The sequence below is a fragment of the Pleurodeles waltl genome, chromosome 3_1 (assembly GCF_031143425.1).
Source record: "Pleurodeles waltl isolate 20211129_DDA chromosome 3_1, aPleWal1.hap1.20221129, whole genome shotgun sequence".
NCBI classification, from domain to species: Eukaryota; Metazoa; Chordata; class Amphibia; order Caudata; family Salamandridae; genus Pleurodeles; species Pleurodeles waltl.
The window spans coordinates 1,757,517,648-1,757,589,736 of NC_090440.1; positions in this window are offsets into that span (position 1 = coordinate 1,757,517,648).

Below are 72,089 nucleotides of genomic sequence, written 5' to 3' on the forward strand. Positions count from 1 at the left end.
CATATTTAGGACATGAAGTAGAAGAGCAAGAATCTGAAGGTCTTCCAATCATACCCTCTGACCATATCTTAGGGGCTCTAATAACTGAAAAATCACAAAAAATCTTACATAAACAAGATAAGAAGAGTATAAACAATATGTCTTATTTACAGAATGGTTTATTTGTCCCCACTACTGAAGCTTACTTTCCGCCCGATGCATCTAACGGATTGCGAAAGTATGTTAATTTCGCTGACCGTTAATCCTCACTTTACTTTCACAGGAGTATTGCTCTACCGGCCTCCTGGACCCCCAGATAACTTCCTACATTCTCTTCCTTACCAACTTACCGATTTAATATGTAATAGACCAAATTTGACTATCCTAGGTGACTTTAATATTCAGGTAGACATTGCTGAGCAGACTCCGGCCAGACGTCTTCTGGCAGACATGGAAGCTCTGGGTTTAAGACAGTTGATTAAAGGCCCTACACATGAAAAGGGGCATACTATTGATCTTGTCTTTAGTAACCTAGCTGTTCTTTCCTCTAGCCCTCCCCACCCTCTGGCATGGTCTGACCATTACTTAATTCCACTAAAGTTAGCCATTTCTACCGCAAAAATCCTTCCCCAACCTACAGTTCGGTCTTGTAGGTCTTGGCATAACCTCAATTCTGAGGAATGGATTAGGCATCTGGATAGCCGGAAGGCTTGTTTTTTTAAGGAAAATGGGAGAAACACCGATCCTTTTAACGATTGGATTACCAATTGTCTAGATACCCTTACCGTCCCCCGCCGGAAAACTGGCGGTCAGTGGTTTACACCTGACCTATTATCACTCAAAAGAAAGTGCAGGGCTCTAGAAAGGAAGTGAAGGAAACTCCTAGACCCAATGACCAGAGAGGAATATAGGAAATCAATTAGACTCTATCATGTAGGAATAAGATCCACTCAAAGGGGCTTACTACTCTAGTAGAATAATACAGGCCTCCAGTGCCCCTAAAGAGGTCTTCCAGGTGCTTAAAGAAATTCTTCATCCCCCTCCAGAGGGTAATCTAGTTGAAGCCTCAGAAGAACATTGTAACAACTTAGCGAGGGTCTTTCAACAAAAAATCAGTACCATTCACTCTAATCTCTCGAAGGAGAAGGCCAAGCAGGTGGTACAGGCAAAACAACTAGTGAATAGTAAAGCTACGATATCACATTTCCCTCCTCTTTCTCAAGACCAGACGATCTCTGTCTTGGCGGCACTGAAGTCAGGCTCTCCCCTTGATCCGGCTCCCCCGTTCGTACTATCTCTCGGGGCGTCGCCCATTGCTCTGGCTTTAACGGAATTACTGAACTCCTCACTTGTCAAGGGTATTGTCCCTGAACAATAGAAATATGCTATAGTTAAGCCTTTGCTGAAAAATCCAACCTGGATGCCACTGATTTTAACAACTATAGGCCCATATCACTACTTCCTATAATGGCAAAATTATTAGATAAGTATATCAACTCCTCATTATCCACGTTTTTGGAAAGTAAAATTCTCCTTCACCCCACTCAGATGGGCTTCAGGCTGCTTCATAGCACTGAGTCAGCTCTGATAGCTGTTATGGAAGATACAAAGATGCAGATGGATCAGGGCCAGATGACAGCCGTGATTCTCCTGGACCTGAGTGCGGCTTCTGATACTCTGGACCACCTCACCCATAGGATGAGGTATGTAGGAATTAGTGGTTTAGCTCTCAGCTGGCTTACCTCATTCCTTGAGGACAGGTCTTTCAGGTGCTGGACCGATCATATTTGTCCGATAGGTTCAACTGGAGCTGTGTGGTGCCACAGGGATCTTCTCTTAGCCCCACGCTATTTAATATTTACTTGGCCCCCTTGGCGGAGCTGGTGGAATCCTTTGGACTCTCATTGGTTTCCTATGCAGATGACACCCAGTTAGTGGTTTCTTTCTCCACTAATGGAGGGGCAATAGGATCATCCCTGTCTCCATGTCTATGTGCAGTCGCAGGTTGGATGAGAAACAGCATGCTCCAACTGAATGGAACAAAACCAAAATAATGATTTTAGGCCAATACTCCGATCCAGCTGACATTCCTCTACTTCTTCCTCTTTTGGAGGACTTGCCTCCTCCCAAGAAATACCTTAAAAGTCTGGGAATCTGGTTAGATCCCCTTTTCACTCTAGAACCTCACGCCAAGAAAATCTCCGGCTCTTGCTTTGGATCACTAAGACTGCTATGAAAGGTTTTTGGAATACTGCCTCCTCTCGCTAAAAGGCTTACGGTTCAAGCAATTATATTGTCTAAACTTGACTATGGCAATAGTTTGTTCCTTGGCTCCCCTAAATTTGTGATTAAGAAATTACAGGTAGTCCAGAATGCTGCAGCACGCCTCTTATTAGATATTCCAAGGCATATCTCTGCTAAGCCGGCCTTGGCTTTCCACTGGCTCCCCGTGGAGCAACGTATAAAATGTAAAACTTTATGCTTCATCCATAGATCACTCTATAATAGGGGTCTGCACCTATTAAAAAATCTTGCCACCTTCCATAAGCCCAACAGAGTCCTTAGATCTGCCACACTATCTTTGGCCACTTTGCCTAAAATCAAAAAAGCTAGATGGGGTGGCACCACAATGGGATATTTAGTGGCAAAACTGTGGAATCATCTCCCTCTCAACATTCGGCTACTTAGCCATGAACTTGATTTCCAAAAGGCCATTAAAACCTGGCTTTTTTAGGCATTACTGTCCCGGCCTAAGCTTATGTTGTTGTCCTTCAAACGCTGCAAAGCCTGTTGGGTAGATGGCGCTATACAAGTCAACTAACATAACATAACATAACATAACTACAGACTTACAGCAACAAGCATTATACTGGGTTCACAAACATTTACTGCCAGGGCATCCTGGAGAAAAGAAAACTCTAGAACTGGTTAGGTGTCATTGGTGGCCCACACTTGTGACTGATGCACAGTTTGTACAAAAATGTGCTATTTGTGGTCAAAATAAAAACTCACACCAATTACCTGCTGGTCTATCACATCCTTTGCCTACTCCTCAACACCCATGGCACACACTCTCTCTAGATTTTATAGTGGAACTACCCAAAACAGACCATGGTTATACTACAGCTATGATCATAGTGGACATGCTTTCTAAAATGGTTCATTTTGCACCATTATCAGGCCTGCCGACTTCTAAGACACTTGTAGACATCTTTTTACAATCCATAGTACGTTTGCATGGTCTACCTTTAATATTTGTATCCAATTGGGATTCTCAATTTGTTTCAAAGTTTTGGAAAGCCTTGTGTGGGGCAATACATATTACCACCTGCAAACAGATGGCCAGACAGAAAGGGTGAATCATTGTTTGGAGCAGCCACAAACATATCTAAATTCATTGGGCCATGCATGTGAGGAGTAACTTGAGGGTCTGGGTGAAGCAAGGAGAAAGAGCTCCATGTATGGCCACACTCACTCCACTAAGGGAGATACAACAGAGAATGAAAATTTGTATGAAAATACTTACCACAAACCACCATCAGAAGATGCACTGTGGCCCATTCATCTACGCAACAACCCCTTGCACATAACAAGCAACTCCAGATGCCTTTCAGCTTTGTCAGGCTTGTGTATGAAGTGTAGCTTCCTCCAAGCATGGTGACTAAGGGCTCCATGTCTGGACCGACAAGTTGCATGCAGGGAGACAAAATACAAAAAACTGCATAGAAATGTTTGAGATAACAGTTCAAAGGAAACTTGGCCTAGGATAACTTCTAGGACTATGGGGGTCATTCTGACCCTGGCGGCCGGTGGCCGCCAGGGCCACCGACCACGGGAGCACCGCCAACAGCCTGGCGGTGCCCCTTAGGGCATTCTGACCGCGGCGCTTTGGCCGCGGTCAGTGCAGGAAAACCGGCGGTCTCCCGCCGGTTTTCCGCTGCCCGTCAGAATCCTCCAAGGCGGGGCAGCATGCTGCGCCGCTTTGGGGATTCTGACACCCCCTACCGCCATCCTGTTCCTGGCGGTTCGCCCGCCAGGAACAGGATGGCGGTAGGGGGTGTCACGGGGCCCCTGGGGGCCCCTGCAGTGCCCATGCCAATGGCATGGGCACTGCAGGGGCCCCCGTAAGAGGGCCCCGCTTGTATTTCACTGTCTGCATAGCAGACAGTGAAATACGCGACGGGTGCAGTAGCACCCGTCGCACCTTCCCACTCCGCCGGCTCGATTACGAGCCGGCTTCATGGTGGGAAGGTCGTTTTCCCCTGGGCTGGCGGGCGGCCTTTTGAAGGCCGCCCGCCAGCCCAGGGGAAAACTCAAAATACCCGCTGCGGTCTTCCGACCGCGGTACGGTATTTTGGCGGCTCCCGCCGGGCGCGCGGTGACCGCGCCCGGCGGGAGTCAGAATGACCCCCTATATGAGTTGAACTTTATGAACAAGAGAAGTCATGGACGGAGATGTCGGGTTGTGGATGTGTTTGTGTATGTATCTAGGTTGCTGGTGGAGGATAGATATTCATTGGTGAAATAAGTGTGTTAAAGCCAGATTCTCTCACATTTCCGGCTACTGTGATGAATGTCCCCCAGTTGAAAGTATCAGATTCAGCACTTTGTGAATAAGTATCATTTAAAATAACACAACACTACATGACAATCTATGATATTGTATTGTTTGAACAGGAAACAACTGGACAGCACTATGGTTACTAGCTAGATGTAGCATGCTGATGATGCCATCAGCTACGCTTCCAATATAAATACTGTGCTTCTGTGACACACCCTCCATGAAGCCACATACATTATCAGGCTTTTTATTGTTCTGCTGCACAGTCACATTTGGTGCTGTGTCTGTCTGCATCTGCTCTCAGTGTTGTGCATGTAATAATTTGCTTCCCTCGACATTCACATCGAACCTCATTCAGCTTTAGTCCTTTAGCTACTTTCTGTTGCTAGCACCTTCTCTTAATTTTTTTTTTGTGAAAAATCCCAAATCCTGGCAGAGGGGGAAGGGAGGTTTGCACTTGGTTGTGCAGACCACTGATCACACATGGTACTCAAGAATACATGGGAATGACCCCCCAAATTAATGCAATCAGAAATATTATTGAACAATTTTCAAGACATAAAATAGTACAAACACGAAATTACATAAACAGCAGTTTCACTTTATATGCAAAGGTATTTAACTCGTAGTATATTAATGTAGGAGTTGCAGGGGATATCAGTAATGGGACATAAATGGAATAGGATAGGCTTAAAAAAAAAAATTATGTGTGATTTGTGGGGTAAGCAGAGGAAGAAACAAAAAGCAGAGCGAAACTTACAAATAATTTCTCATGGTTTCTCTAGCTTTATTCAGTATAGATGCATACAAATATATACCTTACAGTTTCAATTTCCACATATCCGATATTTAAGTGTAGTCAAAGTCTGCTTTTGCCAAGTGCTTACGATCTCCTCCTAAAGAAGTTGAACCAGGTGAAACCTTTGAATGGGATCACAACCTCTAGATTTGTACAATGTACTTCATTCCTACAAGAATAAACATAGTGTTATCCTGATTTCTTGGTATTTGTCTATCCTAGATCTCACTGGTTACTCCAGCTCATAATCCTTCCCCTCTATGCCTTTCCATGCCTTATGCTGTGGTTAGTGCACCAGCTACAGCAGCATTGAATTCCTAGGGGTGTTACACATTACATTGCATGAGCCAACAATGGGAACTCATGTAAGTCTTTTAAAAGGAGCCCAGGTGAGAAGGATCCACCCAAAGCTTGCATGTTAACATCATGAGTGACCGTCGTGTAATAGTGGTTGTTAGCCTCAGCGGCAGTCCCAATTTAAATTCCTTATTAGATATTGAAAAGTAATATTTAATAGTTCTTTCCAATCTAGGTGCTTGATTAAATTGGGGTCAGTGTGGCACTCAACCACTATATGAGTGTTCCATGGGTCAGAACTGGAACCAGTACAAAACAAACAGAGTTTGTAATGGATCTATGTATATAATAGAGCCCTGTTTCCTTTATTAGAGCTGCTGATACAACTGGCTGTTGGGTTTTACGTTTTTGATAAGTCCACTCACTCACATAAATGTAAGTAGGTCGGTAGCCCAATGCTTTCCCTCAGGGTGCGCTCTTCAAAACATTAAAGGCATTTGCAATGCAGTAGGTCTTGCATTTGTGAGTCAGAGCTATTAGCGTTGTTAATGAGAATGTCTTTTACCTGTGTGTTTTGGTTTGGAGTGTACTGGATGTGTGTATGCAGTACTCGCTGTGGCACGCAGTAAAACATTTTATCATACCACCGCCTGAACACTGCTGCAAAAAATCTCAACATTTGCTGCGGGCGGCATTCTGCCCTACTTTTTTCATTTAATTGAGTTTAATATGTTTTTTTGGATAAATAGAAATACTGCCACTTAACACACATACATTACACATAAGAAAACATGTGTCCTCTGATATTGAAACAGATTTTTTATCTTGAGTTTCTCCTTGCTCTAAGGTATATTTGAATAAAAGTAATAACTTGGTGTATTTTCAAAGGTGCTGAACGCCCATACACCTATCTAACAACATAAATGTCCTCCTATTACTAACCTAAGGCTCTGATTACAATCAAGAGGTTAATTCCATTGTAGGTATAAACTCCTTTTTACACCCCAGCCGGATTCCAACTGCGGGATTACAATTGCAGTTTTGGGTGCAAACTCCAATTTGTGCCCCAAACGAGAAGACAAACCCGGCACAAGTTGTACTCGATGCTGTTGCTTTCTCTCAAGGTTGTTGCAAATCACAAGAGCAGACATCACAAATCAGAGTTTGTGCACACCCGAGTGGGGAATTACATGCTATTTGTGTTATTCACCATTTCGAGGTGTCGAACTCTGAATCGAGTAGAAAATGTGTACTGCCACTAACGAGGTGACTACTTGCTAACGGGAATCGTGTTTTCTTCACCTACCTAGGTGTGCAAATTGGAATTTCACACCATTTGCCCACGAAGATTCTCACCATGTGTTCCCCAGTGCAAAATTGCTGGTAAATAGTGTGGAGCATGCAAATTGCGCACGGGGGGAAATAACATATGTAAATCCTGTTTTGGAATCCAGTTTTGGGCACAACAGATTTTTCATTACAAATCGAATTATCCTATAGGTGTGATAGGGATCTTAAGAGATACTCGGGTCACCGACCTCTGAGTGGCAGTAAACTGGAGCCTCAAAACTCTTGAGCTGCAGATAGCACAGCAGGCAGATAAACCCGTTGAGCTATCTTTTGATTGGAGCCAGACAGGGGAGGCTTCCAGCAGCATAAGAAAATCATTATATTATGATAGAACTAGGGCAAAGGTGAGAATTGGACACTGTCTGCCACCCTGCTCCCAAGCGGTTCCAAGGAAGTCCACAGAAAAGGCCTTCAAAAATGCACTTTTTTATAGGAAGCAAGGAATGAAGGTGCGCGTGTCTCCAAAAACTGTCCTCACGTGCACCGCGTCACACCCCCGTGGGGCGTTTGTCATCTCTGCATTAATTTTAGTTAAAGTTGTGCTGATAAAAACAATACATAAATATTGCTTCTGACCGCAGCCATTCTGAGGCATCAGGTATCGGTCTTAAAAATGCCAACTTAGAAAACTGTTTCACAGGAAGAAAAAAAAAGAATGACGGAAAGTTTGTCTAAACAAATACATCTCACCATAACACAGCCTAACTTTCTTTCCGCACCCGGACTCCAGGCTGCATAGGAGGAGGAACGCACATGGAAGAGAATGTGCAGTGTGGCAGGGTTGTACAGCACTTACTTCTGCTGCTCTCCGAGGATGAGCTGCAAAAGAAAAAAATAGTGCACAAACGAAAGAAAAATATCCCAGAAGTGACAGCCTACAAGTAACAGGAGTAGTCCCATGGGCGTGAGCAGCACACCAAATGGAGGGACAAATGTGAGCAACTGCCCACAGAAAAACGAGGATCTTTGAAGGGCACGGAAAGGAACGAATTGCAAGAGGTAGGCGTGTTCTAAACCCACAGATAAGATACATCCTGCCTCGTAAGCAAGACCCAAAAAACAGTCTGGGCGAAGTAACCCAAAACGTATTCAATGTGTATTAGGGTGGTGTAAAGGAATTGTATTGCTGGCGTTTCGACTTGAAGCACAGTGGGTGCCTTACAGTGTAAGTCCCTTTAATGATAATTTCAAAACAACATAATGAGACATCCTAAGGTCAAATGGGTGTTTCTAGGTTTTCGCTGTGCCGTGTTGTGAAGCCTCACCTGGCAGGTTGGTAGGTGAGTTTTAGTGCTTAGTCTAGTGCTTCCTCGCAGGACTGTGGTTATACTTTCTATGTGGTGTGTGGTGTGATGAAAGTGTTTCATAAAAGAGTTGCTCTATTTACTGTTCTGAATAAGACCGAGAACAGGCTGCGAAACACGTGACCTTAACCATTCTTGACTTGAGGTCGAGGTTGATTTTCATCCATCCCAAAGCCAGTAAGAGCCTCTGCAGTCTTTCAAAGGTCTGTGTTTTGGTCCCGGGAAACCAGGCGGACATGCGAAAATGTTTATATAGAAGAGACGGTGCCCTCCAGCTTAAGGGGTGCTCTCTGGCCAGTGCACCTTCTCGCGGTCACTTAAAGACATTTAAAGAGTCAAGAGCCATGACAAGCCTTTGTATTCTGCAGGAACAAAGTCTATGTCCCTCGAAGTGGGACGTTTGATTTCATTTTGGGACTTGACAACTCAGGGAGGTCCTGCGTAATACCCAGACTGTAGAGAATAGCAGTTCCTACATTCAGAGTGGATCATATATTCAACTATATTTTGTGAAGTTTTTGTTTGCTGAACCCTTTTCTGGTTTGCACCTATTTACTTAAAAAAAAAACCTACCATTCTGAATTTCGTGTAGCACACACGTGAACTAGGCAAAGTCACTTAGCGACATGTAATGAATACAAGTTGTGCTCTGTGTGCGTTGAGGCTGCCTGCGGGCAGCGTCGGGGCTACACACAGAAAATATAATAACAAATATATGTTTTTGGAAGAGGCAGGGCTCAGTGGATGTTGGAGCTAATGACTTGTTAAGTGGTACAGTAGCACGAGCCAAAACCGCGAACCGAAAAGCACATCTTGGGAGCTGATGCCCGTCGGCACCTGGAAGCTGCTTTTGTGGGAGTGGGGGACCCTCCCGTGCCAAGGGGCGGTTACGCATCTCTACGCCCCGCGTGCATGATTTGTGATGTGAAATTAGCATGTCTGCACCGGCTGCTACACTTGCAGTTCTTGCTGCACCGTGAAACTCATTAACCAGTAGCTTAACAAAACAGCAATGTGCAGACAATGCGAGAATTAGCCACGGGCAAACTCGGCGATACCAGCCGCGCTCCGCCAACCGCCCCCTGGCTGCAATTAGCGGTGACTCACCTGTCGCTGGAATTTAATTATGTCATCTCTTTCCTGGCCAGGGTGTGAACGGGATCATAAAGCGGGGAACAATATACGTGTGACTGACTGACAGATGGAAGCAGGACCATAAAGGTGGGAGTGGGTTGGAACAGGGAGTTGTTCCAAATAAAGTGGGCATTGTTCGGTGATGGGAAGGCACAGCTGGGCTTCAATCCTTTTGTGCACTGCAAAGGTGCAAGGCACAGGGGGTGGTGCTTTCTTGGAGCGGTGCCTGCCGGGAGGTTTGGAGCCCAGAAAGCAGGTTCTTGCATCTTTTAACATTTATTTTTTTAGGAAGACCTTCCTTCCAATGGGCCAAGGCCTCTCTTCTACTCCTGGTAAGCTATATCTTGTGACATCTTGTTCTAGAGCGATACCTCTCCTTGGCCGCATTCACTACTGTGCACATCAGAAGTCTTAAATGTCTGTCGCACCCTCCATTTCCCATCTCACAGGCTACACACATGCATGTGGTCAAAAGGAGGGTCACACCAACCCTCATACTTCTCAGCAGCGCCTAGATAGTTTCTGGTGTGCTCCTACACACTACATGCTGTACCAGCCATCTTGAAATTTAGATAACTGGCAACCTGGATGTTGACCCTCTGGGAAAGATCTGACATGCAGAAAGCTGAGCGCGGTAACTGCTGGGCGTGCTTTATTGTTTCTGTCCTTGAACAGCCGTAAAGCATACAGGGGCATATTTAATTAAGAAACGTGGCGCAGCAAACAGTGCAACGCTACTTTTCTTATACCCCTTAGCAGCTCCCCTAACGCTACCATGTATGAATTTTGGTCGCTGGTTTGGCATTTGCAGGATTAGCATAAAAAATGCGGGCGCTAATCCTGCAAAGCACCCAAAGGCCCATTGTAACCAATGGAAGCCTCCTTTTAAAGCCTGCTATAAGCAGGCATTAAAAGTGCAGCAAAAGCTGGTGCAGGGAAATCTCTTAGATTTACTTGTGGCACTTTTTGGGCCCCATTAACGGGGGAACGCTCCTGTTGCATACATAATGCCTGACCCAGGGATAATGCAGCGCAAAAGGTTACAAGTATGCATGCATTGCGCCACATTGTAAATATGGCGTGGCGTTTTCGGCTTTCTAACGCCACATCAATATGATAAAAATGACGCTTATGTGACATAGGGATGGTGCTAGAGGCTCTTAAATATGCCCCACATGCTTTTGGATATTTGAGAATAGCACACACGTTAGCATCTAGGACTTGCTATACTTCTCTTTGATATATGATAAGAACAACCAATTGTCAGGAGCGCCAGTGACTTGCCATAAGACAATGCTTGCCCAGGTGCTAAATCCATGGCACTGCCATAATGTCAGCATGGGGGAACCTTCACTGCGTCTTTAAGTCTACGTTTTTCTTCTAAGACTTAATCGTTTTAATTACTAATGCCCAATATTTTCCCCATTTGTGAACGACTTTACTCCTGTGGAGGGAATTACACATATATTTGGTATTATATTTAAGCCACCCCTAAAATTCCATAGAATCAAATTGTACGCTACTGTTTGGCCAGTGAATAACAATATCGTGTAAAGTATGCCTCGGTGTTCATGAAATCACGTGTGACTCTTTTGGTGAATGTGAGCTGTGCTGTGCCTGGCCACACGCATGCATATACGTTATGGGGGTGAGAAACCCCTGGATGCATGTTCCCTGTTGGCCACATTAGTGGAATTGCAGTTTACATGACTGGATCCGTGGTCTACATATCTTTTTATGACATTACCCCTTGTGTGAGGAAAATGGTTTAAATGATGTAACCTACGAAAATACTTAATTTTGAAATGAAGGGCTATTTGTATGAGGCTAAAATAAAAACTTACTGGATAAACATCACAATCAGTGCAGCATGTCCCCACCCAGCCCTGCAAACATTAAGGCCCAGATTATAAAGGGCCTATCGCTTCCTTTCGCCACATTAGCATAATTTTTTATAATGCTAACGTGTCCCAACGAGGCCAGATTCGCAGCACCATATTTACAAAGTGGCACAAAGCATAGATTGCTCAACATTGTAACCCTTTGTGCCACATTATGGCTGCACCAGGCATAATGTATGCAAGGAGTCCTACCCCCGTTAGGGGGACTGCAAAAATGGCACAGTGGAATCTCTGAGATACATTTTTTTGCAATTATTTTTAACGCCTGCACAGAGCAGGTGTTAAAAGGGGGGATACCATTGTTTTCAGTGGGCCCCTATGGACTCTGTAGGATTAGCACCAACATTTTGGTGCTAATCCTGCACAGTACATCACTAGCATCAAACATTTTGATGTTATTGCCCCTACCCTGTGCCGTAGTGCACCGTATATTAACTATGGCGCGTGAATGGTGGCATTAGGGGAGCGCTAAGGGGCGAAGAAAAGTGGCGCTGCATTGGGTGCAGTACCACTTTTCTTAAATTCGGGCCTAAATGTTAGAGCATAGGCAGCAGCAGGACTGCTAGCATCCTGCACAGACAGAGCAGAGGCTAGGAGTTGTGCAAGCTTCCATCACACACAAGGTATACATAGAGCACAGATGAAGCACAAACCACAGCGACACACGCTTTCCCTCAAACACTGAACCACTGATGTACCAGCATTGAACACATTTCCCACTCACTAAACAAGTACAGCTTGGGCATCTGCAATACAAGGTCACCTCATCTCACGAGAGGAATAACTCAGGCAGCAGAAAAGAAAAATGGTGGCAAGAGCTAGAGTGCTGCCCCCTTCTTCTAACCCTGGGTACAAGCACCTGGAGGGGGGATAGAGATTGACTGTGGGCAGTCTCTCCCTGTAGTGTACACTTTAGTGAGGGGTAGGAGCAGTGGTGTACTCTGAGGTTCTCCTGCTCCAACAGTGTATGTTGGAGGGAGAATGGGTTCTTAGAAGTTTGGGTCTGACTCCAGTGCTGTTTCAGTAGCAGCTTCCGTCATCACCCCAGACCTACTCTATCATCCCACAGAGCCTCCCGGCATACCGTCTGTCACCTTTCCCCCTTTCTACTGGCTCCCGGGAGTCTCTCAGTCTTGGTTCAGCTGCCTTCAGCCTGCTGTAAAGACAACACTTGGCTTGCAGTCACAGGTCATTTGTTAGCTCTAAGGCACCCTTAACTGACTCTTGCACTACATCACCTATTTTCACTACTCTTATCTGGTCTTCACGGTCCCATAGCTACCGAATAAAGTCTCCTACTCATCCTTAGTAGATGTCATGTTAGACCCAGGCCTCCAAAAACTAGTCCTCAGCCACTTTCAGAAATCCTCTGTCAGTCCTGATACACCCTCAGCCATCCAATGGACAGAGGTCAGGGAACCAACAATTAACCATAAAGAATCCTTAAATGGCATCTGGGTCAGACTGACCTATAGGGCAGTCAGGCAGTGCCCGATGGGCTGGCCTTAAAGATCAGAGTGTGGTCAGTTTTTGGGCCTGTTTTATATACAGATGGGCAATTGTTTACTGTTGCTTTGCCTGATATTACCACAAAAAGTGATTTATTCGTCATTTATAGAGCGCACTGTAACTCCCTGGGGAGTATCCTGGTGCTGAAAATTAAACAGGTACGATGAAGCTGAGATAGATCTTGTCTGTAGCCTTTCCAGAGGAAACGGCTGAGGCCATCTTAAAAGATGTAGGAAGAGCAGAGGGAATCCAAAATCCCAAAGACTCAAGTCTTTAGGTGTATTCTGAATACCAATTCAGACTCAGTAGACCTTAGTTGACTAGGAAGGCAGATCGAGGCCTTCGCTCCTAGTGCTGCAAGTGACTTGCCTCCTTTGGTTTTTAACCTGAAATAGAATGGTTTCAGTAGGTTGACATGTGAAGATCTCAATGATCTATTAGCAAGGTAATGTTTAAACCTCAAAAAGAGAAACTTTGGGCCGATTACCAATGTAGGCTCTAAAGGTAAACAAGAGAATTTTAAACAAAACTCTTTTGTCAATGGGCAGTCAATGTTTAATATTTAGGACAGCAGTAGCTCTTTTGGGTAACGTAAGCACTGCCCTTGTAACTGCGTGCTGGACTATCTGAAGTTTATTAAGGACCTGTTTAGAGGAGCCAGCAAAAAGGCTATTACAGGAGTCTAGTCTGGAGGAGATTAAAGTACGTGCTACCGTCTTTCTGGCTGGCAAAGGTAGGAACTCAACAAAAGTTCTATAGAAATTACATTAGGTTGAAACAGGTGCCTGAGGTTGCAAGAGCATGGGGATGAAACGAAAACTGTGTCAAACTTGACTTCCAAATTTCTAACCACCTCTACTATAGCTAGAGGAGGAGGGATGTCAGCTAGCCACCAATGAGAGGGAACAACGTTTTTGGCTTTACCTAATAGCATAACCTCCATTTTGTCTGTGTTACATTTAAGAAGGTTAGTCTGCATCCATTTGATGAGAGCACTTAAACAATTTTTTTAATTAATTTCCAAACCCAGGGAAGATTTGTGAAAGGACAAAATCAACTGGGTATCATATGCATATGAGGTGGTATCACTCCCAAAAGATGTTATAAGGGAGATTAGCGGTGCCATGTAAATGTTAAACAAGGCCGGGCTCATAGATGAGCCTCGTGGAACCCCGGCAACAGTGGTTTCCTTGGAGACATAAGGACCTAATTTTACCATCTGTTTCCGGCTAGTAAGAAATTATTTCAGCCAGAAATATACAGGTCCAACTATTCCACATTCTCTGACTCAATGGAAAAGGATTGTCTGCAACAAACACAAATTCATGCAGTCTTCCATACCCTGCAAAATACCCATACAGTGTGCAGGGGCATAGCTTCAGTGGGGGGGTGTTTGTGATGCAACACCCCCCAATACATGTATTATCTGCTAAATATTTAGGTATAGGTGCTTTCAGTTAGGTATGGTTAGGTGTCTTCTGGATTTCACCAGGGATTTTTAGATGCAGACAAAAGCACACACACACACACACACACACACACTCCCTCTCTATTTTGAAGTCTTCAACAATGTTGGTTAGTTTACAAAATATGTTTTCTCTCACTTCGTACCCCTACTAATCCGCATTTGTCTCCCTGTCCACTGTCCCCCTAGACCCTCTCATGCACCCTGCTTGTCATATTATGTATTTTAAAATTATTTGCCAGCAGCATTGTTGGAAAATCTGAAGCTCATACCCCCAGAATCTTATTGACAAAGCAACGCCCCTGATAGTGGGTCTTTACAAGTTCAAAACTGGTCTGGTTTGTAAACATGACCCACTTTTTGAGCTCTCTGGTTCACTAATGGGGACCACTTTTAGCTTGGTGCTAGGACCTATTTTCTGTCCCAGTCCGACCCTGAATGGCACTCAGTCTTCTCTGGCCCTTGCCTACACTCAAATTGCTTTTTGGCCCACACTCTCAGTGCTCGGATTCTGCCAAATAACCTCTAATCCACCTCTGTCTTTCCATAGACACCCTCAACTTGCCCTTAGTTCAGCATATGCCCTCTGCTGGCCCAAAGAGAACCCAAGAGACTTTTAGCCAGGCCTGGAAGACCTTCATGTACTTCTGAGAAGCCAGAGTCTCTGCCACATTTCCTGCAGCCCTCCTTCCAGCAACTCAGCTGAGGTTATAGATCCTCAGTAAGCTCTTACAGACTCCCAGCCCCAACCTGCCAGCCACCAGAGACCCTAGGCCTCCTTTAAATGATCACCAATCTATGAAGAGTCCCTTAGTTGGCCTCACTCACTCTGACCATTGGATGTCACCAGAGCACCTTTTCTAGCTGTCAGGCCCTTGGTTCTGGCTTTTTTTCCCCAGAGCTCATACCTTTCACTAAACCCACGGAGCCCCTTTTCAAATCCTTGCTAGCCCACACTCAGCTCCTCTGCCCACTGAGCCACAGACACCTGAATTCATGGTGCGCCAGGCTCTTCATCAATATGCAGCTTATATCATACATCACACAGTACTTAAGTATGTACATACACATATTTCCACCTACATTTTTAATGCTACTGTTGCCAAAGGCTTGCTGTTCAATAGCAATGCTAATGCGGCTTCTACATAACACTACATTTGACTTGTAGGTCCCACTGTCACCTGCTAATAAGATATCTCAGTGAGAAGTTGTTCTGTAAGTTATGTGCCTGCTGCAAGCATCTGCCTGAACTATATAACCTAACTTTAAATTATTGCAGGGATTTATTATTCAGGCATTGTCAAAATGAATGCCATTGAGTAGGCTAGTTATTTTATTAAGTCTTCAAAATCAACTTAGTGTGTATTGTTATACTATTGTTTATTATTAGTAACATTATGCATAATGCCAGAATATAGTAGCAAGAATATTGTGATGTGGAAAATATCACTGACAGAAATCTCATAGGCAAAATGTAATTTTTTTAGTGTTGTTTTTAATATCATTAAAATATCATTGTTAAATATATCATTTTAAGTGATATTCGATATTTCAATATTGTTTAATATTTTATTATTAAATAGAATGGTGCAATTGCATGTTTAAGGTTTTTGTAATATATTTTCCAAGGTGACGATGTCCAACAGCTTCACCATAATGGTTTAGACTAGGGTAGAAATAATAATTTGAATCACTTTAGTGTCCAACAAATTCCCCAAAGTGGTTTAGATTGGAGTGGGAGTAGTAATTTTGACCCCTTCCATTTCCAACACATTCCCCAAAGTGGTTTAGATTGTAGTTGCAATTGTTCATCTAACCTCTTCAATGTCTAACACCTTTCCCAAAATGGTTTAGGTTGGAGGGGAAATAGTAATTTTGACCATAGTGATTTTGACCCATTTAGTTTCCAAAACATTCCCCAAAGTGGTTTAGATTGTAATGGGAATAGTAAATGTGATCTTTCCAGTGTCCAGCATCTTTCCAAAATGGTTTAGATAATAGTGGGAGAAAGAACTGTGACCCCTTTACTGTTGAGAATGTTCCCCAAAGGAGCTTAGATTGGAGAGGGAATAGTACCTCTGACCCCTTCAGTATCCAACACATTTTCCAAAATGATTTAGATCGCAATTGGAATAGTAATTGTGACCCTTTTAATATACCAAAGCATTCCCCAAAGTTTTTCAGATTTTAGTGGGAATAATAAATCTGGTCCCTTCAGTGTCCAACACCTTCCTTAAAATGGTATAGATTGGAGTGGGGATTTGAATTGTGTCTTAGGCCCTCATTACGAGTGTGGCGGTCCGAGGCCTTCCCCACTTGCAATGACGGTCAGACCGGCACACTCAAGGTGGTCCGACCACCAGGGCATTCCCCAAAGTTTTTCAGATTTTAGTGGAAATAGTAAATCTGATACCTTCAGAGTCTAACACCTTCCTTAAAATGGTATAGATTGGAGTGGGAATTTGAATTGTGACTTAGGCCCTTATTACGAGTGTGGTGGTCCGAGGCCTGCCGCACTCGCAGTGACGGTCAGTCCACCACACTCCAGGCAGTCTGACCACCACATGGCAGGTGGGCCCGCCTATATACAGCCGTTCCCGCCAGTAACATGGTTCCCAATGTTGTGATGGCGACCTGAATTGTACTCTTGGAAGGTGGCTCTGAACTCATCGCCTCCTGTCTGATTACAACTCGGCTTTCCACCAGCCTTTCCATGGCGGGGACCCCACAGTGAAAAGGCTGGCAGAAAGCCAGTGCTGAGGGCCGGAGGCTACAGGGGGCACCTCATAGAATGGGCAGTGCAGGGGCCCCCCAGCCCAGCACCGTCGGAATGCACACTGTCTGCTTGGCAGACAGTGTGCATTCCAAGGGTGCCGGAGTGCTACAATATTGGCCTGGCCCCCTTAAGGGAGCTGAGACCAATATTGTAGCAATGTTCTTGCTGGGCAGCCCGGCAGGAACTGCATACTTCAATGTTACTGCCGGTCAGCTCGGCAGGAACATTATAATACGGGAGGGACATCACAGCCATGGAGGTGGTGTCCTCCCTGTGGTCCCATGGTAGGACCGCCAAATTCATAATGAGGGCTTTAGTATCGAAAACATCCCCCAAAGTGGCTTAGACTGGAGTGAGAATTGGACCCCTTCAGTGCCCAGCACGTTGCAGAAAGTGATTTAGATAGGAGTTGGAATAGTAAATTTGATCCCCTTGGTGTCCAACACCTTCTGCAAAATTAGTTAGATTGCTGTAGGAATAAGAATTGTGAACCCTTTACTGTTCAATACATTCACCAAAGAGGTTTAGATTAGAGCGGGAATAGTAAATCTGATCTTTTCATTGTCCAACAAATGTTTTAGGTTGTAGCAGGAATAGTAATTGTGACCCTTTAAGTAATCAAGATATTCCCCCAAGTTGTTTAGATTGGGTTGGGAATAGAACATTTGAGCCCTTCAGTGTCCATCACCTTACTTAAAGTGGTTTGCATTGAGTTGGAATAGTAAATCTGACTCCTTTAATATCCAAAACCTTCACCAAAATGGTTGAGATTGGAGTTGGAATACTAAATGTGCCCCTTTAATTTACAACATTATCTATAATGCACTTTAGTTTAGTGTGGGAATAGTATATTTCATTCATTTAATGTCCAACATGCTTCCAAGAGATTTGTTTAGTGGGAGTTCCATATTTTATCAATTTACTAGATAATTTATTGGAGAAAGGGCTAAAAGAAATAGATACTTGTGAGTTATCTATTTTGTAGTGTTGGTTGGTTTGTAGTGTTTGTGTATTTGGACATATTATTAAAAGACAAGTATAGGTGAACATATTCTACATATAAGTTTAGTTACAAATAACGGGTGAAAACAGTGTTTTATGTATTATTCTTGTACAATCCATTTACATATTTTTTCATGTTCATATTTGTTGTAATGATTTTTTTTATGTGGCACATTCATATAAAGTTCACATTGTTATATGTTATTTTACACACTTAATATTTATTTTTTAAAATACATATTTTTGTTAGAAAACATATATTACATATATTTTACCACATATGTTTTTAATATATGTTAATTAGTACTAATAGTTAATTATTAACATTTTATAGAATTTTATAGTACTATTTAATGTATGTATTTGCACCTAATTTTGTACACATTGTTTATATTTTGACACATTTTTAATGGTTTTCATTTGATATTTTATGATTTTTTTGAGTTTCTATTCATTTAAACTACAACAGTCTTTTTTATTTTTATTTTTTAACACTACTTATAGTTTTCTACTCCATTAGCATCATTGGTAGGCAATTTAGATTCCTGTCAGTTCCTGTTTGCTTCTGCAGGTCTACGAACCACTTTTAAGTTATAATTTCAGGTTTGGGAGTAGGTGAGATGTGGGTAGGTGTAGCTGGTGAGGAATAGTTTATTAGTTTGTTTTGGTAGTGTAGTTGTTGGATCTGGCCCTGGTCGCCGCTGTCTGACTCTGCGCCACTGCCTGCACCAGAGCCATGGACCCCTCTGAGTGCAACGACTGCAACCGACGCAGCATTACCTCCCCTGCAACTGTAAGAAACCCACACCTCACCTCTGCTGCCTGGCAGTAAGGAACCAACACTTCACCTCCCTGGTAGCAGTGAAGAAATCAATGCTGCACAGGCTTCAGCGACGCCTCACCTCCCCCGACTTAATGTAACGTCTTTGTTTCCTCATTGTTTTTCAAGGTACTTTTCCTGGGGTCCACACGACTCTGTGACCGGCCCGCACTCCCTTGCGAGTGGTGTCCGATGGTTTGAAGCGAAAATGGCAAGATGCCGTAATAGTCCTATTTGGAGTTATTGTGTTTCTAAGTGCTATACTAACATTTAATGTTTGAAAATGTGTATCTTTATTTGTGAATGTTGGAGTTTTGTCATTTTGGTCTTGTTTTACTCAGATAAATATTGGCTATTTCTCTAAACTGGTGTAGAGTACTTTTGTGGTGTTTTCGCCGTGTTACTATGTGTGTGTACAAACAATTTACACATTGCCTCTGAGATAGTTCTAACTGCTTGAGCTAAGCTACCAAGGGGGTGAGCAGGGGTTATCTTAGATGTGTGACTCCCTTACCCTGACCTGAGTGGTGCAAACCACTGCCAATTAGAGTCCTCATTTCTAACATTGGTGGGCAGTGGTGAGGATAGGACTTGTATTTTGACTTCACATACAGCGATTGGTGTACACTACTTCCATATTGCAGACAATTACATACCACCATACAGGTTTTTTCCTTTCTGTTTTTGCAACTCTTGCGGTTTGGCCACAATCCTGTCTCATAATGGTGAGCCATCAGCGGTAGCTGCAGATTTGGTGTTTCAACAGGAGAGGTTGGAGACTTATACGGTGCCTCACCTCAAAATGTTCTGCAGGAAGTTCAAATGTCCTTTTAAAGGCCTCTCTAGGAAGGCATAGCTGCAAAAAGCACTGAGGGCCAGGTTGGCATCCAGGAAGGCTGGTGAGCACAGAGAGGATGGGAATGATGTGGTGGAGGAGGGGGAACAAATTCTGCACCTGGGATTGCTGGAGGAACCAGCATCACTTGTAGGGTGAGGGGTCAGCCTCCAGAGCTGGCAGCAGTATTTCTTTTCCAGGTCTTTCCAGGGGAGCTAGAGAATAGGTGGAGAGCCAGGAAGCTCAAGTTGGAGCTGGCAAAGCTCAGGTTAAGGCAGGAGCGAGAAAAGGGCTCTAGAGGAAATGAGACTGGCCCTTGAGGAGAAGAAAGCTCTTTTAGCTCAGGAGCTCAGTCAGATGAGCTGGTAGCCAGAAAGGATTAGTTCAGCTCAGATGGTGGCAGTGAAGGTACCATGTCCTGTAATGAAGAAAAGGTCAACATACCCAGAGGCTTGGCTTCTAAGGAGGGGGGTGACATACATCAGTGGGCTCAGGAATATGATGTTGTTCCAGAGGTGAGCATGTACCCTGAGGTAGGTTGGGAAACTGGCATGGGGATACATACTCAAGGTGGTGGGTGGGACCCTCTGCTGGCTCTAGAAGGGAGTGACAGGGAGAGGTGTAGACTCATGGAGGAAGCCCTGGTTAGAGAGTATGGAGTCACCACAGAGGAGGGTAGATTGAGTTTGGACGGTAGTCAGATAATGTCTCACCAGATGGGGGATGATGTGGGGTACTTTTTCAGGGAACTGGATGGTTGGGTGAAGGGTAGTAAGGTTAACACATGCGCGGGGGCTGTACATTTTTATTGCTGGACAGCATTTGTTCAGTCAAAGTTTTCCAGAGGTATGCCAAAACCTGGTGGAGTATGAAATCCCTGACCCAAAGGAGCTTGCACTGGTGGGAGACCTCTTGGTGAGTGCCAGAGTGTTTGGGATGGCATTGGGAGTGATCCCAAGGAGGATGGCTCAGGTTTGTCCCATCAGTGTGAGGGGGAGGGTTACAGTGACCCAGAAAGGTCCCAGTGTAGTAGGGGAAGAAGGGTCCCACATCCTTTCCAAGAGTAGGATAAGGGGTGGGAGTGGACAGAGGCCCAGGTTGCCCTCTGTCCAACACCAGTGCTTGGATAGGTCTCAGAGGTGGCAAACGCAAGGGCTGATGGGAATACCATAGTGTCAGGTGAACTTGAGGTGGGGGGCAGGTGTCACAAGTGTCCCATCAGTTCTGGTGTCTGGCAGCACCACTCTGGAGCAGAGGGTGCAGAAGTCCAGATGGACGAGTGAGAGGGGGAGACAGTCCCCAGAGGAAGTACCAGAGGGTCAGGGGTTGTCAGCTCTGAGGTTAGAGCACCCAAGGAATGACCCTGGTGATGCCACTTTTGGCTTGGGAGGGCATGATGCTCTGTCAGATGAACAGGAGTCGGGAGACCTGTGCCAGACAGACTCCCACAGAACACATGAGGAATGTGTTTGCCTTGGTGGGGGTAGCTGTGCTCCCCTGGAAGTCCTGGCTTGCCATGCACATGCTTAGCCTAAGAGTACAGACCCCAGGTTGGGTGACCAGTTCCAGGATAGCACTCCTGATCTGGTGGGACAATAATGCAGGACAGCTGCCACAAGCGCCCAGGCAGTTCTGGATTCTGGGGGTACCAGTCCAAACAGGAGGGTACAGAACCCGGAGAAGTGGAGCAGGGTGGACTCACCCCTGACTCCTGTCTGGCCTAAGGGTACTGACTCCGGGCTGGGCGACCAGTCTCAGAATACCACCCCTGAACTGGTGGGAGGGACAGTGGACAAAGTGTGCCAGTTACCTGGGGCTACTACCCCCACTATGAGAAACCTCAGAGGCTAGAAAACCCTGGAAGGGCTGAGGCCTGGCTCTCATCAATGACAGCTGTCAGTGGCCACTGTGGGCTGCTGTCCTTGTGGACAGAGTTGCCCTTGGGTTGGGAACAAGGGCCACACCCCGAGGGTAGAATGGACCACACCACTACGTTGGCCATGGTGGTACTGTCTGCCTACTGGAATACATCTGTGAGCAAAATAAGGTTAGGTGCTATACAGATGGGGCCTGCTGGTGAGGAGAAGGAGTCCCAATGGGTTAGCTTAGTGGGCCCTGAGATTACGGACAGAGGAATCCAACTAGGTTCAGAAAGGCAAAGAACTGAAACACGCTCCTGCTGGTGCAGGCCAGGGTCCATGTTTTATCACCCTAAGCAGGAAAGTCCATCAATGTATTGAATGTTCTACCCTGATTTTAGACTGGAAGGGGGTTGTGTTGGACCTGGCCCTTTTTACAGGGTTATTCACAAACGTTTTGCCTTCTTCCTCCAAATTTTTCTGACCTGTTTTTAATGGCTTTAGGACTCTGGGCACTTTAACACTGCTAACCAGTGCTAAAGTGCGTATGGTCTATGTCTAAAATGTATTGGCGATTGGTTTAGCTATGATTAGCATATTTGATTTACTAGTTACACCCTTGTAAAGTACACTATGTGTGTCCAGGGCCTGTAAATCAAATGCTACTAGTGAGGCCCACCCACATGAGTAGTTATGTAAACATGTCTCAGACCTGCCACTGCAGTGTTTGTGTGTGCAGTTTTAAACTGCCCTTTTGACCTGGCGAGTACACCCACTTGCCAGGCCAAATCTTCCATTTTACTACATGTAAGTCACCCTTAAAGTAGGCCCAAGGCAGCCCCATGGGCAGGGTGCAGTGTAATTAAAAGGTGGGCTGTGTACTGGTGTGCTTTACATGTCTTGATAGTAAAATACTGCTAAACACGTTTTTCACTTTTGCAAGGCCCATCTTTCCTGTAGGGTAACATAGGGGTTGCTTTGAAAGATCTTTTAAATGTAATGTCCCACTGGGAGCAGATAGAGATATGGAGTGTGGGGACTCTGAACTCTCAATTTAAAAATAGATCTTTGGGTGAAGTTGTTTTTTGAATTGTAAGGCCCGTATTTATACTTTTTATGCGCCGCATTTGCGTCGTCTTTTGACGCAAAAACTGCGCAAACTTGCAAAATACCATTGTATTTTGTAGGTTTGCGCCGTTTTGCGTCAAAAAGCGGCGCAAATGCGGTGCTAAAAAAAGTATAAATACGGGCCTAAGTTTTAAAAAGCCACTTTTAGAAAGTGGGCATTTTCTTGCTAACCATTCTGTGCCTCTGCCTCTCTGCTGGATACACATTGTGTTTCCTTGTGCTATACTAATATTGAATCTTCGAAAATTCGTATCTTTACCTGTGTATGTTGGAGTTTTGTCGTTTTTGGTCTTGTTTTATTCAGATGAATATTGGCTATTTTTCTAAACTGAGGTGGAGTACTTTTGTGGTGTTTTCATTGAGTTACTGTGTCTGTACAAATACTTTACACATTGCCTCTGAGATAAGCCTAATTGCTTGAGCCAAGCTACCAAGGGGGTGAGCAGGCGTTATCTTAGCTGTATGACTCCCTTACCCTGACTAGAGGGAGGGTCCCTACTTGGACAGCGTGCAAACCACTGCCATTTAGAGACCCCATTTCTAACAGTAGTTTTGTGTTAGTCTGTGTTTTTAGATATACAATAAAGTGAGGTAGGCCTTAGTACGGTATCTTGAATGTACTTACTTTATTTTGTTATTTTTATAATGTAGGTATAGTTTGAAGGTGGCTCTGTTTTTGTTGTTAAGTTTTTTCATCAGAGTGGAAGCCTTTCCTTATTTTTTGATGCATTTTTCAAAATGGAAATTATGTTGGCTATATTTTAACCAGCATTAATTTTTGATTTCCTTTTAATTTTTAGTTTTTTCCAAAAGCATTTTTAAAAGGAATTTTCTATCTTTTATAGTTTCCTACGGCTGTGGAATCATTTTGTGAATTTACTTTTTGGTTATTTCATTTTTGTGTTTTTTGGGGGGTTTGTTTTTCTTTAGTTGTTTTCATATATTTTTTAATTGTGTAAACACTGACAACATCAAATCAACAAAGATAGCACCCCCCACAAAAATATCACTAGCACAATTTAGCATCCAAGCGACAGATCTTGTGTCCATCTAATCAGCAGTAATGACATGATGCAGCAAGTACCAACTCTCATATTGCTCATAGGGTCATAGGTGGTTGGGTCATTCGGAGGGGATGCTAGGCTTGTGGGCATCACTGATGGCAGGTCAAGATCTTTCTCCAGTAAAGCGCCCGCCTTTTTATGCCAGTCGTGAATGTCCTTTGGAACCCACTTTTTCTCTTTTTATGAGGATTAGGTGGATTGGACAAGTATCATTGAAAGCAGCCACTGAACTATAAGACTTTAATTGTTTATTTTAGGTTGGAAACGATTGCTATGTTTGTAGTTCTGTATTATTCTGTAATGTTTAAATAAAGTCCTATACATTAATTGGATTTCTATATTATGTTTACTGCTTTGGATGTTTTAAATTCTCTGTTATTGTGTTTTATTCTGTGTATTACTTTTGAAATGAAATTGTTTTAATTTATCAGTCTAAATGAATATTGTGTGGAATTTTAATTTAGGCTGAATTTAAATATTTATAATAAGAGATGTTGTGAGATATTGTGTTGCTTTTTTTGGTTTACGTTGGATGTGACTTTTGTATTGTTAGGTGGTTTATAGTATTGCTCTTGCTATGCTTTCTAAGTAGCGGAGGCTTGTTTTATTTATAAAGAGTTATACTTTGCATTGTAGCTTTTCATACATTTCTCTGGCCTGTTTGGATATTGTAGGTGTAATTTGGATTAAAGATTGCTGTACTTTAAGTTCTTGGAGGGAGGTGTGCCCTTTGTTTAGGATTTCCAGCAATTGATATAGGTTAGGGTGACTTTGGTCTAATGTGTCTTGGAAGGCATTGTGCCATCTGTCAACTGTGTTTTTTGTTTTGACTTGTTGGGCTACCGTGCTGTCATAAACATTCAACCATGGTATTTAAAGCTTGAGATAGCGCCTGTGGCCAGAATGGTGAGGCCTTCTAACCTAAGTGTCTTCAAAATAGTCCATTAGGGGACTTCGTTTTTGCTTGTGGCGTTAGTAGTAAGGGGATTCTATGATGAGGCTGTAATGATTAGCTACTTCTGTGACTGGTACGTATGCCAGGACTAAGTTTTCACAAGCAAATCGGCCTTAGCACAGATTTTTGGTAGTTTCTCTAAATTATTTGGTTGAAATGGTAATAGCAGTCTTGTACAGCTGTGTGGAGGTAGATTGTTTTTTTTTTTTTAACAATTGCTTTCTCAAACTCTACATAATGGCTTTCTTGTAACACCAGCTAAAGTTTAGACATCTAAATAAAAAATATATTTAAGTGGTATATTTTAAGTTGAAAATTAGGCAATTCAATTGGGTTAATTTCTAGTTAATGAGTTTATTTACTTACGTTTCTATGTAAATGGTAGATGTTGTGCAGGAACTTCAATGTGGAATGGAATTTCAATGCAGAATCTGGCAGAGTGTTAGTTTCATCTCGGTGTAGTGTTTTTGTGGCAAGGTTTAGGTGAATTTTCTGCTCCTTTTATAGCATTTATTTAATCAGTTTGAGTTCTGTTGGTTATTTCGATTAATGTTTCATTTCTATTGGCTACTTGTTGTGTAGTTTGATTTTTATGTGCATTTTGCTCCATATTTGATGGATACTAATTAGGGATTATGTTTAGGTGTAAGTGACAATATTTTGGTAAGCTATTTTTTAGTGGTATTATAATAAATCAACACTTTGGATATAATGTCATTTAAAAATCTATGCATGACAGATAGCATTTCATTGACTGAATGAAAATAGGATTCAAGATACCTGCTTGCTCTTTTTGCAACTATTTTTTCAGAGAATAGGCAAAGATTTTCTATATATGTTATCTGTTGGCCAACCTTTGAAGTTTAAAAAGAAAAAAAACCTAGACAATAGACCTTTTCCATCTATGCAGCCAGGATCGGGAACAACATCCACGGATCCATCTGGGACTGCCCTAGTGCTGCTCCAATTTAGGAAAGAGATGACGACTCCTCGTTTTAAAGACAGCTACATCACAATGTATTAACCATCCACAACTCAGCTTCTTCTCCTATTACTTGCCGACCTTAAGCTTGCCTTTGACCAAATACGGCACTTTGTAGCACTTTGGCTAAGTTTACACTATGGAAATACCACATACATACAAACATTGATACATAAATACATACATACATAAATACACAGTGCAACGTCTTCATTGATGACCCATTCAGTCAAGTAGGTAGCTAGGTGTGAATGGACACTTGAGAACTACTCAAATGGCTACAATTTTTGTAATGGAGGTTGGTGGGGTTGTCCCTTTTGCTTAAATGGCTCTAATTCTGTCACTTTGCTGTCCAGGGCAGGACTTCTTTTGGAGTGACAAGAGCTGCCTGCAGGATACATGAATGGTCTTTGTTTGGTATGTCTTTCACCCCTCACCGTTACTCCCTCCCCCATTTGAAGACCGATGGACAAGAGGGAGGGAAATAACTGCAGGAGTATATCGTAGAAATATGTGAGTGAATGAGTTTGGTTGTTTAGTGGGTGGATGATCAGATAGCTAGAGGGCAGTGCCTGATGTCTTCATAGAAAGATATTGTTCTAGTCAGTGGCTGAACCACTTTGCATGTTGCAATTGAAGAGAAAAACTTCCAAATGTGATTGTTGCTGCAGCACCCATACAAGCTGGTTCTCCTGGTTCTGGCTTGGAGGAGATTCCCGAGGCTGCATAAAACTCTAGGGCGTAACTGGACAAAATTAAGAGTTGTTCAGCTATTGTGAATGTAGGCCTAGGAGGGCTGGTCCCCTTTCACTCAGGTAGGAATGGAGTGGCCATCGATCTGGATGGTAACAAAGAGCCACTGACTGGGGAGTAACACAATAACTGGACTGCATGTTTTGGATCCCATATAGGGCCACCAATCCTTCTTGTGGCTTACGGTGCAGCAGTAAGCCCCCATCTATCACCTATCGGGTCTTCCTGCCAAAAAGACCAGTAGCCTACGGCCCCAGTGCCTAGAATGCCACCTGTTGATTCTCATAATGTTCAGAAGCTTCCACCTGCTCCTGTTCTTTTCTTCTTTGTAGGCTGAAGGACTATAGAAGCTCGTTAAGGGAAGATAGGATTGCAGTAAGAAGCACATAATCAGAAGGAAAGAGACTTGTAGGTGACAACACAGGAAAGAACCCCAGCCTCACCTTTCACCTTTGAGATATTTTTGGTTCCGCATTTGAGAGACTAAGGTATGTTCCACTATATGAATGATTATATGCTTTATTTAAATCATTGCTTGGGTTTCTGAGTGAGAATGGCCCTTTAAAAGGGCCCATCTCGGATAATGTTGCGACTGATCAGCTCCTATACATCTTCCTGCAATGAGTGCCGTGGTGAGTCTGTTTTATTGGTGTGTGATGAGTTATTTTTCTTCACATGTAGTAGGCAGCAATGTAAGTAAAGCATGCGTATTCCTTACATGAAGATGTGGCTTGTGCATGGATGGCAACAGACTCGGGCACTGTCAGGTTTACATAAGTAACGCAATGAGAGGCTTTCCCTATTTACTTGCACGTCTGCTCCTTGTGATAGAGAACTGCATTCTGCCTTCTGCGTGACATTTTGCATTAAAAGGGAAATAGGAAATGCCATGAGTGGCATTTTGTCATGAGATAATGTGACTGACTTGATTTGGATTAATTTATTTCCTGTAAGCCTTAGGCACACATTACTTGAAACTCTTTAATGAATTATTAAAAGTAATTTGATAAAAGATTACTCACTGATAGTTTGGTATAGGTTTCTTAGCTTGGTCATTAAAGGATGGGTAAAAAGGAAAGTAGTACTCATACAGTAGCTGATTCTCTTACGTCAAAGTTGTTTTCTGAGTCAAGATTATTCATCGTCTTTAATAACATATTTTCCTTCTAAAATAAAATTCAACATATTATTAAACTAGAAATTTTTCTGCACATAAAGGGCTTTGCTTTCTCAGTATCCGCTTGTTTAAATGTATCTTTATTTTGTTACTGAGAATTCTGTCTAGGTCAACCACTTAAGTTCCACCAGATGGTCCACTGTTTTTGAAGCAGAGTAAATCGCCATGGCATTGATCACACAGATGCTGATTTCCACTTGACAAATTGATAATGTAAGTTAGACCAGCCAGCAGTGGATAACATTGGCTTGGAGGTAGTGTCTGGCGTGTTGAGGGTAATTCCAGCGAAAACCTAACCTCGTTTAATGGCAACAAAATAATAAATGAAAGCATGCATATGAAACAGATAAAAGTATCTGCAACTCAGGAAGTTGTTAACAGGTTGATGTAATTAACCTACACGTCCTCGATGGGAGGACACAGTTGGCAGTACCCAGCTGGCCAGAACTACAGAACATTTGTATAAAACAAAAGGAGGCCTTGATCCTTTTCAGGCCTATAAGCCAGGGATCCTTACCATACAGAACTAGAAAACAGCCATTGGCAAAAACAATCAGTCTCAACTTTTGCCCTTGGCAATGCAGACCTATTGGCTTTGTTAGTGGCTATTGCAGATGCTTTTCAGCATCAATAACTATAATAAAAAAGGCAGAATGATACATACGCCTGGATTTGTCATCATGCTTGCACACACAATTTACCTATTGAGACTTTTTTTTTAATTGACAGCGCCAAGATGATAAACGCTAATCTTGAAGCAGTCGAATAAAAGAAAATATGTACCAAATGCTCATGAAAAGGTAAGAGTTAGGTGCAAAAGGAGTAATTTAAATGCTGGAACATAAGACCTTTTTCTATTTTCATGTTCACCATTGACATGTACTTGTGATATGCTAGTCTTTGAAGACATTGTTACAGTTACATTGTAAAACTAATCTTTTACGAACATTTTACAAGTTGACATTACCAATGTCTGTAATATGATCATAAGATCGTAACAGATCTCATTGATCTGGTATAAAGTTGGTTACCACATTGTATTTATGAATTCTGTTCTGTTATGTTATGCTAAGTTATGTTACGCAGATTTGTAGAGCATGCTATCTACCGAGCGGGTATACTGGTGCTGAGCAGGTGTGAGTCTAGGCACACATTTGACCTAAAGGGACTACTCGAAAAGTCTGGTCTTCAGCTGCTTGCAGAATTCAAGAAATGAGGAGGAGGCTCTTATGTGTAGAGGCATGATGTTCCATGCTTTAGGAGCAGTGAAGGAGAAGTCTCTACCGCCAGATCTGGTTTTCCATATGTGTGTGATTTGTGCAAGTAGGAGGATGAGTAGAGCTGTCTGGCTAGGTTTGTGAAAGCAGATGCAATTGGTAAGCTGTACTGGGCCAGTTTTCAGTAGTACATTGAAAGTGTGGGTGAGGAGTTTGAATTATGTTTTTTTGGGAAGATGAGTCAGTCGAGCTCCTACAGGTGTGGCGTGATGTGAGTGTGGCGTAGGAGGTTGAGAGTGATTCTAGTGTTCGAGTTCTGAATAGTCTGCAATTTTTGTGGTGATTATTTTTGTTGATCCCGGCATAAAGGGTGTTGCAGTAGTCTAGCTTGCTTGTGACCAGAACATGTGTGATGGTTTGCTGGTGTTGATTGAGAGCCATTTAAAAAACGTCCTCAGTATCTTCTGAGTTTGGAAGAATGAGGCGATGAGTCCATTCACTTGCGCGGTCACGTCGATTTTGCTGCTAATGACAGTCCTAAAGTTCGTGGTGGGGGTGGGTGTCTTTCGCATTTATGCTGGCCACCAGGTGGAGTGACACAGAGTTGTGCTCTTCCTGAAGATCACAATGTCTGTCTTATTGTTGTTCAGCTTTTAATAGCCGGTCATCTTCCAGTGAACAATTTCAGTCATGCTGGCACTGAACTTGATCCTGGTACTGCGAGTTTCAATGAACTGTGTGTCATCAGCATAGGAGAAGATGTTGATATAGTGACAGTGATGATGCTGGCTAGAGGGATCGCATATGTACTGAAGAGAGTCGGCCTCAGGAAGGATCCTTGCAGAACTCCACAGATAAGGTTGCACGTATCTGAGGTGTATGGTGCCAGGCTGACTGACTAGGCCCTTCCAGTCAGGAAGAAGCAGGTCACTCAGAGTACTTATCCTTGTATTCCTATGTTATGTAGGCATTGGATGAGGATGGGGTGGGGGCCTGTGTCAAATGGTACAGAGAGGTCCAGGAGGAAGAGGGCTACTGTGTCCCCTCTGTCTAGAGTCATGCAGATGTCATCTGTGGCAGTGCTGAGGACAGCATTTTTGCTGTGGTTGGGTCTGAAACCAGACTGAGTGGTGTCAAGTAGTTGTTGATGTGTTTGGTGAGTTGTCTTTTGATGATTTTCTCTTGGACCTTGGCCAGAAATGGTAGGAGGGGAATCAGTCTGTAGTAGGTGAGCACTGAAGGGTCGAAAGAAGGTTTCTTCAGCAACAGGAGGACGGATGAGGGTTTCCAAGCATCCGGTAAGATCATGGAAGAAATGGAGGGATTCAGAATGGGTGTGAGTATGACACTGATTTCTTGCAGTCTTCTAGAGTAGGCATGGTGGGGTAGGGGCCCAGTGGGGCCTCCGAGTGGATGGACTTCATGGTGGCAGCGGTTTCTTCTGGGGTGATGGTGGGCCAGGTGGCTAGCATTGGTTCATAGGATAAGATAAGGAGGTGTTTGGTGAGATCGGTTGGATTTGGCTGAGGGGCAGGGGTGAACGAGGTTGAGGGGGCCAATGGTGAGTTGAAATCTTTTAACAACGGCAAGGAGTTTTTTTTGCTACTGTTGGTACTGTCATTTGGTGGCCTGAAATATTCTGTGGTAGCGCCTTAGTGTGGACTTGAACATGCGCCTATCTGCATTGTCATGCCTCACTCTCCATTTGTGCTGCAGTTGTTCACAGTGGTGTTTCTTCAGTCTGAGTTCCTCTGTGTACCAACCGGCCTGAGGTGTGGCTCTAGTTGTACTGCTGTGTTTGAGGGGGGCCTGGAAGTCAGTGCAGGAGGTGATCCAATTGTTGAAACTCTTGATGGCTTTGAGGAGGCTGTTGCTGTGTTTCAGTGTGCCAGTCCTTATCAGTGATGCTGTTCCAGTTTTGGTGGGCTGGTCTGGCTGAGGAGCATGTGTGTTGGAATGAGACTGGGATTCTGAACTTAACAAGGGTGTGGTTTGTCCAGGGGACTGGCATGGGCTCATCCACTCCAATGTGGCTAAATTAGTTAAAAATAGGGTCCAGGAGGTGTCCAGTGATGTGGGTAAGTCAATTTACTCATGAGTGAGGCCCATGCTTCAAAGGTCTTCAATGAATGCTCTTGAGTTGGCATCTTTGTGGTCTTCCAGGGGGAAGTTCAGGTCTCAGAGTAGGATGTAACTGCTAGCAACGAGGGTGAGTGGTGTGGCGGTCTGTGATGGTGTCAGTGAAGTTGGTGCACAGTCCTGGTAGTCTGTAGATGAGAGTGCTGCTTTGGGTGATGTTGGCTGTGATGTGGAGCTATAACGACAGGTGTTACATGTTGGAGGGTGACATGACCATGGATGTGGTGCAGCTGATGGTGTTCTTGTGGACGAATTCCCCCTCTGGGCTTGCAAAGTCTGTCTTGCTTGGCATTCCTGTGGCTGGGTGGGTGGCTGTGGCAATGTCAGGTGCTGATCCAGGGTTCAGCCACATTTCTGTGAAGAAAATGTGGTCATGGATATTGTTGTGCAGCAGGTCCCAGATCTCTGTGGCATGTTTGGTGAATGAACGGGTGTTGTGGAGCATGCATGCAAGTGTGGAGTGCTGTGTGGATGGTTGGAGGATATTATGAATGTGAGAGTTGGGATGGTGGGTGCTGTTGGTTTGGTGAGTGTTAGGTGTGGGTAAGAGCATGAAAATTTGCAAGAAGCACAGGAGAATGTTCCTTCGGTGTTGGGTGATGTGGCAAGGTTGCAGCATTTTGAGCAGAAGCCGGGGTTGAGTGCACAGAGAGTCACAGCATGGTAGCGGTGGGAGGGTGGAGGGCTAGGGTTCTTGGCACAGGGCGCAGTCTAGGTGTGTATGGCACAGACGGGCATGCCGTGCGGCAGCAGCACACCTGCTGCACGTGCCCACTGAGCATCCATGCTGTGGTACCCATTAAGTAGGTCCTCGAGGGGAGAAGAGTTATGTCCTTTCCTGTGCAGATGGATGATGAAAAATCCAGTGATGTCACTTTCTGTGCGGCTGGATGATGGAAATTACTCCTCTTGCTTGACTTCTTCTTTTAAAGACAGTTTTGGGGGGAAACCAGTGATATCACTTCATGTGCAGATGGAAGATGGGAAATCCAGTGATGTCACTTCCTGTGCAGATGGATAACGGGAAATCAGTGTTATCATTTCTTGTCCAGCTGGATGATGGAAAATGAGAACATCTTAATATATAAACAGATTAAAGACAATCATTGTTCAACAAGTTAAGACCTCAAAAATGGTACCTTTAGAAACCTTTACAATGCTCTAGTTTCCAACTCACTCTTCACACCAAAATGTAACTTCAGCAATGTGAAATCCAACAGGGCTTTGTCTTGATGAAAGAGCAAATCAGTTGAAGAGTGATTGGGTGTTGAAAGGCAAAGGTAACTAAACGCCTAAACGCCAAACTTAGCAATGAATCAGTACAGTAAACATGCATGTGGTTCTCTGTAGCAGTCATGGGCATCCGCAGAATTCTTTCCAGTGGGGGGAGCATCCCAAACTGTTTTTGGTGAGGGATGCAGTTGTACTAGTGCAGGCAGCTTAACACTACAGCAACCGTTGTGTTACGCTGCACTGTGAGCCTGCACACCAGCCTGTACCTAAATCCAGGGTGGGGCAAACGCCTCTCCCCATAGTCTCCCCTGCAGATGCCCATGGTAGCAGTGCATATTCTACCCCCATATTGTACTGCTCAGAATCTTACAATAACTAAATTTAGTAGATCTGCACTTAAGACTTTACTCCACTGACTCACTGTGCAGCCGGTCACTACAACCAGCAGGTCTTTATAACTATTTTCCCCCATACAACAATAAGCACCTGGCCCCGCTTGTTTCTCCCCGCATGTACAGTGAACATCTTGCACACTACTGTAGCTTCTAGCCTTTGCAGCTAGTAGATGAAGGTTCCTCTTTATGGATAGAGCCACAATATAATTATTGCCTGCTGGACTTGGCCCTTTCTGCAGGGTCATCTCCAAACTTTTTTGCCTTCTTCCTACTATTTTTGTTGAGTTTGTTTTTTGTGGGCCTTAGGACTCCAAGCACTTTACGACTACTAACCAGTGCTAAAGTGCATGTGCTCTCCCCTTTAAACATGGTAATATTGGCTTATCTAGAATTGGCATATTTAATTTACTTATAGGTCCCTAGTAAGTGCACCACATGTGCCCAGGGCCTGTAAATTAAATGATACTATTGGGGCTGCAGCACTGATTGTGCCACCCACATAGATTGTCCTTTAAACATGTCTCAGGCCTCCCATTGCAGAGCCTGTGTGTGCAGCAGTTTAATCTGCCATTTCAACCTGGCAGAATAAACCTGTTGCCAGGTCCAAACCTTCTGTTTTAATACACATAAGTTACCCCTAGAGTAGGCCCTGGACAGCCCTAAGAGCAGGCTGCAGCGTATCTAAAAAGTCGGACATGTACTATTAGGTTTTATAAGTCCTGCGAGTGAAAAACTCAAATTTGTTTGTCACTACTGCAAGACATACCTCTCCCATAGGCTAACATTGGAGTTGCCACATGGGAAGAGATGATTCCTCATCTTTGGTGTCTCTGGAATCATAATTTACAATCCTAACTTATTGTGAAGCCGGATTTTAAATTGCAATTCTGAAAATGCCACTTTTATGAAGTTGGCATTTTCTTGCCTTAGCCTTTTTGGTTTCTGAAGCCTGTCTCAGGTCACATGACTGGATGTAGTTGGCAGTCAGGCGTTGTGTATTCCTCCTTGACAGCAATACACAATGGGAGCTTAGGTGTGACTTAATGGATCATCCTGGAAGGGATGGGAGGGAAGAGCTGGACACCGCCTCACTTACACCTAAATAAGCTGTGTCTTGTCCACACACAAAAGGTTTAACAACCTTATATTGTCACTCCAGCCAGATCGGAGTCAGGGCAGGAGAGGAACCAAAGTATACATACTGGACCTCAGACACCACCACTTCAGTACACTTCTGGACCTTTGGATATTCTGCCCGGAAGATGGACTACTGTGATGTAGAAAGGACCGTCGCTTTGCTGGACTGCCACTCTGAAGGAGCTACTATCTTGCTTTGCTGACCTGTGGCCTACTGCCCTCCTGCCTGAGGAAGAACTGGACCTGTACCTCCATCTTGCACGCAGGACACTAGAGTGACGCAAAGGGCTAGTCTGCTGGCCTCCTGATCTGAGCCTCAGGGACATAACAGATTCCCCTCAGCTCCTGGAACCGTCTTAAATAAGCTTCTGACTCCCCAAGATGCACCCCTCAGGTCCTGGACCCCTGGTGTGGCTCTAGAGCTCTTTAATTCAAGCTTTTCGGCTCTTTGTGTCCACGAATGGACCTATTTGCACTGGAATAAGCACGAGCTGCTACAAGTTCATCTCTTCGCACAGCAAGCATTATCTGCCGGCGTGGATTGTCACAGGGAAGCTCCAGTCTGCCCGTTCACGATGGCCGACCTGCTCTTCACGTCCCACCGACCCTTGCCAGCAATGCTTCCTTCACTCCTGGGGAACTTCTTCCCCATGAACGGGGACTCTTGCCACAAAACTTGAAGGTACAATTTTCATCCGGACTAACCTGGGACTGTATCAACCTGCGCTTCATCACAGTCAGCTTGAACTTTTGACTTTTACCCAGTCCAGCGTGACCAGATAGCCACGGTTGGTGCATTATGCCTTTAGGTGCTATATTGCAGTTTATTCTTTAAAAAAAAGCATAACTTCTGTTCTACTTAGTGGATTTTTGTCGTTTAGATCGTTTTTTATTTATTACATTTTGTTCAATTTCCTTACCTGGTGTGGGATCTTTTTGTGTTGTGTTTTCACTGTTTTACTGTTTGAAATGTTGCACAAATACATTACATATTGCTTCTAAGTTAAGCCTGAATGTTCTGTGCCAAGCTACCAAGGGGCTGAGCACAGGTTAATTTGGAGTTGCTTGTGCCTTACCCTTACTAGGATTATGGGAGCTGGTTGACCAGGGCTCACACCCCAGTCAACCAACAGCCCAATTTCTAACAGTGACTGTGGCAGTTGTGCATGTCCTCAGGAGGATAACTCATGTGGAAAGCCTTGGCGGATGTGTTGAATTAAAAGTGAAAAGTGAACACAACACATCTTATCCCCTCTTCCCGTCGTCTGTTCCTTTGGCCAACGCACCACCCCTTTGGCCTAATTTCTTCTCCAAATCACATCACTGACATCTGAGCGCTACCTCAGACCACATCCCCTCAGCATCAAAGGCCATCCTGATTAGGTCCGTGAATCTGTCATGCCAGTGATGCCACCTTTTTCAGAAGAGATGCAAATATGCCAATTGGGGCAATCAAACTCAGACCATGTGTTTTGGGGCTCCCTGTATTATATGATGTCTTAATATATGATGTCTCAGGTTGGAGGTTACCAGATCATTTTAGGATTTAGATATGCAGTATGGCTCTGCCTTAGCTGCCCTGCTTTTAAATACATGCTGTCATACACCCTGTAATACTACATCAAGGTAATAATAAGGAATAATGTTGTAAGACAACAAGTATATACATTCACCAACTAAACAAGCAACTTTAATTGCAGGCTCATAAAGCTCTTTATCGTGAACCATGGAAAGCAGATTTAACTTAGCTTAGAGGAGGACTGGACTCCAAATTCCAGTGCTATCCCTCATTACTCATTGGGTTGCATCATGGTTGGGCTTGCACCATCAGTTCCTTAACTCAGCTTACCTCAGTCCTTTTAGGGGGCCGCTTCATCCCACATCTACTCCTTAGGTGCAGTTGGTGGGTCCTACGATTTAGAGATAAGACAATAAGACCAGTAACTTATATACTGCTCAAGACAGCCAACCTGCTATCTAAAGAGACAATATCTTGTAATTAGCTAATTAGCTAAAACTACTTAATCATACAGTAGTTTAAATGCAGAGGTGCAATCAGCGGCACATGCACAGTGAGCAAAACGGAATCAACTGGAATGTGGCATAGAGAAATTACTAGCCCCAAACATTAAGGAAGTATTCTGCCCCTTTTCTTTTTTGTTTTTCATAGTTATCATTAATGCTCAGGAGGTTTGGTGGGCTCTTCTGCTTCCCAAAAATGACTCCTAGTCTTTATTGCCTAACCGAGTGACAAGATCCCTGCTTGCATTTTGGCCCATGGTACTTTTTCTACAGCACTTGCTATCTGCGATGTATCCAGTCGATAGGCAGGAAAGGTTTGTATGAAAGTATTGTAAACCTTTCCTCATTTTTCAATCAATCAATCAATCAGGGATTTGTAGAGTGCAGCTATTCACCCGTGGGGGTCTCAAGGCGCTGGGGATAAAAGGGGGGGGGGATATAGGGATCAGTCGAAGAGCCAGGTCTTGAGGTCCTTCCAGAACTGAGACAGGGTGGGAGATTGCCTGAGGTGGATGGGGAGGGTGTTCCAGGTCTTGGTGGTGACGTGGGAGAAGGATCTTCTTCCGGCTGTAGTTTTCCGGATGCGGGGGACCTTGGCGAGGGCCTGGTCAGCGGAGCAGAGTTGTCTGGCAGGAGTGTAGAAGGAGAGTCTTTGGTTAAGGTAGGCTGCTCTGGCATCATGTAGGGCCTTGCAGGTGTGGGTCAGGAGCTTGAAGGTGATTCTCTTGTCAATAGGCAGCCAGTGTAGGTCTCTTAGGAGGGAGGAGGTGTGGCTGCGTCGTGGGGCATTCTTGATGAGACGGGTGGAGGTGTTCTGGATGCGTTGTAGTCTTTTCCGGGTCTTGGCGGTGGTTCTGGTGTAGAGAGCATTGCCATAGTTGAGGCAGCTGCTGTCAAGGGCCTGGGTGACTGTCCTTCTTGCTTCGGTGGGGATCCACTTGTAGATTTTTCGAAGCATGCGCAGGGTGTGGAAGCAACCCGATGAGACTGCGCTCACTTGTCAGACCATTGAGAGCGATGAGTCTAAGATGCCGCTGAGGTTGCGGGCATGGTCAGTGGGGGAGGGAGCGTTTCCGAGGGCAGAGGGCCATCAGGACTCGTTCCAGGCAGAGGGTGGGGAGCAGGGGATGAGGACTTCTGTTTTGTTTGAGTTCAGGTTTAAGCGACTATCATTCATTCAGGCGGCGACTGCTTTCATTCCTTCATGGAAATTGTTTTTGGCGGTGGTCAGGTTGTTGGTGAGAGAGACTATCAGTTGGGTGTCGTTGGCGTAGGAGACAATGTTGAGTGCATGGCTTCTGACAATGGCTAGTGTGGTCATGTAGAGGTTGAAGAGGGGGGGACTCAGCTAGGATCCCTGGGGGACACTGCAGCTGATCTTGGTGGCTTCCGAGAGAAAGGTGGGGAGTTGGACCCTCTCTGTTCTGCCGGTGAGGAACGAGGAGAGCCATTGTAGTGCTGAGTCTCGGATGCCGGCGTCATGGAGGCAGGTGCGTAGTGTGTCGTGTGAGACTGTGTCGAATGCAGCAGAAAGGTCCAGGAAGATTAGGGTGATCGTCTTGCCTCGGTCGAGGAGGGTGCGGATGTCATCTATGGCGGCGAGGAGGGCGGTCTCGGTGCTATGGTTGCTTCTGAATCCTGACTGAGAGGGGTCCAGGATGTTGTTGGCTTCCAGGAAGTCAGTGAGTTGTTTGTTGACTGCCTTCTCAATGAATTTGGCCGGAAAGGGGAACAGGGAGATGGGCCAGTAGTTCTTGAGGTCTGTCGGATCGGCAATGGGTTTCTTCAGTAGAGGTTTGATCTCGGCGTGTTTCCAACTCTCTGGGAAGGTGGCAGTTTCGAAGGAGTGGTTGATGTTATGCTGGAGTTTGGGTGCGATAATGTTGCTGGCTTTGCTGAAGATATGGTGATGGCTCCTGAGTGGATGGTTGCCATGATGTCACGGTCTCTGTGTGGTGATGATGTTCCAGCGGAGGAGGGTGGGGGAGTGTGGTGATGCTTCGGCCGATGGGATGGTGGTGAGAGTTGTGGGGGGCCCCGGGTGGTGAAGCTGTTGTAAATGTCTGCGATCTTGCAATGGAAGTAGTTGGTGAGGTTTTCTCAAAGTTCTTGCAACAGGGGGATGTCGGTGGAGTAGGATTAGAGGTTGGTGAACTCTTTGATGACATGAACACACCTATTCAAGGAGCCCTTCGACATCAATGCCAACAGGAGCCTCACTTTAGACATCAAACACTTCCCGTTTAGCCTGCCCCTTGGATGTATGGAAATACGCCCCAGGCAAAAAAATACAATAAAAATGTAGACCTATAAAAGTTGTGACTAAAATTGTATGATTTGCAATTCTAAATATTAAATAAAAGTAGTAATAAAGAGTAAAAAAATAAACATGTGCTTATCGAAATATGGTCTCCTTTTTGTACAATAAACATGAATTGCAACTGCACTTAAAAAATTAAATCATCTGTGCACCGGCAATGTTTATAGTATAAATATAAATCTACATGGAAATCCTTTATAACCTCAATCCTGATATAACTGATTTATCCTGTTTTGTTTTGAATGTGTACCATGTAACAAAAAGTTTAAATACGTTTCTCTCTTTCTAAAATATAACAACTGCAATGTGTACGAATGTGTACCAAGTGTGCTTTTTTTTTTACAAAAGCAACTATTGTATTGTTTTCGTTCTAAATATATTTAATGTCTTCATGTTCAAAATGTACCTTTTAGCACTTTGTAGGCATTTTTAAATCTTTCAAAATATAGAAATAGATTTAAAAATGAATACTATTTTTAAAATAATAGATTATTTAAATTTTTCTAAATTTAATGTCACATGTTCAAAAATATAAGTAATAAATTAAAACAAAATGTGTTACTTTTTTCTTGTAGGTGCCCTTTTAATACATTAAGTTCGTTTTTCGTGCAACATTTTTACTGCAAACCTAGCCATCAAATGCACACATTTTGAATCTGCTGCATGACCGCAGAGGAAGTAGAAGTTTTCTATATAAATTATGAATAAAGTTAACAAGAATAGAAGAAAAATTGTGGATGAGAAGATGAAAAAGTTTGAAGAATAAAACTAGATGCAAAGGATTTGAAGACAGCAGGAAAGACCTTAAGAAAGGGTGAGCATGAATTATTTAATGGAGGAAATAATCTGAAGAAAGGGTGGTAAACAAGTTCAAGACTTCAGGAACATAACTTGGAAAATGGAGGAATTTGAAAAAAAATATAAAAAAGGAAGAACAAAATATCTGAGCAAAATGTCCACAAAAAATGAAAAAATTACTTTAGGGACAGAGAAAAAAAACTTCCCAATAAGAAATGAACTTGAAGGTTGGAGAAAAGTGACTTGAAAGTAGAAAAGAACTAAGCAAATAAAGGGAAAATGGCTTGAAGACCAGAGAGGTCGACTGGATGAATAAATGAAACAACTGGCATGACGAACGGAGAAAAGCGACTGGTATAGCGGAGGAAATATGCTTTACAAAAGTAAGAAAGGACTTCTCGTTCGGACGATCCTAAATACAGGTATGGCAGTGTTTTCCGCCCACCTGCAGGGTCTTGTAATTGTAATCGCTGTGCCTGGAATGTACTGATCATCGGGCGTGATTTACTCCTCCGTTGGTAACATTCCTTCTAATTCCCTGTCTGGATATCGCAGGAAGCGGGGTCCTGTGCCCGGGTCAGCAGAGGTCACAGTGACCCGCTTCACCTTGTTTTGCCTGCTTGTCTTCCTTCTAAAGGGCATGTCACTCCCTCGAGTCGGTTAATGATAATGCTAATAGCAATTTGCTTTTCACGGGCTAGTGCTAAAACCCCGCAAGAGCATGCAAATCCCATGGCCCATAAATAACAGGTTTTACTGAGCAGCAATTTAAGATTATGGGTTAAACTCCTCGGTTTTTGCATGGAACCCAGCCCATACACAAATGAAGGACAGTATCTCGGTTTTTATTCACCTTATCTCGGTTTTTATTCACCTTTCCTGTAGTTATCACTCTCTAACTAGTTGGCCTGTGCGCCACACAAATATCTTATGATCCCCGCGTTCTCTGTAAATTGTATTCAGTATTTTTTCCCTCAATTCTAAAAAATATCGTATAGATTTACTGTACTGTTTACTTGAGGTTACCAGTTGACAGTGTCATCAGGCATACCATGTTCCAGTTACACTCTTGGGTATTTATTTTTAGGTCTGGCTTGGCAGCTTGCAGTCTGCTGGTGCTCATGTTAGCACAGCACACAACCAACAGAGACAAGCATTTGCAATGCAATGGTTCTCGCGTTTGCACGAGTTAGAGCTATTTGTGTTGAAAATTACTAACTGGACTTTTTTTGCCACACAAACTGAAAAAAAAAGTAAAACAGTTGACATAAGCGAGCCCATTAAAGAAAAATAAACAGATAAAGTAGTCTGGACCACAGGCTGAAAACATCGAGCCTCGGATGTTTTTAGTAGTTTACCGGTGCTGTGTAGGTGGGCTAAACACCGGAAAAGGCCTGACGTATGCATGCCTTTCACAAATGAAAACAAGCGCATTTTAAAAGGCAAGCCTACGAGCCAATGTGAGTGACTGATGTGCCATGGGTGTGGTTTGAACCCCCAAGAGAGATTACAGAATGGACGGAGAGCTTTGCGCTCGCCCATAAAAAAAGGTTTTAGGGCAGCCTCCTTCCATCATTGGCTAGTTTTGCGCGAGCCCTCTTTAGGCAGTGTCTTGATGGCCTGTTAATCATGTTCTGGATCAGTTCACAGCATTTCACAGATGTCCACGTGTACAGATTGATTTGGTGACAGGACACAAAGTAGTCCAGTGACAGGACACAAAGTAGTGCAGTGACAGTCACAGCACGAAACCCAAATTTGAATCTAAGCACCTACTTAGTTTCAAATTTGCGTAGGTTGGATTACGTAGGTTTGGTTAGGTTGGATTTTCCCATTTGTTACCATATTATGGTAATGGCCGATACAGCAATAACATGGCAAGGAGCGTGTGGAACTTCTTTTCTGCCAATGCAGGCATCAGTACAATGAGGGTTCACCTCTCTATAGCAGAATGCATTGCTTCTTGATGCAATAGGTACAGCAAAGCCACAAAGATAAACAGCAATGAGTTCCTGCTCAGCATGCGTCTACTGGATCATCGATGAGTGCAGGGTTGCATAAATACTTGCATTTCAACTCAAGTAAAAGAGGAGTAACAAAATATAAAAGTGTGATTACCTCATTTGCAGATACATTTAACTCCTCATGTGTAAGAGGCAATGGCCGTCTTGGAACTATGGCCAAGATTTATACTTTTTGACGTCAAAAAGTTTACCGCCAGCTACCGGCATTCCTAGACGCCAGCTGGGGTGTCATATTTAAGGAATGACTCTAGCTGGCGCTAAGGCCCAGTCAGCGTCAAAATAAATGATGCTAACCGGGCAGGGGAGGCATAGGGAAGACTAGGGGTTGTGCGTCAAAGAATGGCGCTAGTCAGGTGAGCGTAAAAAATATTGACTCTAACCTGACTAGCATCATTTTCTGATTCACAACCCCCATGGACATGACTCCTGTCTTAGCAAAGACAGGAGTCACGCCCCCCTGCCCAGTGGCCATGCCCAGGGGACTTCTGTCCCCTGGGCATGGCCCCTGGGCACAGTGCCAAGTAGGAGGCCCAAGTTAGACCCCCCCATGGCACTTAGAAAAAAAAATAGAAAAACTTAACTTGGATGGGTCTCCCCATTCTTGGGTGTCCTCCAGGGGTGGGTGAGGGTAGCAGGGGGTGTCCCTGGGTGCAGGAAGGGCGCCTGTGGACTGATCCCATGGTCTCTGACCATGGAAATGAGCCCACAGGTCCCCTAACGCCTGCCCTGACCCAGGCATTAAATAATGGCGCTAAACAGGCTTTGTGCCATTGTTTAAGGCCCTCCTCCCATGTGTCATTTTTGCATGGGAGGATAAATAAGGCGCAAATGCTTTAGAGTCATTTTTTGGCTGGGAATGCCTACCTTGCACCTCATTGACACAAGGTAGGTTTCCAAGGTAAAAAAATGACGTTAACTCCAATATTTTGATGCCAGATGGGTCTAGCGTCAAAATATAAATATGGAGTTAAGTTTGCGCCGGATTTGCGTTAAAAAAAACGCAAATCCTGTGCAAACAGAGTATAAATATGCCCCTAAATTTCAACTGTAGTGCAACAAAGGTTCGGCTTGGAAGAAATGTGATAATTACAGTACAAGCATGCATACAAACATCCAAAGAAATGTGTTATGACTCTTTCATACAAACATCTCATTACGATTGTGGTATTGATATATATGTATTATGCTTGCGCGCCTCAGGGATGGAGCCGCAAGTACTAGCAGAGGCAGTTGGTGTGGTGACAAGCACAGCCTGCCCCATATAGTTGGCACCTGGGGACGTGAGGGGGAATTACCGTAGCGTTGACTTCCACAGCAGTGTCACATGACTCTGCACCAGTCTCTGAATCCAGAAGCAGCAGCATACTGACAGAGTATTTCCGTTGATGCCAGCACACCTGTTTGCGTTCCCCTACCAGTCATGAGATGGACCACGCCAAGAAAAAGCCCTGTCACTTCCCCAGTGACTTTGCTTGCCACAAGATGCCTTGGAACTTCACTAATATTTGATTCAATCTACTGGTGCTCTGCACCCTTCTGGAGGATACCACCACAGGACGAAGGTGTTTCACTGAGTGTCAATAAACTGAACAAATGAGGAGGAATTTAATAAGGGTGTATTTGATCCAGAATCTAAGGAAAGGTGCCTGGGTAGTGCTTACATTCTGTGATTGTGGCCTTAGTTGTGAGAACTTGGTGAGGAGGGAAATTGACCAACAGATGGGTCTTCAGGTTAGGGGTCAGCGGTTGGCAGGGAGTGAATTAGTTGGTGGTGAGCATCAGATTCAATGGATTACTCTGTGTGCTTGTAGGTGTAGTGGTAAAGTAGGTGTTCATCAGATACTGATTGAAGAAATGTTAGAAAAACAGAGTGTTCTGGGGGGGTGTTTTAGTTTAAGATTGATATCTACAAGAAAAATGTGAGGAGTGGCAATTGATGATGATCTACTAATATATCCAGGTCCTCAAAAGAGGATTGGGTGGATGATCAAAGATCACAATTCTACAAAAAACTCATCCTCATCGAGGTACCCAGGGCATTCATTGCTGGCCACTCTTTGAACTCTAGTAATGGAAGTCTCCAAATAAGTTTTCACTTCAGTATTGCAGGTGGCCCAGCTTGGGATCGCATGTTTAGATCCCACCTGTTAATATCAAAAACAAGATTAGATCATGGATGCTAAAGGGTGAGAAGAGTGATAAAGCTCATGCACCAGTTACATATTCCATCAACATCTACATATAACAGCACTATCATGGTCTAGGCCATTGACCAAAACCTTGTGGATTTTAACAACATATTCCAGCAATTAAAAGTAGCTAAAACACTCTAAACTCTCTGAAATCCTGGGTACAAAGCACTGAGGCTCAGTAGACCTGCCAGAGTAGTGAGCAATAGAACAACGAATAGTGGATACAGCCTGTATGATGGAGATAGTGATGAGTCTGAGACAACTCAATCCACCACATACCCTTACTCGGCACTAACAACCATGCAAAGTCAAATTGGGATGCAGCTTTACTCTAGGCTTCTGGGAACCACCATATCCCTAGCTGCATCGATGGGGAAAAAGCATTAAAGGTTCAATACTAGCGATCAACACTTGAGGTCAGACACATAGGCTAGACCATTTCACACATTTAACCGATCTTCATCAACCATCTGCCCTGAAAACCACAATCTTCTGGAATCGCAGTGCTATTTGGGTGAACTCGAAACACTGTGTTTCAACTTACACAACTTACATAATGCATCCACAATGTGACCTTCTGTTGTACATGCTACACAGATCGAGTATGAATAGCTTTGAATTATTTCAGTCTGGTGTGGTCATTACCAACACCAGTCGAAAAAAACATGAAATAACATTCTTAGAGAGATCGTAGAAAGATTCCCCAGTTACTACTTCTTCGGAACACTGGGGAAGAGTCAAAACCATACTCCTCTCCTACACTACAAAAAGTCAATCTTGAATGACCTTCAGGGTCCATCTGGAAGTCAGTGATACAGAAAAAAAACTATGTACTGGAAGCTTTTAGTAACAAATAATTCCCTGAATGTAGAACCTATGCCATCTGTGTCTATGACATAGGCACCAGTATAACCTCCACGAAAGAAAAGAATCTGGAACCTTTCAAAGCATTATTCCACCTACTCAAGGTGCATATGACCAACCAGATGGCACTTTGTGACGCAACTGATTAGATTCCAGCCTCCATGCTATACCCCACAGTGAATCTATGCTCTCCTAGGACTGACAGACAAGGGCTCAGCAGTCTCAAATAACGTCTGGGATTTCGACAGGCTGACAAATATGTGGATGGAAAAACAGAAAATTCCACAATTCAGTGAATTCGAACATAAGAAATCTGGTATCCCAAACACGAGCTAGGCACTGCGTTTAAGATGGCAGACAAGGACTCTCCAACAGAGTCATCTCAGAGTAATCTAAGTAACTAGCAACCACTGGACATCATGATGGGGCTAGTGAATGTCAATTTAACAAGTGGTAATGCTCTGCATAGAGGTTCACACACTAATGGCGGAGTAAGATACACAATCCTTGGGTGAACTGAGACCTGGTTCTTTCTGAACTCTCATCGCCAAATGTGATGATCTTGTGTCTTCAAGCCAAGGATTGTCCACAAACACAGAGATGTAGGAAAAGGAGGGGGCGTTTCAGTCATACAGGAGGAGTTGGAATGCATGTTGGCCACAAGTGAGTCATACACCATTTTTCAAACATATTTACATGATGTCTAATCAAATCACAATATTATTTCCTGATAGCAGCGGTCTGTAGCATGTGAGGAGGAGATCCTTGACCTTGCCTCCCCCTCCCAGTCCAGTCTAGGAGCATAATCATAATGTTCCACATCATCTTCTCAGTTAACAAACGCGATTATAAATTTGCCTCTGAAAGGTAGGAGTTTCACCCAACTAATAAATGGCTCTATGCAAAGAGTGGGCCACACTCTAGGCTTGGGCTACTACACCATCAAACAGGAAATTTATAAATTTGACTTTAATTTAAACCCAGAGGAATCATACATTCATCATACTCAGTACTGCCAGTACCACTTTCAACATCCACCCACCTCTGGCAAAGCTGACCACTTCCTCTATGGAAAAATAACTTAAACGCAATATTCCAGGATGCACTAGTCGAATTGTATACCACTCACATAACAGAGTCTAAGGCAGAAGAGCTCTTGAGAAAACTCTACTTCAAGATCACTGACCTCCCTAATACGGGGTACCATTTCAGCCCTATAATTCCCTTCACACACACTAAGAAGAAATTGAGTGTTGCCTCAAAGATCCTTAACAAAAGCATGAACTTAGAACTACCAGAGACAGAGGCTAGGTCGAACCTCCTCAACGTCTCAGGGGAAAGACCAAGACACCAGAGGATGAAAAGCAACGCCACAGACATGTACCTATTGTTGTGAACTCTTCTCTGCTACTTACAACACACAGCAGACCTAGTGCTTCGAAAAAGCCACAGGTACAATGTTGGCGCACTATAAAAACTGAAATTATAAGAACATGAACAATTGGGCTGTTGCTGAAGGTTCTCCTTTAATATACACGATGCACAACAAATTAAACAGTGAAATGCAGTTGTTAACTATATAATGCTCTGTTTAATTTGGTTTTGTTTGATCTCTTTTACCTGGCTAAATTTATACAGATGCTTCGACTAATTTGTCAGCCATTCTGCAAAGCGCTCAAATTCTCTTTTGGGCGTATTACTCAAATTAGAAAATAAACAATTGAATGCATTTAAAAAGTTCCTACGCGCATAACCCTTTTAAAGAGGAAAAAGAGGATTAGGAAGATGCTGTATTTGGACTCTAAACCTCCACAACAAGATTAGTTAATGGCATTCCGGCACAAAGTAACTTCTAGCGGTGCAAAGTGTTTGTAAAGTGCTGGGCAGAGTGGATGAGCGCGGAAATGACACGTTGCCCAATAACAGGGTACGGCCAGGTTGTTTGGGACGGTTTCTGTCTAGGTCGGCTCCCGTGCCCCCTGGGCCCGTTCTGGGAGATGCTCCTTAACTACAGCCCTCTTGACATATGACTGTGCTTTAATGGGCCCGCCCGGCCCCAGCTCTTCCGAGCTGCAGCCCACACTTTGCGCACACAGCTTGAAACTGATGGTTACGTCGCCTTCCTCGCCTGAGGCCTATCAGATGGGATGTGCTCTTCGGGCTCGGACAGCTCTGATAACACAAACTAGGTTGTTTTTATTTGGGAGCGTCGCGTGATTCACTGCTTGGCAGCTGTCTCTTTAATTGTATACACGCAGCAGGTCCTCTGTAAAATAGGTAGCTCGGTGGGTCGTGTGTGTAATCCACAGGTCATCTCAGATGCAAAACTGATACAACGTTTAAAAAGTACAGTTAATTGTCTAATACCAGCACGTATTGTTTTAACTAAAAGGATGAACCAGTTTGTGGTAAGCGCTAATTACAAAAACAATGTGAACAACCTCCGTGGAGCCAGATCTGAAGAGCTGGGTCCAAGAACATCAAAGATGGGGAAAAAACAGGACTCCACAGCAAATAGCCTGGAATCGAAGCTTATAAATGTGAGTTTTATGTATCACTTTAGCAATTACAGGCACTTACGTTGGCAGCCATTCGATATTTATTTATTTATGTAAATGTTGGCAGAGCACTAAACATAACAGGAGCCGCTTCTAGGTGCTGAGATATGCCAAATGGGAGCCACGAGAGAAGTAGTTGTGGAAGGGACGTAGGAGGGGGCAAGCCGGAGGAAGAGACGAGGAACAGAGGGCGCCTGATTAGGCAAGGTTCTGCAGCAACCAGCCCTATAGTCATGTGGCCCGGGTCAGGCACGTCTGTGTTCTTGCTATTACCCTGGAAATCCTTGAGCAACATGGGAAGTGGTCCGCACCTTGTGCCCTCCACGGGTTCCGGAAGCGGGCTCAGGTCCTCTCAAGGGCTAAGGCCTTGCTAGCACAAGAGTAGAAGAGTCTCTCTGGAGCAGCCAAAGGGGCGGCCCACTCAACTCCCTGGAGGAGAGGCAAGTGCAAGGGCGATGAATTCCGCACATTGTACAGGGCTCCTGCCTAAGCCATGATACTTCAGTACTCTTACAGGTCCGAGCACCTAGGGAAAGCAGGGGGTGGACGTGGAGACCCCCGACTCTGCCTCCTCACTTATTATCCAAAAGGAAAAAGTGTTGACTAGAGAAACATGAAAGGCCTCTTTGCTAATAGTATGGGAGGATGAGTGGGCAGCAAAATATTGAATTCTGGCTGCTGGAGCCTGCCCCAGATTCTCTGTCAACATGTAACAAAACCCTTCAACACATGAATCAAGCACTCCATCTCAAGGCAGAACTTTGTGCTCCCTTATTCTACAGCCTTAGCGGACCTAGTCTCCTCTTTCACTCTCTTAGTCTACCTCCTCACTCCAAGTCCAATCAATTGTCTTTGGCTCAAGGCAGACATCTGTGTACGTTGCTGCCTAAGCGGGAATGTGGTGGCCATATGCTTGCAATACGAATCAACCATAGAGTATAATGCTAATGGAACCGTCTGGTTCTTCCTCACAGGCAGGTGTACTTAAAGCATGCATAGAAACCCTTTTCAGTTTTAATAAACAGCATCAATGTGTTTTTTTAATGCAAGAAATCATAAATACCATGGTCTTTTAATTACTGTAGGTTGAAGACAATGTTTAGGCACACAAGGATAACTATAAAAATAGAAAAAGGATAAAGGATTGAAAGAAAAAAACATTGCCAAATAAAAGTACTGGCCCAAAAGCCAAAGCACTGAAATGCACCTCTTTTTAGGTGGATATACATATGTGTCCAGGAAAAATGCTATCACTCATAGTGCAAGAGAGCTGATGACTGAGGAATTGTTACCCCATACTATACACTGTTGAGGGCGGAAGCAAAATGTGCATAACAGCGGAATATACAAATGGATGAAGTGGGCTGATCCTAAGCTCCTCCATGCTACATTCAGGTTTACAAACATTTGATACAAAGCTACTTAAAAATGTGGAACCAAGGCAGCCAAGCATCTTTTCAAAGTAACACAGGACATAACACAGTTCCTTGCCATACAGCATTGGATGACACAGTGGCAACTGCGGACGATTTCCCTGATCTGTTCTGGACTTTCTGGCTCCGAACAACATTAAGAGCCCAATATCTCAATCTCTGTTATAGTCAGGATGTTCTAGCACCCTGAGGTGCTCAGAGTTTCAGGCAATTTTGGATCATTATTGGGGGAGAGCAGAACATGAAACAAACTAATATACTGGGCTATACCAATCACAGTTAATTTTTTATGATGCTTTTAGGGAGTCTGGAGCTGTTGTTACCTTGCTGCTACAGTTTGGATTTCTGGACAAAACGGTTATGGACCAAATATCTAAGATTAATGGACAAACAGCAATATTTGAAAATACTAGCCCTGGGGAATCGATTTCCGGATTTTAGACCTCTAGGAAGCTTGGTGCATTTTTAGGGGTGGATGACTGCTGGTACACCGGCACAGCACAGAGGTAGTTGTTCAGCGTCTCCGGGTTGTCACCAGTCTAAGTGGAGCAGGTGTATCAAGGGAAGGCAAAGACTCAGGAAGGGTGCAAGGCCTGGTCTTCTCTGGGACTTCACGGACATAGGGGTGAGAAAATAATTGACACAGGCAACATATGCTGCCAGAAGAAATATGCCCTTACCTGGGCTGCTTAAATGCTCTTTTGATTGGTTAGCTGGTCATTCCACCAACGTGGCTTGACTGTACAAAGTACTTGGAAACTCGATGGTCTCTGGAAGACTGGCAAGTAGGGCCAGCACCCTCTTTTCCCCGAGGGAGCTCCGTGCTGACAGGAAGGTTCTTTAGCCTGCCACCTCAGTTTCCATTAAGGATTCCTTAATGATCATGGTTCCAGCTAGAGGGAAACAAGCACCACACAGGTCAACATCCAGGAAGACACATCTCTGATTCAATCATGTTCTCAGAGTGAAAGTACCAGTTGGAGTCGCCCACTGCTTGGGTAGTTTTGAGGAGCAGGACAGTTGTTGAACTCCGGAAAACATAAGGCAGCACTTTTTGAATTTCAAATGTCCTGGCCAATCAGAGAAAAGAATATTTTTGCAAGCTGTTTCACTGGCAACATTGAATAAGCTGGCTTGGGGAGTAGATACATGTTTTACCGACAGAGTCAGATCAGAGAAAATCATCTCCAGTTAGGAACATATTGTCGAGGAAGTGTAGGTGAAAGAGACTAATGCAAAACTACAACATCGGAGACATACTGCCATTAGGCAGGAATTTCAGTCATTAAAGATCGCATGAAACACTCTGGAGTAGGGACAATTCTATGTTATTGAGAACTCTATGATTTTTACTTAAGGATAGTAGCACTCATCTCCAAGGCACAGAAATAGTAAAAGACTGTACCCTTGTTGCAAAACAAACTACCACGAGTCACGCCATAAAAATTAGAGGAGGTTAATTCCTCGAGAAAAAAATCAGAGGGACATTTTTGCCATTCCCTACCCAGCACCAACCTAATGCTGCCATACAGAGCTCGTTTTGCTGACATCTTGGTGCACTTTACGAGTCATAGACTACAGGGTGATAATATGAACAGGGCAAACTTCCTGAAAAGCACAGTTCAGTTTTAGTGTGCCCTGACTGTAAAGATATGCACATGGGAGCATTGACCCTTACCTGCCCCTTCCTAGAACAATTTTAAGTTCTGTCTCTTTGTATCTACTTCTAAGGGATATTAACACTATGGCAGAAGTCCACATTTTCCCCAAGAGCCAAACCTTCTCTACTGTTCATCCAAAATATCACCTTCGGAGTGATTGGCAAACCTCGAACTGAGACCTGAACCTCAGGGGACCCCCTTGTTACCCTCTTTGTTTCAGAGTGAACATCACTCATATTCATCTTTCTGATTCTGCAGCAATGCTGCGGCACTGCTGATCATGCTCCAGCACCGAGACAGCTACCTTACAAAACATAGACAACGCCATCCTGACCACAGGTATAGATGACTCTTGATATTACTGGGCTACTCACTGGGCATCAGCACTATTTGCCATTCAACCCTCATCAACAACCTGAAGTCTAGGATGTAATTCGCTGGCAATGTCTTCCTACTTCCCTGTCCCAGCAATTCCTTTTAACATGTGGTGTCACCGAGGGTCTCAGTCGTCCCCCTTTCAAATTTAGCTAAAGCTCAACTCCTCTTACATTTCATCAGAGAGCAGCCTTGGTTCCACGAAGGTGGTGTGTTCGGGGTGCTGGGAGGTTTCCTTGTCTGATTCACCCAGGACCTACAGGGAGTGCAGAATTATTAGGCAAATGAGTATTTTGACCACATCATCCTCTTTATGCATGTTGTCTTACTCCAAGCTGTATAGGCTCGAAAGCCTACTACCAATTAAGCATATTAGGTGATGTGCATCTCTGTAATGAGAAGGGGTGTGGTCTAATGACATCAACACCCTATATCAGGTGTGCATAATTATTAGGCAACTTCGTTTCCTTTGGCAAAATGGGTCAAAAGAAGGACTTGACAGGCTCAGAAAAGTCAAAAATAGTGAGATATCGTGCAGAGGGATGCAGCACTCTTAAAATTGCAAAGCTTCTGAAGCGTGATCATCGAACAATCAAGCGTTTCATTCAAAATAGTCAACAGGGTCGCAAGAAGCGTGTGGAAAAACCAAGGCGCAAAATAACTGCCCATGAACTGAGAAAAGTCAAGCGTGCAGCTGCCACGATGCCACTTGCCACCAGTTTGGCCATATTTCAGAGCTGCAACATCACTGGAGTGCCCAAAAGCACAAGGTGTGCAATACTCAGAGACATGGCCAAGGTAAGAAAGGCTGAAAGACGACCACCACTGAACAAGACACACAAGCTGAAACGTCAAGACTGGGCCAAGAAATATCTCAAGACTGATTTTTCTAAGGTTTTATGGACTGATGAAATGAGAGTGAGTCTTGATGGGCCAGATGGATGGGCCCGTGGCTGGATTGGTAAAGGGCAGAGAGCTCCAGTCCGACTCAGACGCCAGCAAGGTGGAGGTGGAGTACTGGTTTGGGCTGGTATCATCAAAGATGAGCTTGTGGGGCCTTTTCGGGTTGAGGATGGAGTCAAGCTCAACTCCCAGTCCTACTGCCAGTTCCTGGAAGACACCTTCTTCAAGCAGTGGTACAGGAAGAAGTCTGCATCCTTCAAGAAAAACATGATTTTCATGCAGGACAATGCTCCATCACACGCGTCCAAGTACTCCACAGCGTGGCTGGCAAGAAAGGGTATAAAAGAAGGAAATCTAATGACATGGCCTCCTTGTTCACCTGATCTGAACCCCATTGAGAACCTGTGGTCCATCATCAAATGTGAGATTTACAAGGAGGGAAAACAGTACACCTCTCTGAACAGTGTCTGGGAGGCTGTGGTTGCTGCTGCACGCAATGTTGATGGTGAACAGATCAAAACACTGACAGAATCCATGGATGGCAGGCTTTTGAGTGTCCTTGCAAAGAAAGGTGGCTATATTGGTCACTGATTTGTTTTTGTTTTGTTTTTGAATGTCAGAAATGTATATTTGTGAATGTTGAGATGTTATATTGGTTTCACTGGTAATAATTAATAATTGAAATGGGTATATATATTTTTTTTGTTAAGTTGCCTAATAATTATGCACAGTAATAGTCACCTGCACACACAGATATCCCCCTAACATAGCTAAAACTAAAAACAAACAAAAAACTACTTCCAAAAATATTCAGCTTTGATATTAATGAGTTTTTTGGGTTCATTGAGAACATGGTTGTTGTTCAATAATAACATTAATCCTCAAAAATACAACTTGCCTAATAATTCTGCACTCCCTGTATACTAGGGTGTGGAAATGCTAGGAGTCACATTAGCCCTGAATAGTTTCCACTGTGCACTGTCTATGATGTTGGGCTGAAAGATCAGAGGAGGGAGTACAGTGTTACAGAGGTTCAAAGATGCCAGATTGATCTAAGAAAGGAGTTTGTACATTCAAACTCACTATTTTGCACCTCCTATACAAGGACGTCACTTTCGTGTGACTGTGGTTGTCCTTCCAATTTGTGCTGCCATAACTTCCCTGTCCAAAATAGTGTTGAACCATTTTCCTTGGAAGTTGTTTTTTTGTTCTTATACATAATGGATCTTGGATCTAGGAGAGATTTGTCACAACGCTTTCAATTCAATGCCCTTATTTTTATTTGTGTACGTCACATCCTTGAATACTTTTTGTCCTTGTGTGTTTTCCTTTTTCTGCAGCTGTTGGTCCCTGTCTGATCCTTCAACCTAGAAAATTATGCTACACACTGTCTGCACTCTGTCTGTAGTTTTGGTGTCTTGCTTCCTAACTCTGGTAAAGGTTTTCCTCTTCAATCAAAATTATTTGTATTGTCAGAGAGGATTTTTCTGCTCTTTAAGATCTTTTATCCAAACTGGGACCTGTTTAAGGAGATATGCGACATCTTTCACATGTATGTTAAGTGCAGGGTGACACTGTGGCTACTAGGAGGAATCATTCTTTCTTCTGGCAGTCACAAAAGAAACATTAGAGAGTTACATTGTGACCAGTCCTTGACAACCCCACCAAAAGAGAATTCCTACCATTCGCCAGGCATAACATGCAACTGTTAGTCCAAACTTGGCTCGGTGACATAAATCTGGATGGATTTGAAGCCCATCTTTCATCCAACACCATGTCAATCAGATTTGACTGGACAGTAGTCTCATGCTCAAGTAACACATCACTAAGAAATCTAAGATGGGTTGGTACCGAGCTTCTCTGGTAAATAAATTGCTCCTCCCAGAAACCAACCTCAGAACTGCTGTCCAAGCCCTCATACTCTTTCATCTGGATGGTGGCAGCACCTGCTACATTCCTTCCTGACTCCATATTGCCCCCACCCACAACTCCTTATTGACATCCTACGTGCTGCAGCACATTTATTCAAGTGTCCGGAGATATTTGACCATATTAGACTTCCCTGATGGAACTGCACTAGCTCCGTTTTCTAGAAGGTGCAACTTCAAGACCAGATGCATCACCTGTAGTGCCATCACAACTGCACCCCCACCTATCTGTCTGAGAGGCTTCGTACCTCTAGTGGCTCTTGGCACGCCAAAAGCTGTGACCTCATCAGCCTGGAGACAAAGGAAAACAAAAGAGAAAAAACAAAGCCACCGACCTCTATCTATGTATGCAGCTTCTGGAACAACATTCCAAGTATCCAATAGGACTGTCCTAACCCTACTCCAATGTAGGAAAGAGCTGAAGACACACCTCTTTGAAGTATCCTACAGCACGATGAGGTAAGTGTTCATTTCCATCTCAAAATCCAGTTCCCATTACAATCAGTTGTTAACTGTACCTTTGTTCTTGAACCTGTACAACACTCCATTGCCTTCCATTTGGCTAAGCTGGCGCACACAAATACCACATGCTTACATACGTAAGTGTGTGAAGGCAGAGAAATAAACACTAGACAAAAACATCTGGCACATCTAATCTGCCTGTTCCACTACCTATTGTGAGAAAGTATGGTTGGGTTGCTGGCAAAGTTCGTATGCGTATGATCATGGACAAACCACATTAACTTCCCAAGTCTCCAGATCCCAATGTGATGAAACTGGGAGGTCTCAGAAACAGCAAATAGGCTGGTATTTAGAGCTACATAAATTGACAACACTGAAATTACCTTTGACTTTGAGCCAACTGTAGTGTAAAGGTTTGCATGTTTATGCTAAGCTCCATACATATTTGCCTCCCAGTAAGAGAGTTTTTAAGGCGTGGACAAAGTAGGCAATTGCCCAGGGTCCACACCTTTCAAGGGGCCCTCTAGGAAAATGAGTATTCTCTCTATTTGACCAGAACCTCTTATATTTGTCTATCTAAACCTCTCTCCTGCTCTATCTACCTCTTATTCTGACTCTCTACCCAGCGACATTTTAAGGATTTTGGGGTCCAGGGTTACATATATTTCAACCTTTTTATGTGACCCTCTGTTAAAGTATAAAATATAATTTAGTGCTGTTTGGCATTATGTGCACTTGAATTAGCTAGAAATGGGTTGTAAAAATGCAATATTGTTTTTTATTGTGAGGTCCCTAAATCATGACTTGCCCAGGCCTCACAAAAGCCTTAAGATGACCATGGGCCCAGTCTCTCAGATGACACTACCGACATATACTCTTAGGTCTACCCACAGGGGTGGTCATCTTCTGATGGTCTGAGCAGTATGCTGAGGTCGCCAATGTGCAGAAGCTCAAGTCATTCTTCGGACACTGCTCACTTCTGGCAGATGAGTTCAGTCTCCCCTTCTCTTTTCAAATGTGAACCGTTATGCAACATCTTACTGCATTCTTGTATTTCTCCTGTCGCTGTATATAAGTACCTCTTATAAAATAATATGCAGGCGAATCTCATACCAAATGAATCTCCGCCTGTGATTACTTCTAATTGCCCATGCAAATTGCAACTCTGCAGAATGTAGAATAATTAAAATGAGATTAAATTTTGATGAAATTGACAAACTGTAGATTGTAACACCAAAGGCCATCTTCAGGTTTCAGAATTGTGAATGGCACAACATCAGCATGGCCGGAAAGATAGATCACTGATTTGAGTATTTGCTGCAGAGAACTATGATTGACCTGTAGGTCATAGCCAATTCATCAGGGCCAAAGGCAGCCTTTCATCCTACCTAAATCGATACAAACAGGGCCACTGAGTAATGAATTGACAATCACTACTGAGTATTCACCTTCTTTCTGGGTCAAATTGGTCGAGCATATAATCCTGTGATTCTAGAGGTCACCTGGCTAACCGGCCAGTGCTACTGACCGAACAAGACGCTTGTTCACACTTTGTCTATCGTATGTCATTAAGCAGTTGAAGCTTAGAACCGCTTTTAAGTGGCAGAAATTATGCACTCTGTGCTTTACAAGGGATTTATGTAAATATGTACATACATGGTCAATATCACTGTCTCCTGGCTCGACAGCCCGGTCAGGGATTGCAACCGGTTTGAACTCTGGAAGGGAGCTCGGCTAATGCCTTCCATGCTGCTGCTGGTGTTTGTGACCACGTCTGACATCCGCACGTGCCTTTCTTCAGAAAAGATGAAAGCTCTGCTGCTGAGTTAGGCCTCGGTGTCTGAGCGTTCTGGGGGTCTGTCACGCAGAGTCATGGCCGGGTGAATGGGTGGGGCGCTCAATGTAATGCTTCCTAAAATGGGTGTCCGAGATATTGCACAGGGCCACGAATAACTGGCTAACCCTCTCTGCAACGGCTGGTCTATTTGGCCCTGACTTGACTTCAAAATGGCGGGACCGGCCAGGGCACCTCAGGGCAGATTGATAAAATCGTATAATTTAGTGTGCTGAGTTTACGACAAAGTGATAGAAGGAAATGCTTGGATCCGTCTCAGCCCCAGGGAATCACCCTCGGCATGTCCATCTGTACAGGCAGGGACCAACCTTATGCAAATCAATCGTGCACACTCAAAAAGTGACAGTACAGCCTGCTCACACGAGCAACTCAGGTGCATTCTGGTCCTGTTTGGCTCAGTACATGAGGAGTGACTTTCTGTATGTGGCAGAGCAAAGTTTCCATGGCTGGTCATACTCAGGCTATGTAGGTGAACTCTCTCAAACAATACAAAATCAGAAATTTGAAATACGGGTAGCTACTCTAGGTGAATTCCAATCCATTGTTTTTAGTTTCTGTGCTACTATACTTAGGGGTTTAATGTACATTTATTTTTGGGGGCATAACACTTCGAATCACAGTTTGCACTCTGCCAACTCATACAAACCTTTAAAAAGTAATCTTTATTTTTTAAATCTATCCCTGTTTTCCTTAAGGGAAACAAGTTACATTTAAAAACAAGCATTTGCAAGGCAATGGGTCTTGCGTTTGCTCGAGCTATAGCTATTAGTGTTGTAAATTTCTAATCAGACTTTTCTTGCCACCTAAATTGAAAATGAAAAGTAAAACAGTTTCACTTAAGTGAGCCTACGGCCAGCCTGAGCGCGAAGCAGACACACAAAAGAAAACAGAAGTTTGCTCGCAGTGAAACGTATCGGCAAAAGTGCAATTTTCCATGTTACCGGCAAAATTGCAATTATCCACTTAACAGGGTAGATGTCATGCAAAGTGCTCAACTACTGCCCAGCCTCATATGTTTTCAGTAGTTTGCTCGTGCGCTCTAGGATGGCTAAATACCGAAAAAGGCATGACATATGTATGCCTTTCAATAATGAAATGAAGCAAATTTTAAAAGGCAAGCCCACGACCCATCGAAACTGATGGGCATGACATGGACTTGGTTACAAGCCCATAGAGAGATTACAACAGGGACAGAGCGAATATATTGAACGACAAAAGATGTTGTGGTCTGCAAACCAGTGTTTTATATGGAAATAGAAAAGTGATGGTACTCACTATCCAGTGTACCTGTGTGCTCCTGAAAAGTGCCAGCACTCTCCCATTAACTCTACTGTAGCAGTGCTGAGAAGTGCAGGTGCACTCTGTTTCATATTAAAGAAGTGCAGGTACTCAGTCCCCAGACAGCACCTGCCCATTTAAAGCACTGCTGCTAATCCTAGCATGCCACCATCCTTGTGATACCCCGAATTGTCAAAAATTGCAATTTATTACCTACCTCATAAATATTAATGAGATAGGTTGTATTACGACACACTGCAATTCAGGATTTTACAAACTAACCTATTAGACATAGGTCGGTTCATATGATTCAGTACTGGTCACAAAAATAATGGTCGCAAATTGTAACCCGTTTTTTGTGAGCAGTATTTAGGACATCGTTTCCATAGTGACCAGTCATATGCAAATCAGTCGTGGGCACACCCTAAAATGGAACAGGTCATACATAACAGCATTTTTGTGATTTCTCGGTGGAATGAGCACTCCCTGCACTTACCTGACAATCAGAGATTCCAGTCCTGTCTGGCCGATTCACCCTTTCGACATGATTAAAATGCGTGCTGGTCTTACATGTGAAAATAACAAGTGTTGTTAATCGGTAGGAGAAAAATCCTCTGTGGATGTCAGGAGTATTATCACAGGAGAGTAAAACAGGTTGGATTCTGAGAGTATGGGGCGCTGAAAGGCAAGTGGTGTTAGCCGATCATCTCTGAGGTTAATGCAAGACTGTGACTGGCCCTCAAGTCTGGTGTCATTTTCCCTTTGCAAACATTTCACATTTTCTCATTCACAATTTCAGTTTCGAAAATTCAGTAACAGAGGCCTGCAACACAAAGAAAGACAGAGATTTCCCATGGGCTCCAAAAACGTGGGCTGGAGAGACAATGTCCCTGGTCACTGTGTCAGGCGCTGATATATCAGCCATTGCAAAAGCCAATAGGTTTGGCCTTTCCGAGCTAGTGTAATGGTTACTTAAAAAAAAAAATTATATTGTCAAAATATGTCACAAAAATATAAAAGGGGAAACCTGATGTCCATAGTCTAGCCAACAAAAATTTTAAATGAAAGAAAAAAAATAATCATCACCTATCATTTTATTCGAACAGTACAGATGCTTCACAGTAGACGTGCACATAGAACTGGTATCGGAGACCTTTTTAGTTTTAATGCACATTACTGGAAAATATGATTCTTATTGGTGCAAATAAAGGATACTTTTGGATTCGAATTACTGTGACCTGAAGACACAGTTTTAAAACATAACTATGACTAAAAATAACAAAGAATAAATATTAGTAAAAAACTGTTGGCAAAGTAAAATATTGGTCCACCAGCCCCCGCACTGACGTCCACGTCTTTTTAGGTGAATGTACACGGGCGATCATGCACGTGTGATCAGGCAAAATGTTGTCACTCACCTTGAATGACTGCCAGTGCCTCTAGTGCGCTGACCTGTTGTATGTTGTGGGGGACAAAAAGAAACTGTGAAGGACAGCTCAAACACACACAGTGGAAAGCAGAACGGATGGGAATGGATGATCTAGACCTATGTTTATAAGTATGTATTGTTAATTTATGTCTTTTTTTTTATTAAAAGTGATTCGCGAGACCATTTAAACTGTTTCTAGCCCAGTCCTAAAAATGCTAAGTTTATCCCACTTTGTCAAAATGTGATTCAGGGCTGATATGACATTTCGCATAGTTGCTCCTGGCTCCGTGTACGACCGCCATCGTGCTGTAACCTCACAAAAGAGAAATGTCTCCACAGCCTCGTCCTCAGGTTGCCTCAGCTGGCCGCCCTCATGATGCTCCTTGTTTATGTTTTGCCGCGCTTCAAACGCTGCCATTTTGTTTTTGACCTTGCTGGTAATAGCAATGTGGATCTTGCTTTCCCTGAAGTGAGAGGCACTTAAATAAGAGACATAACATCCGAACAAAGAATTCGAGTGCAGAGGTGCTCAGTGCAAACATGGTGGTTTCACCTCGGGTCAAGAAGACAAACGCCCTCACCACAAGCCAGGCACCTGCCGACACCGCAGGCGGGACTATAATTACTCCCTACGGAGAAGTGCAGGGCTTGTCGACATGCTCTTTGTTTACATCTTGGTAGCAAAAGGCCGATATCAGTTTTCATTTTGAAATATGTCCCGATGGGTGTATTCTGACTCAGAAAACCTGTGCTCTAATCTGGCATCCTCACTTGACCAAACTGAGTTATCTTGGGTAAATAAATAAAATTTCTATAATTCTGTTTTCTTACCACCCCACGCTGAGTGAAACATCTAATCATCAGTAGTTAGATTTATATAAGAAGGTCCCGGACATTTGCATAATCCGTGATATCCTTACAGGAAACATCAAGAATTGCATTGATTTCTGCACAAAGGTGCTTACAATTATTTGTGAATAGATAGATTTGCCCTGAAAGATTTCTGTCTATAGTGACTGAAACATGTACGTTATGTCCATCACAGCACAAGGGATAATGCATGCCATGGTACAAAATATCAAACCCATCAATGTTATTGGCGACCAGAAAGCTCTTGTGGTTGTTTGTGTAACCTGTAGATCAGATGCATCAACTATTTTGTTGGTTGCAAATACTCCAAATGAGTGTTTGCAGTCACAAAAATGTTTTTTGTTGTTGCAATTTTTGTATCCTATTTTAGGAGTCGGTAAACGTTTACTGACACCTTGAATTGGATTGCAACCCCATACCGATTCAGGCCCTCATTTATGGGGATTTGGCGCAGGGCAGTGCAGCAAGTAACCGCAAAAATATGCCCTTTAGTATTTAGGAAGGGCTTGTTGTAGACATCCTTTCCAAATGCTGAATCTGTATAACATTAGTCAATGTTTTGCGACTGAAATCTGGTTACAAAATATTGGAAAATTACTGACTCCCAAGTTGGGGTGATAAGCAATATTTGTGAATGTTAAAAAAGTTTGTACCAAAAGCCCTGGGGCACTTCTGCTTCTGTCACTTCCCCAGCTCCCTGAGGTTAACTGCAGCAGCCACTGGGCTCTTTGAGGAAACAGGGAGATGGGAAAAGAGGAAGGGAGAAGAGAGAGACCAGAGTTAAGGAGGGAGAGAGAACACAAGGCCAGGAAGGGAACGGGGCTGATTTCAGTATTGTTGTCAGTGCTGCATTTGATTCCGCAGTCCTGCCCTCATCGAAGGCAATCAAGTACATGGTCCTTTGCTGACCTTAGCAGGCCACCGTGACTGAGATGGCCATCAATTTGAGGAAGTAGCAATTTGCAACCTACCTTATTTTTAATATTCATTAGATAGGTCAGATTATGACACATCATAAAGTTAGGACCTCATTAAGAGCCTGGCGGTCCAAGAATTGTCAACCTCGTGGTGACGGTCAGACCACCGCAACTGCGCCGGTCCAATTGCCACATTACAACCCTGGTGGCAAGGGGACCACCATCCCTGCCAGGAACCTGGTTCCCGACGGGCTGATGGCGGTCGGAGTTGTAACCAGCGTTGAACTAAGGGCCACCTGGATGATTACAACTCAGCTTTCCGCCAGCCCTTCTGCGGCGGGGAAGTGAAGGGGCCACCCTGCTCAGTGCCATCGGAATGTGCACTGTCTGCAGTCAGCGGGACAGGAATATTGTAAAATGCGCGGGGGTGACGCCACTGGTATGACGGTGGAAGGCATCCTCCTCATGGCTTTGGCGGTCTGCCAATGACTTAATGAGGCCTTTAGATCAGTTCATAAAATTCTCAGTCACAAAAATAATGGTGGCAAATTCCAACAGTTCTTATGCCACCCCTCGCAGCTATTCTGTCCACTCACCAGTTCCCCCATTGCTGTGCCTTCCTTCCCTACTCCTCCCATGGTTTAGCTCCCACCCCGCATCCCAGTTCCTCACCATTACTCTCCCTCCCCTCCATTTCATGTTTTTTATTTTCATTCTTAAAAAATATATAAATTATTTTATTTTTTGGGATTGACTGGCAACTGCACATACAGCTACCCAGCTGCTCACTTCTTTATTTTTGTTCTCCGGCACTTACCTTTCAGAAATTGAATTTGCAGTTTGAAAATGGCCTTTAGCCATCTTGTAATGGTAAACTAAACTCACAATAAAAAAACAGACTGGCTGCTGGTGCATTACAGTACATATACACGCGTTGTGAGCTGCCACAGGCTGCCATCTTAGAATGCTTTCTTTGTTCAGAAAATCCACTTCATAATGACCACACAAGCATGCGCATGAATCTTGATGAACTGGTGGCCAACATGAAGTGAGTTTGTCTCATGAACACAAAACATTCCCAGATGGCCTCCATGCAAATGCATGCAAACCAACACCAGCCATTCATAATTTTTGTTTTTAACATTTTTTGCCTATGCTATACAAACAGGCATTGTCAAAGCCAATAGCTTACCCTCACATTTCAAAGACAAGATCTGTTGGTTTGCCAGTGCTTGTTTACCTGTTGAGCTATCGCTCTTAGTGTGGTCAGAACTTTCTTTAACCCGAATTTTGTTTTAGCCTGACCACGCCTAATTATTTCTTAGATCTGGGCCAGTATACATTCAGGGCTTTAATATGAAACAGAGGACGGGGTGGATGGGGTGACTCAAAAAATATACCCTTTATCAAATTACCTATACTAGAAAGGATTCACATTATGGTATGAAAGTAGAAGTTATCTCTAAAAGAATGCTTTTTTGATTCATCCTGGAATCAAGTTGCTTTCCTATTTCTCTGTAAATAGACATTTCTGATTGATTTCTATTACGACTGGTTCTCCTTATGCACACTTTCACTTTTTTGCTTTCCAAGTCACATGTTTTAAGCATGGGCACTTTAAGCCATTATATAGGAGCACAGATGTATGTAATATATATTTTTATTCTTAAAACTTTTAGCGTTTGTGGGGTCATTTTTGTAATTCCAATTTACTATGTTGGTCCTGAGGATGGTCTCGTGGACTAGTGACATTAGAGACTGAACCATCAGTGACAAGTCCATCTCTTTCCAAGTGAATCTTCTGGTTCTTCACCATTCTGTTGTTTAATCTTCATGGTGTAAAGACATTGACACTGATTAGAGTGGACTTTACGGACACTAATCTTTGGTTTTCTCATTCAGGCATTGAAACTGATTTGACAAGGTTAATGTTTTGGTGGATTTTCTGGATTTGTACAGCTGAATCAAATATACCTAAGAAGAGGGCTGGTTTCATTTTTTGTGTTCTCCTTTTTTTCAAAATTAATTTCTTTGTAATACTATTCAACTTTGGTGTGATTTATGTCCCACTGTCACAGATGGGACAGATAATTTATCTACATTATTTTGAAAAACTTTCTTATAAATGATTCCCTTGCTAGTCTCTAGGCTTTACTTATAGTTTATACCCATGCTCACAAGGGATTAATGGATTGCCCTTCTTTTTGACATGCAGAACCACTAGTAGCAATTATTTTACAGGTCTTGGGCACATGTAGTGCCACTTTACTAGGAACTTACAAGTAAATTAATTTGTCAATTGAGTGTAAGCCAATTTTGCAATGTTTAAATGAGAAAGCACAAGCACTTTAGCACTGGTTAGCAGTGGTGAAGTGCACAGAGTCCTAAGACCAACAACCAGAATCATCAAAAATGGAGGAGGAAGAGAAAAAGTTCAGGGTAAGACCAGCCTAAGGCTGTTCAGATCTAACAGCCATTAAACTTGTGAGAAGGAAACTCTCATGTTCTGCCAATTACCTTAAAGGTTTTTCATGAGACGTGAGTGGATAATGAAGGACTTGAATAACTTTTTTTTCAAAAACTCATGGGTTTTGCACCATGAAAAATACATTCACCAGGAAGGGATATACATGATTTCTTCTTTTGTTTTACTTTCCACAAATTATCAAGGACTCAAGAAGTTTAATTAATTAGATGTAACTGTTTACGGACTGACTTTAAAGTATGTCTCTTTAAATACAAAGCCATTCAAAATTTTACTTCACATCACTGTTCTGGTTACCATACAATCCATGAAACCACCACCATCTTTTCTCTAATTGCCTGGTGGATTGCCGATCAGATAAAGAGAAAGTTTTTGGACCCTTTTATAAGTAGTTGGGAGCTATAGATTGCATGAACTATAGGCCTGACAAATGTGCATGGTGAAACGTTCCAGGGACAGAAACGTTTTGAAAACCTACCTGTTCTTATACCCGGAGAAGATGAAAAAGAGTTACAGGAACAAGAGGGGAGTCTTGCTACGTTAGAAAGACATTTTGATAAACCGTCCAATTTGTTAGTCAAGAGACATAAGGTTTTTATAGGGAGCAACAGACTTGTGAGTCTGTAGACATTTATGTCTCCTCATTGAGAGTGTTGGCAGCTAAAGGCAAATTCAAACTTTTAACAGAATAGATCAGAGACTAAATTACCACAAGGTGTTCCAAAACAAAATATACAGGGGAAATTAATAATGTGCAGAAACCCCCACCTTCAAGGAAGCAGTTGAGATTGCTAACAGTATTAAAGACACTCTGGAGCCTGTAAGGAAGCAATGTGCAGGTGTCGAAGAAGTGTAAGATTAAAAACCGAGTAGGTGGCATGATCAACAGGCAAGTGAGAACAGCAGGAATGTGTTATAGATGTGGGGCTAAGGGGCATATTTATAAGAAAGTGGCGCATTATAGATGATGCGCTACTTTTCTTGCTCCCCATTGAGCACTATTGTGGTGCTTTGGTGAATTAGCACCAAAAACTATGGTGTTAATCCACCAAAGTCAAGGGAGGCCCATTGATTACAATGGGAGCGTCACACGAATGCCTGCGGCAGGCGTTCAAAATGATGCTAAAAATGGTGCAGCAAAATTTTTTAGATTTCACTACGGCCTCCTAATGGGGGTTCTCTCCCCCTGCATACACTATGCCTGGCGCAGGCATAATGTGCTGGAAGGGTTTACAAAGTGGCACAATGCTTGCATTGTGCCACTTTGTAAATATGGCGTGACGAAAATGCCTCCTTAACGCCACATTAATGTAAAAAAATGACACTAATCTGATGCAAGGAGGTACAATGGGCTTGTAAATATGTCCCTAAGTCTCGCTTTGCATCGTTCAAATTCTTCCCTGCTCAGGGCAAGCAATGTGCTAAATGTGATATTGCTGGATTAAGGCGGAATCAGAGCAAGAAGTGTTGAGCGGATTGAAAGATTAAATATATTGCTTCAAAATCTGTTGGTGCAAGATTTAATTGAGCCAGTGGATGCGTCCTTAAAGTTGTCCCCAATTGTGAAAGTTCACTAACGAAATACCAAAATCAGAATGTGCAATGATTAGAGGAAAAGGAACAGATAAATCTGGGTTTACAGACACCGAAGGTCAAAGTCATTTGATGGAGCTAAGATTCAAAATAGACATTAGGTTTGAATGTCTTTAAGTGGTGCTGACAGAAGAATCTACAAATCTCACTGCTTTTGCAATTTCGGATCTGGTATTTCAGTCCGAAGACTGCCTTTCTGTCTGGACTCAGCAGTGCTAGTCTTTCACAGAGTGACGTCATAAGTGTTGAAAAGACTGAGCGATGTTCTGATTTTCCAGGGCAGCATTTTCGTTCTTGGAGAGAATAATAAGCAATATTCTGTTCTATTTGAGGTCTAGTGTTGAGTACCGCTAAAGGCAGGGGGTTAAACCTCAAGCATGAGAAGTGAGGGTTGGAAGTATGAACCATTGTATATTGAGGACATGAGGTGGCTGGACAGGGAATCACCCCAGACTTGGACTTTTGAATGGGATTGAAGCAGCGCCAGCCATTACAGGCAAGGAAAAATTGATGCTGGCTATGGGGATGACTGAGTCCTTTGCCAAATGTGTTAAACATTTTGCTAGTATAATGAACAATTGAACACACTGTTGAAAACATATGGAAAGTAGATATGCTCCTAATGCTGCTCCCTGCAGACGGGAGCAATCTTTTGATTTGTTTCTCTGCTCGCTTTGCTGCAGGCAGGGAAACATACTTAAAGAATGCTCTCAGAGGGTGGGAACAGGACATGGTTTATGCTTCTGCTTGGTGGGAGATTTGATCATGCTGCCACTTAATGAGAATAAACACAGGTTTCCCTGCCCATGCCCGTTGCGAGCAGGGAAACCGCTATGTCTCGGGGGTGGGCTCCCTGGGACATAGTATCTGAGCCAGCCACGGGGGGATGGGGTCCCAAAGGGCCATTAATGGTTCAGGGAGCAGGTCACATGGCCCCCTTCCCTTCAAGTAATTGGCCCCCAGGGTGGACTCACTATGGCCTTTTGAGGCTCAGGGAGGGGGAACCACACAGCCCTTCTCAACATTTTCTTAAATTTTAGCCGCAGGCCTGGGCTCCCTGGGGCCTCTCGGGAAAGGGGGGCTGTAGGGTCCCCTCCCCATAAAAAATAATTTCATCCCCGGGAGTAGGCTTTCCGGGGCCTCTAAATGCTCTGGGATATGGGCTGTATGGCCCCTTTCACCATGTAAATACATTTTGCCCCTGGGGCTGGGCTCCCCTGCACCTTTCGAGGCACGGGGAAGAGGGCTGCGCTGCCCATGTCCCCATTTGCACATATTTTGGGCCTAGGGTGAGCTCTCATTGGCCTCTGAAGGTTCAGAGAGGGGGACATGCAGCCCCCTCCTTTATCAAATCAGCCCTGTGGTAGGCTTCCTGGGGCATGTTATTTAAATGCTGGCTATCCGCCATTTAAAATTTTTCTTTTTTCGATCCCGCAAGAGTCTTGTTGGATTGCGGCGTTTTTTGCTGATTGTTTATATTTTTGGCCCAAGGGGGTGCCTCTGGGACCCTCTATGGAGGCAAGGTGGGCAGGGTAGCCCTGTCCTTCACCCTTATAATATTTTATTTTCTAACTTCAGGATGTGGGACTAAGGGCCTGATTACGACCTTGGCGGATGGGATACTCCATCACCAACATGACGGGTATCCCGTCAGCCATATTATAGGTTCCATTATATCCTATAGAACTTGTAAAATGGCGGGCAAGATATCCGTCACATTTGTGACGGAGTATCCTATCCGCCAAGATCGTAATCAGGCCCTAAGTCTCTGAGTCATGTAAGGGCTGCCAGCAAAATGTTTCTCATGTTGCTGGCAGCCAACCAGAGCGGTCACTCTCACAGGAGTCTGACTCCAGTGGGAGCAAATTGACCTAACAGGAAAAACGCTCCATGGGCCACTCATAATGCTCTATTTTTAAATTGGTGCTCACTCAAAAGTCTCTTGAGACCCTAATGACTACAACCATTTTTTATACAATTATTTGTGACCCTTAATCTAAAAAACTACTGAATGGATTTACATAAAATCACAAAAAGCACAATCTGCGGATCAAGATGTAGCTTCCTGCTGACTTGGGCATAATTCCGTTCAGCAATTTTTGCTGTAGCCCGTCTTTAAAGAGTCTATACAATATGCATGGGGATTATGGCCCTCATTACAATCATTGCGGTTTGGCCCGCCATGCCGGCAGTGGCAGCTGAAACCGCCAGCTTGCATGGCGGGCCAAACCACCATATAACGGGCATGGTGAAGGTCGCCAGCGGCAGTCGTCACCCACTGCCAGGCTCCCACCATCAGGCAGCCTGACAGCGGGTTGAAACAGCATCTGCTAGGGTAGCTGCGCTACCCTGCGGATAATGTTTCATTTCCCGCCAGCCTTTTTCTGGCGGGATATCCCCTCAGGAAAAAGCTGGCGGAGGGGGTGCCCCAGGGCACCCCTGTGTGCCGCTGCACTGCCCATGCACTTTGCAGGGGCCCCGGTGCAGAGCCCCGTCGCGCAGGTCACTGTCTGATTTTCGGTCAGTGATCTGCGCGACGGGTGCAACTGCACCTGCACCTGCCGCACAGAGGCATTGAGGGCGGCTCCATCTGGAGCCGCCGTCAATGTCCCGGCTGAGCCTTTCTGTGAGCCAGCGGGCAGAAACAAGGTTTCCGCCCACCGGCTCACAGAAAAGTTCATTATCTGGCCGGCAGGGTTCCGAGGTCGCTTGCGGTCAGTTTTTTTTACCGCCAGCATGAACACTGCGGTTGTTTCTGCCGTGTTCATAATGACCACCTATGTGTTTTGCAAACCTGCTCTTTTTTCAGCCCTTGCTTGACGAATCACCAGAAATGTTTTCAGGAAGGAGCTGAGGTGCATGACCCTTTTTTGGAAGGTTTTGTGAAGTTTTGTCAAACGGTGCAAAAGTTATAAGCAAAAAACACTCTTTCTATGGAAAAGCAGGCCTAACTATAACTACATAGTGGCAAATGCCACTAGGTTTCATATCTATCTATCTATCTATCTATCTATCTATCTATCTATCTATCTATCTATCTATCTATCTATTAATGTGTGTTGATGCATGTTGGAAGCTAGCCTGGTGTGTGGTGGGTACCTAAGGTACTTAAATCTTATACCAGGTCCAGATGTCCCCTATTAGTGAAGTGTAGACAGTGTCTAGAAGCCAGGCTTTCTAGAGGTAGCTGTCAGTGAGCAGCCAAGGCCTATCTAGGAGACATGCAAAGCTCATGCAAAACCACTGTAGTCACACAGCACTTATACACATGAAAGAAAACAGGCAGTTGTACAAAAATAAAGGTACTTTATTTTTCATCACACAATACCACAAATACTAGAAGTGCAACCCTCCAATAGGAAGTAAGTAATACACCAATTAATCAAAGCAAAGGCAAATGCCGCTGTTGCTGAAAAGTGGAGGTGCCAGGGACCAGCAAGACTCAGGAGGACTCAACCCAGGAGAGGGAGTCACAAGGGACCCTCAGCGACACAGAGAGTCCAGAGGAGCAAAGGCAGCATTCACAGGAGTCCCACAGGAGGGGGACACAGGAGTCGCAGAAGAGCACCTGTAACATGACTTAAGAAGGGTCCCATACCACAGGAGAACCATGTAGAGGGCTGTGCATCGCAGGAAGAGGTGCTGGGGGCTGAGACTACATGCAGCCAGAAGATCCATTGGAGGAGATGCAAACAAGCCTTGGCAGCTGCAAGAGACGCAGTGCTCAGCGGTACTGTCCTGCATGGAAATGCAAGGGCTTGCCTCCACCAAAGTTGGACAGCTGGCAGAGAAGTCCAAGAGGACAACTCCTGAAGGCTGAAGACACACCACCCACAATGGATGCACAGCTGGTGGAAATGTTGCAGAAGCCAACAGGAGCTGTGGAAATAATGTTGCAGAAGAGTTCTTATTCTTGGAGGCAGATTGTTGGGTCCTGGGGGGTCCAGACGCAGTTCCGTAGGCCAGAAATAGAAGCAGAGGTTGCAGAGGAATCCTGCTGGAATCTTCCAAGACAAATCTGAGGGCCCACCCAAGAGGGAGACCCTAAATAGCCATGAAAGGGGGATTGGTCACCTAGCCAGGTGACCACCTTTCAGGAGGGGGCTCTGATGTCACCTGCCTGGCTACTCAGATGCTCTCAGAGTTCCCTGCCAACCTTGGATTTAAGATGACAGAACCCAGGGACCCTCTGGAGGAGCCCTGTGCACCACCTCAGGGGTGGTGATGGAGAGGGGAGTGGTCTCTCCCCTTTCCATTGTCCAGTCCAGAGTTGGTGTGGATTGGTTTATGCATGGGCGGCACCAAATGTGCCCTTCAAAGAACACCAGTGGCTTGGGGAGGCTACCCCTCCCAAGCCAGTCACACCTATTTCTAAAGGGAGAGGGTGCTACCTCCCTCTCCCAAAGGAAATCCTTTGTTCTGCCTTCCTGAGCTTGAGCAGATCAAGCTGCAGGAATACAGAAACCTGTCCGAGGGGTGCAGCAGCTTGGACTGCCAAGAAAACACTAGAAGACTGGTGGTAGCAATGCTGGGGTCTTCTAAGGAGACCCAGATTGCATTGAATCATACTTCAAATACTTGCAACATTATTGGGGCATGATTCCAACATGTTTGATACCAAACATGTCCAGGTTCAGAGTTACCATTATGTAGCTGGACATAGGTGGTGACCTATGTCCAGTACACGCGTAAAATGTCACCCCGCACTCACAAAGTCCAGAACAATGGAGCTGGAGTTCGTGTGACTTACATTGACCTTGTGCAGTTACCTGTAGTGAAAATGGGTGAGTGCACCCGTTTCACGCACACTGCCATGGCAGGCCTGCAGAATACTTTGCATGGGTTCCCTATGGGTGGCATAATATATGCAGCAGCCCACAGTAATCAGTGGTACCCCAATGCCCTGGGTGCCTGGGTACCATATACTAGGGACTTACTTGGGGGGACCAGTATGCCAAATGTGGGGAGAAATAGGTATAGTTACCAAGTTTTAAGTGAGAGAGCTTAATCACTGGGGTCCTGGACAGCAGGATCCCAGTAGACACAGTCAAACACACTGACAACAGGCAGAAAATGGCGGTAACCATGCCCAGAAAAAGGGTACTTTCCTACAATGTATATCTATGGCGGTCGCCAATAGATAGTTATATTAGAACCGAGTGTCTATAGAAAAAGCGTTTTTTGTTTTGCTAATAACTTTAGTGCTTTAATTTTCCAAAAAACAATGATAGTCACTTCATCTGGTGTCTAGAAAGTTCCAGGGTTATCCATCAAGCTGGGGCTGAGAAAAAGGAGGGGTCCCAAAATGCGATTTCCCCGTTCTTTTTTCCATGAGGATTTTGAACAGCAATAGCGCTGAAACCATTGTACGGAACCACATCAAATTTGGCTGAAAGGCAACTTCTGGTCTAGAAAGAGCCCTTTTTGTTATTTGGAAATTCGTTCTGCAGTTTTAGAGAAAATAAAGAAAATCCAAATTTGTATATATAGGGCCGCGAAAAATTTGCGACCCCTCCCTATCTCGTGCAGAGATCTGATTGGTAGCCAACACTTCAGCAAGGAATCTTGGGACTGAGTCCCAGGAAAAAGGTTACAAATAAAGAAAAGGGGCCAGGGTACGGACCCCCTGACACCTTACGTCTGGTAGTAGAGTCCTAGAGGGATACCCGCAGGGCTAAAAAGCACTTAAAAAAACATGCTGCTGTGAATTTGCGATGGGGTCGCAAATCTGGGCAAAATAAATAAAAATAAAAAAACAGTTTTCTATCAAGCGTCTGGGTGGGCCTGGTCTAGTGGACATTTAATATTTCAATATTTCAATGCGGGGCCCTCCAGTCGCATCACCGCCCCGGTGACCACCACCTCTCCGGGGCTGTAATGAAATTAAATGTGGGGTGGTGCCCAGCCCCCTTGCAGCTCCAGTGGCCGCCACCTCCTTGGGGCATTTGTCTAATTGTATGCGGGGGGACGTCACCTCCCCAGGGCATTTGCATCATTCTATTTGGAGGCCAGGAGCCCCCCCCCCTGCTGCCCTGGGGACCACCACCTCCCTGGGGCATTTGTCTAGTTGTATGCCGGGGCCCACCACCTCCCCGGGGCATTTATGTAATTCTATGTGGGGGGGCAGCACGGCCCCCGCAGCCCTGGGGAACACCACCTCCCCAGGGCAAATATAAAAAAATGGAAAGGGGTTCCGTTTCGGAACCTCGCAGCCCCGGGGAGAACCACCTCCCTGGACTCTTTTTGTCATAGGGGGACGGAGCAGCCCCATCAAGGAACCACAGAAGGCCCTCGGGATCACCACCCCCCAGGGCTGGCTCCTGCTATGTCCCAGGATGCCAACTCCCAGGACATAGCTGTTTGCTGTGGCTTGGCAGCAGCTTTGACGGCTTCCGCCAAGTCACAGCAAGCACTCTGCTCGCAGCAAGGGAGAGCTGTAAAACAGCTCTCTCTCTCTGTGAGCAGAGGTTTCCTGTGTCTTCCTGACTGCAAAGGTGCAGGCAGGGAGACAGAGGAAACATTGCTCTCACTGAGAGGGAGCTGCTTTAGCAGCTCCCTCTCTGTGACAGCAATTCCAGCTCCCTCAAGAGGTAGGGAGCTGGCTGAGACCACAGGCTTTCAGGCAACCCACGGTCCCCAACATTGTGACTGGGTGCCCTGAAGGGTACCCTGGTCATGAGGTTGGGCCCCGTGGGATGGGGACCCTGGGGCTGAGATCGTCCCAGGGCAGGGGGCCCAAGTGGGCCCCCACCTCCCCCTGGGGGTGAGGGGCAGCGTGGCTCTCCTTTCCAAAAAAGAAAAAATATTTAGGCTGGGCCCCGGGAGTTGGCTCACCGGGCCCAAGATCGGCCTGGGGAGCGGGGTCATGAGGCCTCCCCCAAAAAAATTATTCGGCTGGGCCCTGGGGGATGGGATCCAAGGGCTGATATTGGCCCTGAGGATTGCGCCACACAGCCCCCCCACCCCAAAAAAACACAAATAATTAGGCCGGGCCCCAGGGGATACCATACCCGGGGTAAAAATTGTCTGGGGGAAGGGGACATGTGGACCTACAACCAACTACTGCTACGCATGGCCAAAAGCCATGCCGAGTGCTGTGGTGGGTGGATATAGGGGTTGGCTGCAGGGTCTAGCTGCAGGCCAGGCTTTGTGGCCAACGCCCGCTGTGCACGGCCGAAGACCATGTGCAGTATGGGGCTGGATGGATTTAGGGGTTGGCTGCAAGCCCTGCTGCCAACTGCCGTGGTGCCAGGTACCAAAGGCCATGCTCTGTGGTGATTTGATTAATGTATAGTAATGAAAATTACTTTACGTATAAAAAGAAACGTAGAAATTCACTGAAAAAAAATGGTTAAAGGCACGTTATAGTTAGGAAATAGAATTGAAAAAAAACATAAAAATTCACTTAAAGAACCAAAGGTTATAGGGACATTATAGGTAGGCTCACTCGTGCCCTAAGGTAACCATAACACCTTCGGAATGCACTGCTAGGTATCTCACAAATTACAGCACTCATGACATCTTTGATAACATCACTGATAATGTCAATGTAATATTTGCAGTAAACATTTTGAGGAAAAAACTGCATGGCAGGGGCGCGAGTGATAGTTATCTTAGGGTACCAATTATAGTAACTTGAGATAGCTCTAACTATAACAGATTATTTTCTGTGGTTTGGTACATTTAAAATGTGAGCCTAACTATAACCTCCCTGTAACCTTTGTTTTTTTTAAGTGAACAGAGATATTATATATGGTTGAGAATGTAGATGATACCTAAGATGAAAATATAAAGATAAGGTTTATTACCTCATATCATGATAAGGTAAGGGAAATTAAGAAAGCCTTTGCAAAATTTTGGCCAGCCCTAAAAATAGACGAGAATATTGGTAAATTACTGGATGAATTTCCGTCTTTCACTTTTAGGAGGGGTCGTTCCTTGATAGACATGTTGAGTTACAGTTTATTATCTAGCACTGAAAATGTGAAACCTATTCAAGGTTTCTTTATTTGTGGAAAATGTAAAGCCTGTAGACACAGTTCCAATTGCAAAGAGGTAAACTTTCCAGGGACTAACAAACCTTTTATAATAAGGAAACATGTATCTTGCATCTCAGATTACAGTATTTATGCTTTAAAATGTCCGTGCAACAAATTTTATACTGGCAGCACAATACATATGGCCAAAAAACGAATTTTGGAACACATGAGATCAATCAAGAATGAAGATAAATCATATCCAGTTGCAAGACATTTTGAAGAATAGCATGATAAAAATGTCAATAAATTACAATTTATGGTCCTGGATAGGGTCAAACTGAATGTGAGAGGAGGTAATAGAACATTGGATTT